At 36.6% G+C, this 72,089-nt stretch overlaps 3 protein-coding genes across 4 annotated transcripts; 1 reads left to right on the top strand and 2 right to left on the bottom strand.

Annotated features, from left to right (window-relative positions):
• Nucleotides 1-5,233: 5,233 nt before the first annotated feature.
• Nucleotides 5,234-7,008, top strand: LOC127794136 (transcription factor MYB4-like). Of its 2 annotated transcripts, none has more exons than XM_052325043.1 (3): nt 5,234-5,772; nt 5,938-6,067; nt 6,149-7,008. In XM_052325043.1, exons 1-3 carry the CDS (start codon nt 5,640-5,642, stop codon nt 6,960-6,962), a joined length of 1,077 nt encoding a protein of 358 aa, XP_052181003.1. In that variant the 5' UTR covers nt 5,234-5,639; the 3' UTR covers nt 6,963-7,008. The 2 variants fall into 2 exon arrangements, with proteins under 2 accessions (XP_052181003.1, XP_052181004.1); XM_052325044.1 differs by having other exon boundaries at nt 5,242-5,772; nt 6,170-7,008.
• Nucleotides 7,009-46,696: 39,688 nt separating this feature from the next.
• LOC127795111 (uncharacterized) lies at nt 46,697-48,884 on the bottom strand. The gene has a single exon (XM_052326566.1). The coding sequence runs from the start codon at nt 48,774-48,776 to the stop codon at nt 46,971-46,973; it is 1,806 nt and encodes a 601-aa protein (XP_052182526.1). The 5' UTR covers nt 48,777-48,884; the 3' UTR covers nt 46,697-46,970.
• Nucleotides 48,885-52,412: 3,528 nt separating this feature from the next.
• On the bottom strand, nt 52,413-63,046 carry LOC127795509 (diamine oxidase [copper-containing] 1, peroxisomal). Its single transcript, XM_052327245.1, has 12 exons — nt 62,478-63,046; nt 61,201-61,310; nt 60,787-61,092; nt 60,331-60,443; nt 59,895-60,225; nt 59,591-59,806; nt 59,250-59,486; nt 58,505-58,690; nt 56,909-57,049; nt 56,168-56,436; nt 55,804-55,885; nt 52,413-52,848 (listed from the first exon to the last, which is right to left on the bottom strand). Exons 1-12 carry the CDS (start codon nt 62,683-62,685, stop codon nt 52,714-52,716), a joined length of 2,334 nt encoding a protein of 777 aa, XP_052183205.1. The 5' UTR covers nt 62,686-63,046; the 3' UTR covers nt 52,413-52,713.
• Between the last annotated feature and the right edge of the window lie 9,043 nt (nt 63,047-72,089).

The raw sequence follows: 72,089 nt of genomic DNA, 5'->3' as shown, positions 1-72,089 counted from the left end.
GAAAAAATAAATAATGAAAATAAAAGGCTAGTAAATAAAGCTTTTGAAAGAAAAATGGAATTCATAAGGATTGGTGAAGGGATTTTATGGGAAAAGTTTTCAGAAAAAAAGATTTTTAAGAAAATTTGCTAAATAACGTGAAAGCACGCTGTTTCATGTCACATATTATATTTACAGTTGTGTATCCTCCTTGTTGCTTAAATTAATTTTATTCAAAGATTAAATAAAAATTTATCTTTACTCAATTTTTATTTAATATTTTTAGTTAAAAATTTTAACATATATTCAATAATTATATGATTTTATAGGATTAAATATTATTTTTATAATATAAAATTATATTTTTGTTAATTAATTATTTTTACCATTCCATTCCATCAAAATAAAGGTACATCAAATTTAGTAATGGAATAATTTTATGTTCGTATTAAACATAGCGATAAAATGGAATAGCCATTTCTATCTAAGGATGGCAATTGCAACCGAAACTGTGGAGAACCGAACTGAAATCGAACCGGTCAACGTGGTTAAAAATCGTTTGATTGGGTAATGGTTTGGTTCGGGAAAAAACCGAACACTGTTTCAATGGGTATGGTTTGGTTATGGTTTTCACTAAAACCAAACCAAAACCGAACCGAATGATGGGTAATCGAACCGAATCGAATATATATATAATATATTATATATATAATATGTATAATATGTATATATAATATATATTATATACAACCCCGTCCACCTAAGGCTAGTTCACCCTACCCCAATTGCCTTGCTTGCAAACCCTTCTCTCATTCTCTTCTCCTTTCTCACTCAACCTCGCTCTCACTCTCTCTCACCCTCACTACCTCTCGCTCGTCCGCTTGCTCTCGCCCTTGCTCTCTGCATGTCTCTTGCTCTTGCTAGGGCTTGGCCCCTGCTCTCGCTTGCCCTCAATCTCTCTCACAGTTTCTGCCTCATTTCTCTTGCTCCTCCACGCGAGCTCGCCAATCGCTCTCACTCTCTACATCTCTCCTGCTCTCACTCGTTCTCGCTAGATCTCTCTTGCTCTTGCTAGGGCTTGGCCCCTCTTGCTCTCGCTCACCCTCAATCTCTCTCACCCTCATTGCCTCTCGCTCTCTGCCTCATCTCTCTTCATATTAATTTATTTTTTATATTTATAATTTTGTTAGATGGAGTTAGCTCATTCATTTCAGATGGATATGTATCAATTTACGAAGAATATATTAATGTTGTTGATGAAGGTATTAATTTTCGTAGCTAATTTTTTTTAGCTTAAATTACAATTTAATTATGCACATATTAATTTATTGATCTTAACAATTGTAGGTTTGGAAATGTGATTTTGTATCCTATAAGTTTTGTAACTTTATGCAAGAATAAGGTAACTTTATTAAAATTTATCTTTGTTTGTTGTGAAATTATCAAAAAAATTTATGAATGCTATTTGTCTTTGTTTGTTGATATGGATTAAACTAAAAAAATCATGGTTAAACCGAAACCAAACCGAAACCGAATGGTTTGGTTATGGTTTTAAATTTTTAAAACCAAATGGGTAATGGTTTGGTTTTAGTTTTAGTAATTTAAGTTTGGTTTGGTTATGATTTTGATAAAAACTGAAACCAAACCGAACCATTGCCAACCCTATTTCTATCCCCTTTCCATTTAAAATTATTCCATCCAATTAAATGTATAAAAACTAACCTGATAAAGGTTTTAATTTTCACTTTTAACCTTTTTGTATTCAAATTTCATTTTTAGTGAAAAGGTAATGCAAACCATTATCACCTTTAAACAATATGCATTTATTACACCTTATTTCTAGTCTTAAAATAATTCTTTTGAAAATTTGTATATTTGTTAATAAGATCATTTCAATACTAAAAACAGACTTTAATGAATACATATTTTTAAAAATAAAATATGAATCCCTTATTAAAAAATAAAAATTTAACATTTTCTTTGAATTAATTTTATTTTTTAGTTTTATTAACTTTCTAAGCTATTTATTCCTAATATTGCTTAGAAACACGTTTCTATAATATATTTTTATTTTTTTCAAAAATAAAGACAAACAATCAACTATTATTTTTAATCTTACTTTTAAAATAAATAGAGACTGAAAGCAGAAGTAGCGTTATGTTCTACCAACGGTAAATGTTATAACGCTAAAATTAAGATCACGTTCTTTTTATTGTTTTTAACTTATTTTTAGTTTTCAAAATAATAAAAATTTATTTACTTTTATATTTTTAAAAACAAAAAAAATTATAAAAATACTTAAAATAACAAAAAGTCATTTTACCTTTTTTTCATCATAAACACGCTTAAAATTTTTAAAATATGAAAAATATTATAGACAAAAAAAATACGTTTTCAGCAATTTCAAAATAGACACTCAAAATATAAAATTAAAAATAAATTTAAAACTCAAAACTGAACTAAAATATGAAAAGAATAACCCTAAATCTTTTACCATTCACCTTTCTATACTCCTATTATTCTTCAGTAAATGTTATATTTTTAAGAAACGAAAAAATGCATGGAAATATGTATTTTAGATTTAAAAACAAACAGGTAGTTGGTAGCTTAGGTTTATAATTAATTAAGCTTATAGAGGATAATCATTGTGTGACATCTCATAAATCCTACTCAAATAATACGTAAAGTATCCAATAAGAATTATAAAAGATTCATTGTAAATTTAAATATATATATTTTTTTATCTAAGTTATGAAAAAGAGCTCCTAATTCATGTATTTTATTTTAGCATTTAAATATTTTTAATATTATAAAATACGATGCATTTATTCATAATTAATAAAAGTGTTTTGAGACACTCGTTAAAAAAAATTTATCCTAAAATGTCCAAAATTTTCATTTTTCCAAACGAGTCAAAAGGTTCATCATTAAACTATTTTAAAAATAAGAAAGATTATATTCCTAAATAAATTTAACAAATAATTTTTATAAGAATTGTATTCAAAATTAACAATATTTGAGTAGATTTATTATTAATTTTAAATAAAATTTTGAAACTTATTATGAGCATGTGTATTGAAAAAGCAACACATTTGGATAGTTTCATTTATTTTCAAGGATGTGAAGGGACTTGGAAAAAATGAAAATGACGTTTGGCGCAAAATTCAATAATCCCACAGTAGAAATAACTAAGTAGGTTTAAATCGATGAAAATAAAGTCTTTATTTAGAATCTATTCACAATAATAAGTCAACACAATTCTACCAATAAAATCTTTACCTTTTCTTTTGGTAACTAAATTTGTTTTTAATTAATAAAATCATATCAATTGAGACAAATAATAGAGATTCATAATAAAACTTGAATTTAAAACGTCGAATTCCCTAATATTATTATTTATAATTTTTGTGTTAATTATTATTTTAAAAAATTAGATATACCAGAAAGAAATTAGTCTGAAAACTCTTATTAATTGATAATTTTGTTGGAAAACTAAGAACCCGTTTGAGCGTGGAATGAAGTGAATTGAGTTTAGTAAGACGGGATCAATTTTATTATAAAAAAAAAAAAAGTTGCTATATTGTCGAAATTGAGATAGTTTCAAAAGCTAGTATTTGATAAATATTTGAGATGAGCTAAGATAGCAAAATAACTATAAAAAAAAGACATAAAGTTAATTACAAATATTTTATATATATATAAAATAAAAATTAAGGGATATGAAAGGAAATAAAATTTGTGTAAACTATTTTATAAGAACAAAATTGGGTGTTGAAAAATGTCGGTTTTGCGTGAATTTGGCTACTTACTTTTGGAAAGTGAAATCTTTTCAAAATAATAATAAATCTGACCTATTTCTAAGCCGTGAGATTCTGGGTTTGAAAATGAACGTTATTTCCACATTGATTTTTTTTTTTTTTTTTTGATTAGGCAATGTTGTTAGAACTTTTGAACATTTTTATATTAAAGTGTCACATTGAAACTGTGATTATGGATTGGACCCTACTACGTTGGTGTCGGTCGAACATAAGATAATGTGTAAAAACAAACTGCACTACTTCTACTTGCAAATATAAATTATGTCCTTATTAGTAAAGTAGTGTATTCAGGAGTGTGTAAGGTCTTATGGACAGACATCTGCCCCAAAAGGGTAATAACGAATCCTCTCCCCAAATTGCACATGATTATCTGTTAATTTTTCGTTTGGACGAAAGAGACAACAAAACCAACCCAATTTATAATTTTAACCGTGTTGAAAATGAGTGCTCTATATATACCAACTAATTGATTTTAGCAACTATATATATATATATTGATTTGATTCTTGCCACGTGTCTAATTAGGATTAGGCTACTTATGCACATAATTTTTTTCGTGTAAATAATTAATTACTTGTTTTCTATTTATTAGATTTGTATCAAATTGTTATCTTAAAATTTATTTTTCAGACATCAAGATGTCGTTTCTAATAATAAGTTTATTTTTCTAGTCAAAAATCTAAATTGTATTTGGATGCAAAATCAGTAATTCTAATAATAAATTTTTAAATGACAAAAAATAACATAAATCATATGCAAATGCACCACGTAAACGTTTTATCACATTATTATATATATTGGGTATCTAAAAATATTACTTTTTTTTTTTGTTTAAATACGATATACCAAAATAAATGACATATATATGCATATATAATTATAAAAATGGGAAATGATATACATCCAAGTTTTATATAATTTATTTAATAGAATGATTTAGCTGGTAATGCTATGAGATGTTGTTCTGTTGAAGATGAGAGGGATGGAAGTGGGCGATTTTTGAGCTTCTTTTTTTTTTTTTTTTTTTGGTTCTTTAGTTTTTATAGCATAAGAAACACAAAAGCAATGTTAATTGGCAGTATCAAAACATGCCCATTTTAAGATATATATATATAATAATCGTAAAATATCAAATTGCTCAATTTAAACCTAAATAATCTACTACCAAAGCAAAATTAAAAACAGTCACTCAATTGTCTTTTCCAAACAGGTTTTTTTTTCTAATTCTCAAACAAATGCTCCATATATATTAAAAACAAAGAACTTATCGAAAGGACTCTTTCACTTATAAAAATGTCAGTGTTATTATATTTTAGTAACATTTTTATATATAAAAATTATGTAAAAATATATATTTTTTTTGTTAAAAAGAAGAAGAGAGAGAGAGGCGTGAACAACTGTATTCTTAGGCATAGAATAAGAGTACATTTATGGAGGCAACACTTACCTCTTATTAGTTTCTAGAGATGATAAGAGTGATATCTTCAAAACCAATCCATTCTCTAATGCAAAAGCAGCACCAGATTTGCGTAAAACCCACTTGATTGCTCACCTTCCTCTCTCTCTCTCTCTCTCTCTCTCTCTCTCTCTCTCTCTCTCTCTCTCTCATATGACTTGAAGTTTAAGTATGATTCTTCTCTTCAAGCATCATATAAACTCAAAACACCCACATATTCAGTAGTATTCCCCTCAACTATATAAATTCATTCAGCTTCCAAACCACTGCTTGCTTTCTTGGCATTATTATTTACTCCAGCTCGCTTCGGTTGCACAAACAGAACACAGTACCAGTACTGGTTTTAATTTGGCTTCCTGAAGAACTGATAGTCGTCGTCGTCACCGATGGGCCGCCAGTCCTGCTGTGTCAAGCCAAAGCTAAGGAAAGGTTTATGGTCCCCTGAAGAGGATGAGAAGCTCTTCAATTACATCACCAGATTTGGTGTTGGCTGCTGGAGCACTGTTCCTAAGCTTGCTGGTACTCCCCATCATTTTAGTTTCTATACTAGTGTTAATTGGCATTTCTACTTTCTGCAAATCCATCTTCTTTTGTATCGATTTGTATTGCCAATACAACTTTTACATGTCAATTGATATCAAGAATGCCATGGCACCAACCCTAAGTTGATGACCAATCTTGCAGGTTTGCAGAGGTGTGGAAAGAGCTGTAGACTCAGATGGATAAACTACTTGAGACCAGACCTGAAGAGGGGAATGTTTTCCCAGCAAGAGGAGGATCTCATCATCAGTCTCCATGAAGCTCTGGGTAATAGGTGAGCTTTAGGAAAACAATTCTGAAAGAAAATAATCGAAATTAGAGTTTTCAACAACATTTCTGAATTTGGGTATTCAAGTTTTTGGCTGGAAAATTGCAGGTGGGCTCAAATTGCAGCCCAGTTGCCAGGAAGAACAGACAACGAGATAAAGAATTTTTGGAACTCCTACTTAAAGAAGAAGCTAATGAAACAAGGGATAGATCCGAACACCCACAAGCCGATGAACGATGGAGAAGAAGTGATCCGACATGAGAAGAATTCTCCTGAAAAATCCTCACTCAAAGGCCTTGCAAATGCACCAGCAGCAGCAGCCTCATCAGGTGAAATGGAGCAAGCATTTCATGTTCCCAGTACAAATTATTATGATGCTGGACTGGCAGAGTCTTCAAGAGAGGAATTTGCAAACAAACCCCTATTAGATCCTCTGTTTCTATACGAATTCCAAGGCAGCGTCGATTCGATGGGGCAGAATTCGAGCATTTTGGCACAGTACCAGCAAGCTTTGAGACCTTATGATCAGAACCATCTTGCTGCAAATCCCAGCTTCGGTTTCCCAGCAATGCCTAATCTAGCCAATTTTGATCCTGGCAACATGGCTGAGAAGGAGCTTTCAGACAATTCAACATCAAGAATGAGCTCATTCTTGTTCGACGACGCCAAGCAAAGCTCGAGCAGCAGCTTCCAGATGAGCAGTATGGTGGAGAATGCAGCATTTTCATGGCCAGTGTTTCAGTGTCAATTCAGCGGCTTCAAATCTGAAGAAGTCAAGCAAACTCCATGGCCAGAGGGGCAGCTTCATGCCCATAATTCAGAGGATTTCAGTAGCTATCCGTTGACGTCACTGTCAGAAGATCCAACAGGGACAAGTATGGATGTTTTCCAGCCACTATAAACTGTAAATTCATTCTTTTGAAAAGAAGAAGAAGAAGAAGAAGAAGAAGGAGGAAAAAAAAAACAAACAAACACAGAACAGATGTTGATAGTACAGGAAACTCCGACAAAAGGTTTGAGGTGAGCATCTTTTTCTTTTTATTATTTCTTTCTTTTTCCTTGGGATAATAATATGAAGCTTCTGTAGTCTCTGTATTTCTTTCACCTATTATTGTGTTCCAAGAGTTGAATTGAAGTTATCTACAGTTTGTGCGAGTGAAAAAGGAGGTTTTTTCTGCTTCAAATCTTCCTATGTGAATTTCTCTGTCTTCATTACAATGCACACATACAGTGTTAAATTATATAAGGCATTATTTTCACACCCATCTGTCTCATTTCCCAATCCTTTCCCAGAAGCAACTCTAAGCAAAAACCCAAAATTTTCCTCAAAATTAAGCCTTGAGATTTTAACTTCGCTTCAAGATATATCCAATAGTGAAATATGATAGAACTGAATTCGATGCATTGGACCTGAAATGAATAACAAAAGAAGGCATCATTGATGCCCTAAACTCCCCATTTTGTGAGAGTCAAGAGCTCGTTGCAGCCATAGCCATGAAATTTGCAGAAAGAAGAAGAAATGGCACTACAGGCGTTGGTGCAAATGAGAGGACAGAAAATGAAAGGCAGTTATATTCTAAATTTGGGAAGAGGCGTCCATCACAAAAGAGGATGGATGCAACTGTCAATCATGTTGTTCATAGCAATGCCAGTTGAGAAAAATAAGTAAAATAGGCCGCAGATAGTATATATGTATGGCTGAGTTGTTGTCATCTGACAAGGATGCTGGAAGCTCCCGTGAATCAACGGAGAAGAAGATGGCAGAATCCTACCAACATGTTGATGTCGACACCCTTGTTCATTTACAAAGTACATTAAGGTTGGATTATTTCTTCTTTTTTTTTTTTTATAACAATTATCCAATGCACTTGTAAACATATAATGAACATAGAAAAGGGTGAATTCTGATTTTTAAAAATGGTGATGTGGTTAGAAAAATATTATTTATTTTAATTTAAAAGTACTTGTCACCAAATAATTCTGTCTTAAAAATTAGCGTTTGTGAATGAGAAAATATTTTGATGTCCTAAATAAATGAGATATTGCCGCATGTTAGCGATAATGTTGAGATAGGAAATGAATTTATAAAAGTTTGAAGTGATTATTTCTACATTTAACCTTAACTCGTGACGAAGCACTCTTTTGACTCTTTGAATACACCAAAAAAAAGGTAAATGGGTAATTTGCATGTGAGTGGTGGGTTATTTATGTGCCCTGTCCATTTGATCGGCCCGTAAAATTAGTGGACGCCCACGCCCATGTAATTAAATGGCACTTAACAACCTCTTATCCAATGGTTGATGAGGCTTTGAATTGGGGGCTCCATCCACCCAATGATAATATAATATGTTGGGCACTGTGTGTGGCTGTCAAGACTTGCGTAATATGTTGGTTGATCTTGTGCTTGTTTGCTCCAACTTCAATTTGCAAGACATCAAATATCTCTTGGGAGGGCTTCTTCAAGTCATCATCTACTTGGTTCCAATTTGATTGTAACCCAAAAATATTGACCAGACAATACCAACAATAGCTGCCTACTGAATGCCTGAAAAGTTAAAAGACATCAAATTACAAGCATGAGTCAGTCGAGCAATACCAATACCCTCTTTTAACTGCTAGCTTCCATGCTCTCAAGTTTTTATTTCAACACCAAATGCAAATGCAAATGCTTCATTCGTGAAGAATAGATTTACAGCAATAGCTGCCGCTGAATCCCTAGTAATTAATTAGGGGAAGAGAGAATTAAGTTCTTGGATTTTACCTGTGTATGATCAGTCGTCAGACCCGTCTCTTCTTAAAACACCACTGCATTTCCCTGGAAGTAAGAACCTGCAATGTTGCCATCAGTATCTTGCGAGTTATGGAGGCAGTTATCGTCCAATAGGAAGCTGAGTACACTTCTCTGATGTGTGGACTAAAACCTACCGAAACTCTCTCGAGCATTTTTCAACTTCAAATATCTATCCATATGTGTAGGGAATATTAATGAATGTTATGAGCAATAAACTATATACGTACCATTTAATTCCAATTTTGGTATGTCAGGACCGGAGATAGGCTGGCAAATCATCCAATTTACTTGCAAAGTAAGATGGCCTCCTCAGGCAGTTGGAGGGAGACATAGTTAAGTAGTTAGTTATTGCAATCTGAAAAAGTCTACATTACTCTTAAAGGCACAAGTGGGCTTGGCCCCAATTAAAGGAACTGTCAATGGCAAGGGTATCTGTCACCATGTCAACTACTACTATTCCTATCATCACACACTGGTAACTGGTTAAGATTTACCGGGGTGGCAATCCCTTGGCCAATCTAGCAAAACTGCTTTATCCAAACTCGGGTCCTACTCTGGTCCAGACGTAGCACACAAACTTCCAGAAGTCAATTGTCCAATCAACACTGAAATGATGGGGCAGAAAAACTGACCAACGTCATTTACACACAAGTAAATAGGACACATACCAGATGACAACCCAAAAGAAAGCACCCTCGGCAGTATTTTCCCTTGACCTTCAATAAATGGGCAGCCACATATTTATATCTTGCAACATATTATCAACATCAACAAACCATGTTCATCTAATTACAGAACCTGCAATAGTGCGTATTACCTTTTTTCTCAAATACGCGAGTAAGTAGTTTAGATGAACAGTTGCTAGTGACACCCATCACTTTTACGCAATGGTGCAACTCTCTATAAATGCCACCCTTAATCTCCTCCCAACAAGTATGCATTTATTTAAGTCGTACGATGACTCTAAGGTGCACAATTCTCTCAGGAGCATTTATTTATTATCTACCGCTGGAAAACCATAATGAAGATCATTTATTTACCAATTCAAGTTAGAAATGTAACAATGCTAGAAGACATATTTCAGAGATAAAAGAGTCAAGTGAAGCTCTGATAGATATGAACTCATTCCAGTTTTTTCTAGACCAGAAGATTTTTAACCCTAATTACTAAACTAGAAAGTCCTACCAGTTCATCAATCAAGTGTTAAAGTGCATATTCATCCAGGACGGTACTTCTGCACTGTTCTAAACTTTTTTTCATTTCTAAGGCTACACACGTATACAAGCAGGGATTTCTGTCCAGACAGCCAAAAGAGAAGGGGAGGAAAAGGAACAGAAAGAAAGAAAGAAACCTTGTCGCTGCAAAATTATGCATTTCAAGTTGTGGAAACAGCCCCTTTATTAAGCAAGGGTAAGATTGCATACAAAAATCTCCTTCACCCGACCCATGCAAGAGTGGGGAGCTTGTGCATTACGGGCACCCTTTTATAGATACACGCATACATATATACAATATGAATTTTGCCGCACGGAAGCTTATATTTGACATGATACATACCTAATTTTCTGGCAACAAGAAAACTGAGCAACTTGAACAGAGGATGAAGTAAATCCTTAGGAGCACAAGTGGTGAAAATCCAACTTCTCATGGAACCTTTTTACAGGTAAAGGAATCTTTGAGAAACCATCAACAGATGATTGTTTCTGTGAAGCTGTAAAACAATGATTCAAAATACTATAATAAGAAAATATCTAGCTCCTACTGACAATGTCACCCCAACATTGTAATACAAATCCTAGTGTGAGCTGAAATACTAGAAAAAGAATATAACTTGAAATTAGGCAACAAATAAGCTTCTTCAGTTAAAAGTATACTTTTTAGCTTATAAAGCCTCTTCAGTTAAAAGTATACTTTTGAGCTTATAACCAATGACATCCACCCATTACAACTTTGCACTTTGCAGTAGTGTATTCATGACCTAATAATTCCTCAGTGACAATTTACAATAGCAAACCGCAAATCATGTACAAGTACTTCTGCCATTCCAAACAGAGGAATCAGTATTAGGCACTAATTCCCAAACCATTAGACTATAACTAGATTTATTGATCTGATAAAGTTACATGGTACCATAAGCTCCAAACTATTAACTCAGTCACTCCTCTGCTTGTGATTAAAAATTAGAAAAATATATAATTAGACTCTTTTTAACAAAGAACCTGAACAAAAATTCTCACATTCAAAAATATGGGAACTGGCACAAACCATTCACATCTAGTAGGCATCTCCAGAAAAGCATGAATATACTATTAGTGAATGAATGGGAAAGAAAACTTCCAAGACCCTGGTCTAAACATTTGAGACATTGAGCATGTTGTAAGATGATGAATCAACTATCAGAGAACAAGAACTATGAAGCACGGGAAGGCCTTAAGTTAGATATGGAAATTTTCCCTTGAAGGGGACCAGGGGGTATTCAAAATGACATACAAAACAAACACAAAAGTTGGAAAATAAAACATTCAATGAATGATACTCATATTCTAAAAATTTTCATTGAAATAAAAAAACACAAAGAAAGATGGAACTGCCAGAAATTATATAATTCTCCTTGAAAATTGGTAGAAAATCACGACAGTTTTCCCCCCCGAAGAGAATGTCACAATACTGCTTATTTATAGATCGCAAAGGAGAGAGCAAGAAACATTTACTCCTCTTGCATATTTGATACAATAAAACATGCAACTACTCCATACAGCTCAGACTTTAACTTATTCACAGCTTCCCAAGAAAACAATTTGCAGATGAAAGAAAGTTCACATATAATAGAAGGAAACAAAATGAACTACCATGAGCCAGAACAACACAAATCTAACCAAGTAACCAGAAATAACAAATTTTGCCATAAAAGATAGTCCCCAGAACTATTTTTATTTTTCCAACCCCTACTAGGGCTGCACCTTTTCAAAGAACATACTCATCTATACAAGGATGTACATTATTGTTGACTTGTTAACCACCATCTTATCTAAAAACTTAAACTGTTAAGAGGGTAACTTTATTTTTTATATTATCATTTTTACTCTCAACAATTATAAACTCGCACCAAAATTGAAAATTTTCAAGTTCTTGTAATCATCTAATAGAAAATGACATCAAATAACAGCCATCAAACTTGAATCATCTAGACCAATAAGTTTTATCATTGTCAATTATACAGGAATTACACATGAAAACAGTCTAAAATTTGGATTAATCAAGTGTGAAGCAGCTACAAAGTAACCTTCTTATCAGGACCACTACTTTCTGTCCAACATCAAATTAACACCATCATTGAAATCAAACCACAAGTTGAAAATTGATAATCTTGTTTATGAAAACATGATGATAAGTACAATCAGCATTGAGAGCAATAGAAATAAATGGGCTTACATTTATGTACTTCACCATTCCATGAGAACTGAATTTGTGTTGCAATACTTTTGTTGTATGAGAAGAAGCGGCAAGGAATGGAGCTTAGCATAAAAGAACAAATAAGCATGCCAAGAAACACAAGTCCCTGAGCTGGTCAAGGACAGCTGATCATATGTTTGTACAAGCATAAGTTTGGGTTTAGTAGGTAAATCAAGAGTCATGATTGAAGAAATTCTTGTAATTCTTCTATATTTTCAGAATGAATTTACACCCCCTATTTAAGGTGAATCTTGACACCTACATAAGAAAACTAGCAATCAACCCACTGAGATAGTGTTTGTTAACCAAAATATAGAACAGAAAAAAGTAGAATATGGAAAATATTCCAAACAAAAGTATTTTCCATTGTGTTTATTAAATTTATCCAGTGACCCTTGAAAAAGAAGTCATGTAACTTCTTATCTGGGTTTTTCTAAATAAATTTCTCTCCCCCCCCCCCACCCCCTGTCCTCCAGTTCATTCCAAAAAATTTATCTAATAGTTTAATAAAAATCTTACAATGCTTCACAGTCTTATCTTGATCATTCCATATCTTAGTCTAGAAAGCATTCCAATCTTATCTTACTCATTTTAACAAACGCTACCTAAGGAAACTAGTTACAATTAGAAACTACCTAATACAGAGAAAATATCTATACATTCCATATCTCGGGTAAATCCTCTAATTTATTCAGCCTTTTTCAAACACTTCCCCTCAAGTTGGTGAGTGGATATCTTCAATTCCCAGCTTGCCAGCAATTTCTTGAAACCTTAAAGTAGGTAACTCTTTGGTTAAAATATCAGCACTGATTTCCTGATATCACGTGATGGATAGTAAAAAGTCCACTATCAATCTTCTCTTTGATGAAATGCTTGTCCTATTCCACATGCTTTATTCGATTATGCTGAATCGGATTGTATGCTATATTGATAGCTGATTTGTTATCGCAATATAGTTTCATTAATCCACTTCCTTCAATCATCAAAGCTTTTAGAATTATTTTGAACCAAAAGAGTTCACAAACACTAATAGCCATAGCATGAAATTCTACTTCTACACTCGATCTGGCTACCACATTCTGTCTCTTGCTCCTCCAAGTAACCAAATTTCCTCTTAAGAAAGTGTAGTAACCTATGGTTGACCTCTTGTCTATAAGAGATCTTACATAATCAACATCCATGCATGCCTTTACTATCAGATCACTTCCCTTTTTGAACAAAATTCCTTTTGCTGGAGTAGCTTTCAAGTACCTGAAAATTCTTTAAATTGCTTATAGATGTCTTCCTTAGGATCATGCATGAACTGGCTGACTACTCCCACTACAAAAGCGATGGGAAGTATGGTGTGTGAGAGATGAATCAATCTCCCCACCAACCTCTGATATCGTCCTTCATCAACAATTGTTCCCTCTTTGCTTTCTTGTCTCATTATATGATTTGGATCAATAGGAGTACTCAGGTTTTGCACCTAAGGGTACATGTTTCCTTGAATAGATCAAGGATATACTTTTGATGAGATATAAATATCCCTGTTTGGAATATGTCACTTCAATCCTGAGGAAGTATTTCAGTTTTCCTAACTCCTTCATCTCAAACTCTCGAGCCAATTGTGTTCTTAGCCTGAGTTTTTCTTCCTCATCATTTTTGGTACTAAAATATCATCTACATATACCAGTAGAACTATAATTTTTCCCTTACCAAAATGTTTCACAAATAGAGTATGGTTACCATGACTCTGCTTATACCCAAACTTCATCATGGCTTTAGTAAGTTTTCCAAACCAAACTTGCGGAGACTATTTTAGTCCATATGATGCGGGCACCAATCAAGACTCGGCCCAAGGCCGACCCAACTAAACCGAAAGAGTATCACCAAAATAGTAGTGCCATAATCTTATTTTAATACTTCTTAAGTTTTAGAATTCTACTTGATTTAGGATTCTATTTTATATTTCTACTTGATTTAGGATTCTATTTTATATTTCTACTTGATTTAGGATTCTATTTCATGTTTCTACTTGATTTAGAATTCTACTTCATGTTTGATTAGAGTTTTATTTTTATTAGGATTCTAGTTGATTTTTATTTAGGATTTATTTCTATTAGAATTCTAGTTGGATTTTGTTTTCCAAATATTAGATGGATTTGGATTTGCCAAACACTATAAATATACCTAGGATCTAGAGTTTGTAATCAAGTTTTAATCAATCAAATTTCAGCAACCTATTTGGGTTTTCTTAGCAAAATAGTCTTGTTTTTGCGTCTTCTTGAAAGCCAAGCTTTGTCCATTGAAGTTTGCTCTTTCAAAAGTTTATTTTAGTGTGTTTCTTCACACTCGTGCTACACGCTGCGTCAGGTGGTATCAGAGCGGTTAATCAACCAATCAGATGGCCAATCTTGAAGGTAACGATAGCAACCAGCCTCGTGACGGTGATCAAGGGTTGTCCGCAGTTTGGAGAGCAATCGAAGAACAGCGGGAAGTAACTCGTACTATCCAGCAGCGATTGGAGCAACATAGCAACCAATTGGGCACCTTACTACGAGTTGATGATGACAGGAACCTGAATAATGGGGTGAATCAAGCCGGAGCGGGAAGACCACCCATTAATCATGTCCTTGTTAATCCTAGAAGACCAGTAATTGAAGATAGCGATAAAGAGGATGATTTTGGTCGAGCAATAGCTAACCCTGGTGGTAGAGGGGTTAGGAGGAATGCGCATCAGCACAACCACTGGGGCAACGATGAGTATAAACTAAAAGTTGATATTCCTACCTTTAGTGGAGATCTTGATATTGAGGGGTTCCTGGATTGGATCACTGAGGTTGACCGTTTTTTCGAATACATGGAGATCCCAGATGAACGACAAGTAAAGTTAGTGGCTTACAGGTTGAAGGCCGGTGCATCTGTTTGGTGGGAACGATTAAGAGAAATGAGATTGAGGGAAGGCCGACAGCCGATTCAGACATGGAGACGAATGAAGCAGCTGTTAAGAGGTAGGTTTTTGCCCTCTGACTATGAACAATATATGTTTGAAGCTTATCAAAGATGTGCACAGGGAATGAAGAGAGTGAATGAATATACCTCTGACTTTCTGCGATTGGCGGAGAGAAACCAATTGTCAGAAAGTGACAATCATCAAGCAGCTCGTTACTTGAATGAATTGAAGCCTGCTATTCATGATAAAATTGGAGTTCAGATAGTTCTGAGTGTGCAAAAAGCAAGGAACTTAACTTTAAAGGCTGAGTTAATGTTGAGTGAGAGATCTCGTAATGACAACTATTGTCAGTATAGTGGGAATGAAAATAAACAACCAGCTTTTGATAAAGGCAAGTCGGTTCAAGGAGAGCAACCCTCCAATCCACCCCATACAGTCAGCCCTAATAAGGCTACAACGGGGCATTCGAGGTACTACTTCTAATCTTCCAAAATCCCCTAATCCTTATGCAAAGCCTATTCTTTTAAAATGTTTCAAGTGCAATGAGGTTGGGCATCGATCTAGTGACTGTCCAAGGAGGAAAATAGTTAACATTGTAGAAAAGGAAGAGGAAGATGTTGCTGAAGAGGAAGTATATTGCGGGCCTGATGGGGAGGATGACAAAGAAGATTATGGACACGGGTAATATACCTGTGTAGTGAGGAAGTTAATGCTATCTCAAAAGCATGAAGATACTATTCAATAGCATAAGCTTTTTCGCACGAGGTGTATGGTGAAAGGAAAAATCTTTGAGTTGATTATTGATAGTGGAAGTCAGGAGAACATCATAGGAAGAGACGTGGTGGCAAAGATGCAGTTAACTCCTGAAAAACATCCAAGCCCTTACATGATTAGATGGATCATAGAAGTTGGTGGCATACATGTGGATGAACGTTGCAGGGTGCCTTTCTCTATTGGTAAGTACTCCGACGAAGTCTATTGTGATATTGTTGATATGGATGCTTGCCATATTTTATTTGGGAGGCCTTGGCAATTTGATGTGGATGCTAAGCACTCGGGTAGGAAGAACACATATCAGCTTGAGAAAGAAGGTGTGCGTTATACTTTGTTATCCATAGTGGAAAAGAATCAAACCAAAGCTTCTAAAGTGGAGCTTGATTTCGAAGATTATGTTGTCCCAGCAACCTCAACGTTTGCAAACTCAGGTCTGATTTATGCTGCTAACATGACAGAAACTCCAAGGTTATTGACTCATACTGGGGTATTTTCCAGTCCCGATGGATCAAGCATTGCTTCGCAACCCAAGGATGGTGGTGTTTCCTCAGATCGACTTGCGACTGTAAAGGGGATGGAGGTCATGGTAGCAAATCCTTCTACAGTTTATTCAAGATCTAGCATGGTTGAATCGAAGGCAATAAGATCTACTAGATTAGAGAAGCGCTCAAGATGGAAGGTTCAACGTCCTCAATCTAACAGTAATAATGCAATGGAGGCAAAAGGCAACAAACATGGCGATGATTGGACCCATGCCAATGCTGATATGGCTAAGAAGGGGAGGAATGAGCAAAAGGGGAGGAATGTCTTTGCTCATGTTCCCTTAGCAGAAAAGTTCAAGCGGTTCAGGAAGATGTCAAGCAAAAGTTGCACAAATAAGAAATATAAGGCGACAGCTGACAAGCATAGGAAGCACAAGCTATTTGAGATTGAAGATGAAGTTATGATTTTTTTGAAGAAGGAACAAATTCCAACAAGAAAGCAGAACAAGTTCAAGCCAAAGAAGTATGGTCCTTACAAGATTCCAAAGAAGACCAATGACAATGCTTATGTTGTGGATTTGCCTAATCATATGAGTATTTCTAAACATTCAAAGTGGCTAATCTCTCTTCGTACTTATCGGATGTGGATTTGTCCAAACAGGATCAAAATTCGAGGTCGAATTTTTTCTCAAGTGAAGGTGAATGATGCGGTCACCAATCAAGACTCGGCCCAAGGCCGACCCAACTAAACCGGAAGAGTATCACCAAAATAGTAGTGCCATAATCTTATTTTAATACTTCTTAAGTTTTAGAATTCTACTTGATTTAGGATTCTATTTTATATTTCTACTTGATTTAGAATTCTATTTCATGTTTCTACTTGATTTAGGATTCTACTTCATGTTTGATTAGAGTTTTATTTTTATTAGGATTCTAGTTGACTTTTATTTAGGATTTATTTCTATTAGAATTCTAGTTGGATTTTGTTTTCCAAATATTAGATGGATTTGGATTAGCCAAACACTATAAATATACCTAGGATCTAGAGTTTGTAATCAAGTTTTAATCAATCAAATTTCAGCAACCTATTTGGGTTTTCTTAGCAAAACAGTCTTGTTTTTGCGTCTTCTTGAAAGCCAAGCTTTGTCCATTAAAGTTTGCTCTTTCAAGGATTTATTTTAGTGTGTTTCTTCACACTCGCGCTATACGTTGCGTCACCATACGAGGTTTTCTTTAGTCTGCACACTTTATTAGGGCCATACTTATCATCAAAAGCTGGTGGTGGTTCTATGTACACTTCTTCTTCTAAATCTCCTTGAAGAAAGGCATTCTTTACATCATATTGCTGGATTTCCCATCCAAAATGTACTACTAGAGATAATAAAATTCTTACCATTTTCATCTTTGCCACCGGTACAAAAGTCTCTTAGTAATTCACTCCTTAGGTCTGTGTGTATCCTTTTACAACTATCCTTACCTTGTACCGTTCAATAGTTCCATCAGCCTTAAATTTGACTGTATGGACCCATTTGCAACCAACTACTTTCTTTTCCTTGGGACACACCACAATTTCCCATATTTCATTCTTTTCCAAACCTCTCATCTCCTCCTGCATTGCATATGTCTAGTTCTTGTCCTTTAAAGCATCATATACTATTTAGGGTATTTCAATTGAGTTCAAGGTGGATAGAAAACTTTTATACTAAGAGGATAGTCTATGTGAGGAGATGAAATTTGCTATGAGATGTTGAGTACACTTTTGTGTATCTTTCCTCAAGGCAATGGGAAGGTCAAAATCACAATTTGCATGAGTATCACAAGTAGTAGTACTATTAGTGTCAGAATTAGGAAAGCTGAAAGTGTTTACATTACCTAAGCTCGAAGTAGATTCTTGGACTTGCTGGAGAGTGTGATGATTGTGCTCTTCTTGAATACTGTTTCAATGGCTTTAAAGAGTTCTAGATTTGAATCATTACGTGGAATTGAGGAAGTAGTGTACTAACATTAGATTTGTCTTTCATTAAGAATAACCAAGTAGTCATAGTGCAATCATCAATGAAGGTAACAAACCATCTTGTCCCATGAGAATCAGGGATTTTTGCTAGCCCCCAAATATCAAAATGTATCAAAGTAAAAGGTTGATTGCATTTCATTGAATTTATAGGAAAGGACGTACAATAATGTTTTGCAAATTGACACCTCACACTAAAAATCTGACACAATTATTTCTCTAAATAGCAAAGGAAACATATGTTTTAAGAGAGAAAAAGATGGATGACCAAGTCGAAGATGATGTGCCCAAATCAATTGTTTGTTGGATATGGTTAAAAAGGCTTGAGAAGGAGTAGGTTGGTTTCCCTTTACTGGACCACCTCCAAGATCTTCAAGGTAGTACAACCCATCACAATCTCTAACAAATCCAATCATCTTCCCCGAGATTTGATCCTGAAAAACACAATGACAGTCAAAGAATGCTATTTTACAATGGAGTTCTTTAGTAATTTTTTAAATAGAGATAAGATTGGTTGAAAGGTTCAAGATATGAAGGACATTTGTAAGAGATAATAGAGGGGGCAAGGTGAAGACTTCCTTGTCCAGCAATATCAGTAGTAAAACCATCAACTACAGTAATTGCATGGTTTCCTAGGGCAGGTCTATAGGAATCAAAGAAGGATATATCATGGGTCATATGATCAGTTACCCTTAAATCTACAACCCATCTACTAGTTTGTTTATTGTGTGATGCTTTAAAAGAATTAGTCATGAGACACATACCAATCTTGGCAAGAGAATAAGAACCTGAAGATTTGTCCAAAGATTCAACAAGACGCTACAATCTTCCTATGTCTTCTTGGTTGAATTATGTGGGCTCCAACTGAGTAGTGTCAACAATTAGTGACTGCTCTTTACTAACCACATTGGCTTGAATCCTCCTGTCTATGCCAAAACTTGGGCCTTACCTTGTAGTTTAAAATAATTCTCACGAGTGTGGCGAGGCTTGTTGCAATAGGTGCACTGCAGTCCATCCCTGCTAGACTGTTTCCTTAATTTAGCAAACCACAAATTTGTGTTTCCTTTATTTCCTCCTCCTCCAAGTTTCCGAGAGACCATTGTTGAAGCCTCATGTGTACGAGGTTCCAGCGTAACACCTCATCTACTTTCTTCAACACGAATAATCGAGAAACACTCTTGAAGAGTTGGTGTAGGAACCTTACCGAGGATCTGAATTCTGATTTGATCATATTCATAGAATTCAGACCTGCAAAAAATTCAAATAGTCAATCATTTTCAAGTAATTCTTGAACAACTTAAATGTCATGGCTACATTTTAGCTTTAGATCCGGATTGTGATCTATTTCTAGCCAAAGTCCAGTCATCCAGTTGTAATACTCGATGATAGACATACCCCCTTGCTTGGTAGAACTAAGCTGGTTCTTCAATTCATAAATCAGTGTTGTATCCTTCTTCTTGGAGCAAGTCTACTGCAAGTTTTCCCATATTTCCCTTACAGTGGTACGAAATATTAGATTCTGGCTGATCTCTAGTTTCATGGAGTTCCATAACCAGGACATGATCATTGAATCTTCTTCATCCCATGCCCTAAAACCTAGACATTTTTCCTTTGGGTAGGATCGATAAGGTGCCATATCTTCCCTCGCCCCTTGAGAAATGTGCTAACTACCTAGCTCCATTGCAAGTAGTTAGTTCCATCAAGCCCGTAAAAGGGATTTATGCTATGGAAATCACTCCCAGTGTTGACAGTCATAGGTGTGGCTGATAGTTCACCTATAGTATCAAAGGTTGATGTCATGTACTAACGAGATAGGGGGGTATTATTGTAATTACAATATACTAAAGGCAAGAAGTAGCATATTTATAAAGTAAGCAATAAGGATTTGTATTTTGTTTGTTACCGCATTGGGAAGCCGGTACATTCCCAGCAACAGTAAGCGGTTACCGCACATGGGAAAGGACTGGGTCAGCTATATATACGAGCTGATCATTCCTCATGATTATCAATGAATGAATATTCTCTTAATTTCTGAACACACACACACACACACACTCTCTCTCTCTCCTCTACCTCCCTAAACTCCTTTGTTCTCGCTCTCAATCATTCAAGTGATCAAGTAATTCCAATCAGACCTTCGAGAGCTGACAATTTGGTATTAGAGCCGTTCTCTTGGGCGTCAATCGAATCGTTGAGAAATTACCGCCATAGCCAATGAAACGAGAATGAAATAAATGGAGTCCCAACTATAGCAAGTAACCACAGGGATGGCGGAGATGCAAACAAGAATGGAGACTCTTGAATCCGCTGTTGGAGCAGGGGTTGATGCTCGGATTGATCAGGCGATGGAGAGGTGGTGGGGGGAGAATCAAGAACAAAGTGCTCTGCTTCGAGAGTAGATGATGGAGCAGATGCACCAGTTCATGAGGATGTTCGCATCCCAACAACCGGTAAGACTCTCACATGAGTTTCCTCCTAGGGAGAGGTCGGAGCCTATCCTTCCTGAGGTGGGAATGGAGCAGCGACCAATGGGGACGTCGAAGTTTAAGTTTGACGCGGAGATGACAAGAGAAAATACACGGGAAAGGAGGCCAGGAGCTCAGGCTAATCGTAACCGGCCGAGCTTCCATGTGCCCAAATTGGAGATTTCGCTTTTTAACATAAAGAATTCAAGATGGTGGATAAAAAGGTGTGAGCGGATGTTCGCCCTATATCAAGTACAAGAACAACAGAAGATCACCTTGGCTTCTGCTTACCTGAACGATGTGGAGTCGCATGGTTCCAAGGGTGGATTGCAGTGAAGGAAGGAAGCCCATGGAATGTGTTTGCCGATGACTTATGTGAGAGATTTGGGAACAAGAGTATGAGGGATATAATCGAGGAGTTCCAACAAACTCAAGCAAAATGGTACAATGCATACCTATTAGCTCAAGTTTGAGGAGCTAAGGTCCTTAATCCCCATTTGTTGGAAGAATACTTTGGGTCAAGTTTTATTAGTGGCCTTGGGGATGAAGTGAGGCCCATGGTGAAGATGATGCAACCTGTGGTAGTCAAGCAGGCTATAAAGAGTGCGAGATTGCAAGAAATGACCATCGAGGCACTGCTGAATAAGCAGAGGAGTCAAGTGAAAGGAGTGATCACTAGGGGTTGGCAATCTAGAAACAGGGCAGTGGGAATGAAGATGGGGCACAGTGGCAAAGGTGTCTTGGCATTACCCCCTGCAGCCCCTAATCCAACAGATGGAGGGAGGTTAATAAAAAAGAGGCGTCAGGTAGCCCTATGCTATAGATGTGGAGATAGATACTACCCAGGACATAGGTGCAGGTGCCAACTCTTATTGCTGGAAGGGGAAGATGGTGAAGAAGAAGTAGTAGAAGAAAACTCCAAGGTTGAGGGGGAGGATAAAGGAATTGGCACACATTAAGATTATTAAGGTGGAAGGGAAAGCCCACAATTGCCCCTTAATGACTCATCGATAGTGAGAGTACCCATAGTTTTTTGGATGAAACCATGGCAAAAGAAGTTGGGGTGTGAGGTCTCAAATTCTCACCCTCTTTTAGTGACAGTGGCAAACGGTAACAAGGTTTTAAGTCAGTTAACATGCTTAGGGTTATGTTGGGAGATGAATGGAGAAGAATTCGTGGCAGATTTGAGATTACTAAAGTTGGGGGGATGTGATGTGGTGCTTGGAGTGGATTGGATGAGAGGGGTGAGTCCTATTAGCTTTGATTTCAATAAAATGGAGGTGACCTTTGAGAAAGATGGGGAAAGGACTCTAACTAGCAGCCAAGAATCAAGAGTGTGTAAGATGATATCGAGAAAGAAAGGGTACAGAGAATGCTCAAGAGCAAGTTCTCCCAAGTGGCACAGTTGTTCTCCATCCATGCCATGGAACCCATCAAGGGAAGGCAAGAGCAAGAAGGAGAATTGGCAACAACAGTGACCAGCCACTCACATGATCAATGGAAGGTACACAAAACCAACTCTCTCAACATGCTTTTAATTGAGTTTAGGGACCTCTTTTTCGAGCCTAACTCCCTGTCCCCAAAGAGACCCTATGACCGCACTATCAACCTTAAGCCTAACTCTAAGCTAATTAATGTGAGATCCTATCGTTACCCACCCAAACAGAAAACCGAAATTGAAAGGCTCATTAAAGACATGTTGCCAAAATCTATCATTCAACCTAGTCATAGCCCATTTGCATCACCTATGTTGCTCGTAAAAAAAAAAAATATAGTTCATGGAGATTTTGTGCTGACTATCATCAACTCAATACCATAACCATCAAAAACAAGTTTTCCATACCCATGGTGAAAGATTGACTTGATGAACTGAAACATGCTTTCTTTTTTACTAAGTTAGATCTCAGATCAGATTATCACCAAATTCGGATGGAGCCTCAAGACATTTCTAAAACAACTTTTAAAACTGTTGAAGAGAATGAGGCATTGAGATAATGCCTTAAGTGTGTTGTTTGTTATTTCCATGTGCTTAGTGTGCTATTTGTTTCAGTTATCATAAAGGCGGTTGTGCCTTCTTTAGTCAATTATGAGATGCTTATATAAAGGCAGTTCACAATGTATTATGTAATGTTTTAGTAATCAAAATCAGTCTCCAGTTCTCACTATTCTCTCAGCCACTATTCTGTAATTCTTCAACCCTAGGGTTTCCATTCTTTCATGGTATCAAAGCTACGATTTATTTGATGGCCTCGAATCAAGCTAACAGCTCCTCCTCTACTCCTTCTCCTCCTCAATCGACATCAATTCTATCGACTGCTTCTCAATCTGAATTTGTTGCAGTCTCCAAAGCGTTTAGCTACATTCTGTTGAAATTGGACTCTAAGAACTATATCTTCTGGAAAGCGCAAGTGCTGGTGACAATTCGTGCCTTCGACTTAGTTTCGTTTATAACTAAGTCCTCCTCTCCGTCTAAGTATGTCACGAATCCAAATGGTGATGAGTTGACGATTAATCCTGAATATATGGCTTGGCTTTGGTCTGATCAATTACTTCTTGGCTAGATTTTCTCTACAATTACAGAAGAAGTCTTGGCACAGGTGATTCAATGTGAATCATCTGCTGAGATATGGCTCTATCTTGAAAATTTGTATGCTAGGCAAACAATAGCCAAGTCTTTCGAATTGAAGCAGCAGTTGAGATCGGTTAAGAAGGGTGATATGTTGATTAATGATTATGTATTGAAGTTAAAGACAATTAGTCATTCTCTTGCGGCTATAGGAGAGCCTTTAAATGATAATGAACTATTGCTTGCGATTCTAAATGGTTTAGATCAGGATTTTGATACTGTTGCCAGCTTGATTACTTACCAAATGGATGATATTGATTTGGAGAAAGTTCAGTACTAATTGCTCATGCATGAACAGTGGTTAGCTGTTAAGAATGTACCACCACCAGTACATCAGTTTGATTCGTTGCATTCGTCTATGAGTGTTAATATGGCATCACATTCCTCTGGTGCATCAAATACTGGTAATGCTGGATATAACCAAGGAGGATATTCGTTGCGAGGCGGTGGTTCTGGTTTTAGAGGAGGTTGAGGCAGAGATAGATCCTCTAATAGGCGAATTGATTGCCAATTGTGTGGGAAACCAGGACATTTTGTTGATAAATGCTATTTCCAGTTTGACAAGAATTTTACTCGAGCTAACCAAGGGTTTGGTAAGCCTTCTAGTGGCGGATTTAATACTGGAAACAACTTAGGTTCAAGTGGTGCTTATATGGCCACCTCTAGTGATTCTAGTGGAGGCTACACTCAGGACATGGGTTTAGTGACAGCATTACCTTGTGACAGTGTTCCGAAACCTTTTGCTTCTCATGAACACTGTTCTACAAACTCTTTTTTATCCGATCCAACCTGGTTTGTTGACTCAGGTGCTACAAATCATATTACCTCAAGCCTTCAAAATCTGTCTTTACACACGCCTTATCATGGTGGTGATAGAGTTACAATCAATAATGGTAAGCAATTGCCTATAACTCATGTTGGTACTGGTATTTTACATACTCAATTACCTCCTAATTCCTTCCCTTCCTTTCCATTCCTAACATTCTGCATGTTCCTAGTATGCAGAAAAATTTACTTAGTGTTTCTCAACTTACTAGAGATCATAATGTGGTAGTTGAATTTCACTCTAATATGTGTTTTGTTAAGGACAAATGTACCGAGAATGTGCTACTTCAGGGACATCTTAAAGATAGGCTATATCGGCTTGTTCCAGCTTCTTGTTTAGCTGTAACCAGTACTCCAGCTTCATCTCTAGCGTCCTATCGTCCTAGTTCAGCTTATGTTTCTTTAGATACATGTAACAGAAATAAATCATGTAATAGACAGGTTTCATTTTCTCATGAACTGTCAAAGAATGTGAATGTAGCTCAGCATTCTAATGTTTTTCAGGATTGGCACAATAAGTTAGGCCATCCTTCGTTGAATGTTCTTCAAAAAGTATTGAATAAAATTGGAGTTTCTTGTTCTCCTTCCAATTTGTTATTTTGTGATTCTTGTAGAGTTGGAAAATTACATCAACTTCCATTTCCTACTCATGAAATTACGACTACTCATCCTTTGCAGCTAGTATATTCTGATCTTTGGGGTCCAACACCCATGTTGTCTATGGAAGATTTTCGGTATTATATAGTTTTTGTGGATGCTTACACTAGATACACTTGGTTATACCCCCTCAAGCTTAAATCTAATGCCTTGTTTGTTTTCATTACTTTTCATAAACTTGTTGAAGTTCAATTTCAAACTAAACTCCAAGCTTTTCAAACTGACAATGGGGGAGAATTTCGAGCTTTCTTTCCCTATCTTGGTGCTAATGGCATTCAGCCTCAGTTTACTTGTCCTCACACTCATCAACAAAATGGTATTGCTGAAAGAAAGCATCGACATATCACTGAAATGGGCTTAACTCTTCTGTCACATGCTAACATGCCTTTGAAATTTTGGGTGGAAGCTTTTTCTACTGTTGCTCATTTGATTAATATTCTACCTACTTCTTCGATTCAGTTTCATGCACCCTTTGAGAGGTTATATCACAAGCCCCCCAACTATCATTTTCTTCAACCGTTTGGTTGTGCATGTTTTCCCTTTCTTCGTCCTTATAATAGGCATAAGCTTGAATTTCATTCTACCAAGTGTGTTTTTCTAGGATATAGCTCCACACAAGTTGGTTATAAGTGTTTTCATCCATCTAGTCGAGTCTATGTGTCTCGCCATATTCACTTTAATGTGCATGAATTTCCTTATTCTAGTATTTTCCTTCAGCTAATGCTTCAGTTCGTGTGCCTTTTGTCATGGCACAGAACAGTCTATCTTCAGACTTCTTATTGCCTATTTCTTCTTCATCTTCTTATTGTGGGTGTCCTCGAGTAATTCCGTATTCTCTTGCATTGGTGTTTCGTCCTTCTAACACTACTACATCAACTGCCACATTCTCTAGTCCAGCCTTCAACCCAGTTGTTTCAAATTTCTCCTTACCAGCTTCTCAGCCCAGAATTCCAAAATATAAGCTTCCTCCTGCTCCTTCTGTTCATCCCATGGTTACTCGCCTTAAAGCCAAACATTCTTCTTTTTCTACCTCTCCTCATGTCCTGGTAAGCTCACTTGAACCCAATTCTGTCAGTGAGGCTCTATTAGACTCACGACGATTCTAAGCTATGGAAGAGGAGTACACTGCTCTGCACCGAAATCATACATGGGACTTGGTTCCTTATTCAAAGGATATGAACCTCATTGGTTGTAAATAGGTTTTTCAGGTTAAGTTTAAACCTGATGGGTCCATTCAAAAGTATAAAGCTCGCTTGGTTGCTAAAGGGTTTTTACAAAATCCAGGTGTGGACTATGCAAAGACTTTTAGTCCAGTTGTGAAAGCACTCACAATTCGAGTACTGTTTTCTCTAGCTATTGCTTTTGGCTAGGAAATACAGCAAGTAGATGTCAATAACGCTTTTTTAAATGGTGACTTGGCTGAGGATGTGTTTATGGCGCAACCAGGGTTTGTAAGTACTGTTGCTCCTACTCATGTCTGCAAATTAAGAAAGTCTCTCTATGGCTTAAAGCATGCTCCTAGGGCTTGGTACACCAAGTTAAAGACAACTTTACTTGATTGGGGTTTTGTTCGATCTGTCTCCGATGCTTCCCTGTTTATCAAGAGGACTGATGCTTATGTGATTTTTGTGTTAGTCTATGTTGATGATATTCTTCTTACAGGATCTAATCCTGTTGCTCTACAAGCTTGTATTCACGACTTGGATAAGCAATTTGCTTAAAACCCTAAGTGTTGTTAACTACTTTCTTGGTTTTAAGGTTCATAGGAACAGCAGTGGGCTATATCTTACACAGTCTAAGTATGCTCTTGATTTGCTGAAAAATGCTAGTTTGGCGGATTGTAAACCGTGTGAGACTCCAATGACTGCTGGTGTGTCATTTACTGATGAAGGAGAGGTGTTTGCTCATCCAGCTGTATATAGAACACTTATAGGCTCACTGCAATATTTGACCTATACAAGGCCAGATATTGCTTTTGATGTTAATAAGTTGAGTCAGTTTTCAGCTAGTCCTAAATCTTAGCATTGGATTGCTTGTAAAATGTTGCTGCGATATATTAAGGGTACAGTTGATATGGGTCCCTTTTTCTCTTCCTCTCCTGGTGATTTGTCTTTGGCCGTGTTTACTGATTCAAATCATGCTAGCTACAAAGTTACTAGAAGAAGTACCAACAGTTTCTATGTGTATCTGGGTAGTAATCTCATTGTTTGGGGTTCTAAAAAGCAATCAGTGGTTGCCCGCTCAATGGGGGAAGCTAAGTATCGGACTGTTGCTTTGGGAGTGACAAAATTGCTACGGCTCAAGTCCTTATTTGGAGAATTGGGTTATCCGGTTGTTGCAACTCCTATTGTTTGGTGTGACAACTTAGCTATGAAAAGTATGGCAAAAAATCCAATTTTTCATTCTCGAACAAAGCATGTGAGTGTTGATGTTCATTTCATTCAAAAGAAGGTTGAAAATGGAGAAGTAGAAATTCGCTACGTTCCTACATCAGATCAAGTGGCTGATATTCTCACCAAGAGTCTGCCTAGAGATAGGTTCAAGGTGTTGTGCAACAAGCTTGGGTTAATTTGGACTCCTATGCGTACTGATGGTGTTACAGCAGTCAAGTTACTGGAGCTTGATTTGAAGGGGAGTGTTGAAGAGAATGAGGCATTGAGATAATGCCTTAGTGTGCTGTTTGTTATTTCCATGTGCTGGTTGTTTCAATTATCATAAAGGCGGTTGTGCCTTCTTTAGTCAATTATGAGCTGCTTATATAAAGGCAGTTCACGATGTATTATGTAATATTTTAGTAATCAAAATCAGTTTCCGGTTCTCGCTATTCTCTCAGCCACTATTCTGTAATTCTTCAACCCTAGGGTTTCCATTCTTTCAAAAACCACCAAGGGCATTACAAATTCAAGGTAATGCCCTTTGGACTCACCAACACCCAAGCTACCTTTTAGGCGTTGATGAACCAAATCTTTGAACCCTACTTACGTAAATTCATTCTAGTCTTTTTTGATGATATTCTAATTTACAGCCCTTCATTTTCCAAGCACCTAGACCACCTAAAAACCACCTTTGAGGCCCTTAAGACTCAATAAATTGTATGTTAAGGAGTCCAAATGTGCCTTTGCACAAAGACTAGTGGAGTATTTAGGCCATATCATATCTAATGCAAAGGTAAGCACTGACCCTAGTAAGGTAGCAACAATGGTGAATTGGACAAAGGCCTTAAAATGTTAAGGGTTTAAATGGATTTTTGGATTTGACCGATTACTACCGTCGGTTTGTCAAAGATTACGGAGTAATCAGTCAGCTCTTAACAGAACTATTTAAGAAGGATGGGTTTCAGTGGAACGCTAAGGTAGATGAGACCTTCTATAAGCTTAAGCAGGCTATGGGTGAGGTGCCAACATTAGAGCTACCAGATTTCAACAAGCTATTCATCTTGGAGACAGATGCTAGTGCTAATGGAACTAGAGCCGTGTTTATTCAAGAGGGCAGACCTCTGGCCTTTCTTAGCCTGGCATTAGCTCCTCAACATCTCAAGTTGAGCATATATGAGAAGGAACTTCTTGCAATGTTGATGCCTGTAGACAAGTGGAGACATTACTTAGAAGGGAGCAAGTTTGTGATCAAAACAAACCACAAGCCTAAGTTTTTACTACAGCAAAAGTTACATACACAACTACAACGTAAGGGAATGACCAAGTTAATGGGATTGGATTATGTAATTCAATACCGAAAGGGGAAGGAAAATCTGGTTACGAATGCATTATCTAGGTCCTATGAAGAGGGAAATTCTGTTGCCCTTACAATAGTAGTTCCAGATTGGTATCGAGAAGTGGCCTCTAGTTATGAGACCGATGAGAACATTAAGGAGCTTCTACAGCAACTGGTGGTGGATCCTCATGCCAGGCAAGGATGTACCTTAACCAATGGCCTAATCAGGTACCAAGGAAAGTTGGTGATAGGGAAGGATAAGAGTTTGAAGAGGAAGATTTTGGAGGCACTGCACAATTCCCTAATACAAGGACACTCGGGCATGATTAATACCTATCACAAGGTCAAGTAGCTCTTCCACTGGCCAGGGTTAAAAAGGTATGCAATGGAATTTGTGCTAAGTTGTGATGTTTGTAGAAGGCGCAAATCATAAACGGTGGCCACTCCAGGGTTGTTACAAACTTTGGATGTACTAGGAGGACCTTGGGAAAGTATCTCAATGGATTTCATTGAGGGTTTACCCAAGTCAGAAGGTCAAGACTACATTATAGTGGTAGTGGATAGGTTTACAAAGTACGCCCATTTCATAGGCTTGACCCACCCCTACACACCTCAAGAGATAGCTAAGGTGTTCTTGGATCAAGTGATAAAATTACATGGAATCCCTAGAGCTATAGTGTCCGATCGGGACAAAATTTTTACCAGCTTACTGTGGAAAAAATTGATGAGCTTATTAAGGGTTAAACTCAACATGTCAACTGCCTATCACCCAGAGTCTGATGGCCAAACCAAAAGAGTAAACCAATGTTTTTTGACATATTTGCATTGTGCTTGTTTCCTACAGCAAAAGATTTGGCATAAGTGGCTTGCGATGGCTCAGTGGTGGTATAACTCCAACTGCCACAACTCCATCAAGAGATCCCCCTTTGAAGCCTTATATGGGTACAAACCACCCTTGTTGCCAAAATTGGAAAGCTCCTCTATAGTGGCAGCCCTAGATGCCTACATCATTTTATTTTTATTTTTATTTTTTTCCAGATAAGTAAGAATGCATATATAAACAGAACTGTGTCAGTAGGGAGCCTTGTACAAAACATATCTACGACCTGCCATCTGAGGAGTTGATCCCCTTTTCTGTGAGACCAGGGGGGATTTTTTGCAGGGTTAGTTATTAATGGGTCAGTCTGGGTACATACTAACTCCCAAGAGTCCAATTGAAGGTAAAAGGTCAAACCCACTAAAGGGCTGATAACAAACACAAGCCTTTAAATGCCAGACTAACAGCTGGAATGGGGACAATTACCATATATAGTGGCATTTACCAAATATGAGAAAAAGCACACAAGCGGGCCAAGAACAATGAATAGCAGGACAAGGCAACCAGAACTCCCTTTTCAAGTTGATATGTCACATAGAACAAGCATTTCCAGTCTGTGACAGAGAACAACACAGCAACTGAGCATACAAGCTCACATCTTATCAACCAAGCATCAAAGTTCAAGGATAATTGAAATTCAATTAAATGTATCTCAATCTTGATATAATTTTTCATCTCCATCACATCATAATGAACTCTGAAGGTAATGAAAGGCTATTTATGAATTCAAATTTCAGTTTTATGGTGGGATCACATGGAATTCAATGGTTTCAAAATTTTTGGGATTTGTTCATGCAGCCATGTACATAGTTTTTATTTCGAAAACATAATTGATAAATACATCAAGCTTTTAACTATTTCTTGATAAGTAACGATAGTTTTAATATTTTGACAAAGACAAAAGTAAAACATGCTGAAACAAGAAAACCTGAAGAGGTGAATATGAAGCAAAGTCAAGCTTATGAAATTTGTACCACCAACTTGACACAAAAGACGGAGAAAGAGAAACACCCACACACATAATAGCTAAACCAAGAAAGAGAAAAACAATGGATTTGAGCCAAGTGACGTGCATAAAAAACAAAAACCAAGAGGTGTTGATAAATGAGGGACAAAAATAGTAGTACTTCTCAAAGATATTTGATAAATGTGGACAGATAAAAGTTATGTTAGATTAGTGCTCTAGAAAAGAAAGGAACATGTTATACAGACACATTTATTTGACCTGTGTAAAGCAAGCTGTAAGAAAGATAAAGAATGGTAAGGCAGGTGGAAAGGATAATATATGGATGGAAGCATAGAAATGCATGAAAGAGTATGGAATTTTAAGGTTAATAAAATTTATTAACGTGATCCTTAAGTTAAGAGAGATGTCTGACAAGTGGAAAAAAGAGCACTGTAATCACCATTTGTAAGAAAAAAGATGTTTGAAATTGTGAAAATTATACAAAGCCAACCAAATGACCCAGACCAAATAGCTTTGGGAGAAACTGAACTCTCCAAAAATCAAATACCTAGTAGGTTAACAATGAATGTCATCTACTTACTGAAGTGCCTGTCAGAAAGGTCCAGAAACAAATAGAATTGATATCCATACGGCATTTATAAACTTGAAAAGAGCCTATGACAGAATCTCCAAAGAAGTCTAGTGCAGGCTTTCAGAAAGAAAGAAGTTCAAATAACTTATACACAAGCTATTAAAAACATGTATATCATCAAGTGGAAACATTTTAGAACTTGTGGAGAAGGTATTGGAACCTTTTGATTACAATTAGATTGCATAAAACATCTAACTAAGTCCTTATGTCTTCGTTCTTTTGATGAATAAACTCATAAATGTGTCCAAGAAAAAGTCCTTGGTGTATGATATTGTCTAAGTTGATAAGACAAAAGAAGGGGTAAATTTTAAGTTTAAATTATTGATAACACCTTAAAATCTAAAAGTTTCAAGCTACACAAGTCGAGAACCAAATATATGAAATGCGAGTTCAGTAACAGTAGAGGTGTGGATTTTGTTGCTGCGAAACTTAAAGATCAAGTAATTCCTAAATAAGATCGATTAATATTTCAGATTAATTGTTCAAAAAAAAAAAAAAGGAGATGCCCATAAAATATGGGGCAACTAAGTACCAACCTGTGAAAAATATGAATGCAACTGAGTTAAGAATGTTATGGCACACATATGCATCTGTTGTCGTTAGGACTTACAAATCAGGAACACATGAGAAGAATACTCCTATCAAATCTTTACACACACACGGAAGCAGAAAGACAATAAGAACAATCGGTTATAACAGAAGAATATGCAGGAACAATAAATGAAAAAAGATCAAACCACACAAAGAGATCGAGATTATCCTGGTTCGAAATGCCCTTAGGCAAACCCATATCCAGCAGTACAACACCCACAGAGCAGTCTTTTATTCAGTAGGAAATTGATCAGTACATCAAGCCTCTCCTTCATCTATATTCACGAGTACAAAACCCTCATTCTCTCAAGAATACACAAGGACTAATTCTTATCACTTAGCCTCTCTTTTCTCAATAACGACACACCACTCAATCACAAATGAAAATTGAGAACTCACCAATTAACCTTGATACTATTGACTACCCCCCACCCGGTTATTTATAAAAAGGGCGGACACCCCAATGAAACTAGCCAACATTGGAGATATTACAATTAGACCGCAAAAACTAAGAAAAATTACACTTTGAAATTGAAGCCTAACTGTTCTAAATCTTCCCGCCGATAGATCAACAAGACTTCACTGATCTTATCGCTCAAACTCAAGGCAAACTCAACAATTCTCCACCATTTTCCTTGTGTTCTTCACTCGATAGACTGAATCTGCTCTCATCTGGAATGTAAGACAAAAAAAATTGATCAATCAAACACAAAACACATTAAGAATAGATAAAAAATGCTGTAATTTAGACATAGGGACAGCTTTGGTAAACATGTCAGCTGCATTTTCTTCTTCTACAACTTTTATTAGGCTTATCTCCTCCTTCTCAAGGATTTCCCTAATGAAATGATACATAACATCTATGCGTTTAGTTCTTTCATGGTGTGATGAATTTTTAGCCAAATGGATAGCACTTTGGCTATCACACATTAACCTAACCTTGACATCTATTCCTAGTAGCTTACTAATGATTCCCTTAAGCCAAAGGCCTTCCTTTATTGCTTCAATAACAGCAATATATTCTGCCTCGGTTGTGGAAAATGCCACCACCGATTGCAGGTTTGCTTTCCAGCTAATAGAAGATCCCCAAAGCTGAAATACATAACCTACCTATCGAGGACCTCCTCTTATCAATGGTCTACAGCAAAATCTGCATCTGTGAACCCTAAGATGCGAGGTTTTTCTTCTAGCTTGCCTCCACCATAGACCAAAGCCATACCTAAAGTCGCTTTAACATACCTAAAGGTCCATTTTACAGCATTCCAATGGGCCTTACCTGGATTGGCCATAAACCTACTAGATACACTCATAGAATGGGTCAAATCCGGTCTTGTACAGACCATGTTGTACATTAGGCTCACAACCGCATTAGAGTAAGGAATCTTACTCATTTCCTTAATGCCTTCTTCATCCTTAGGAGACTGCTCATGTGATAATTTAAAGTGTTGGGCAAAGGAAACGGATACATCCTTTGCATCACTCATGTTGAATCTCTTAATCAACTTGCTAAGATAGGATTTTTGAGACAAAATTAGCTGCCTATGCTGCCTGTCCCTTTTAATCTCTATGCCCAATATCTTCCAAGCTTCTCCTAGTTCTTTCATCTCTGTCACAACCCTAGGGTAGTTAAGGTTGTGATAGGAATTGGGAGAAGAAATAAGAATTGTAGGAGGGGGAAAATCAGTAGGAAGAGGGAGAGATATTGAGAGAAAGGGGAAGAACTTGAGGGAGATCGGAGAGAATCTTAGAGAGAAATGAGAATTAAGAATTCATTCAAATTTTGCATATCCCCTTCCTACAGCTGAGGCTATATGTATATAGCCAACCTCACTTAGCTACCAAACAAAACTCTCTAACCAACTAAGCTACAAGACAAAAAGGGAAATAATAGAATAACAACACCAATGTGTTGTAACCAAATTACAAAGATACCCCCTAAATATAATTATTACTCAATTACAGCTTTGCCCCTATAATACCCAAGATCGTGACAATTTCCCCCCCTTGAAATGTTTCTTGTCCCCAAGAAACTTATTATCACCTAGCCGTTGCTTCTTTATCCAATGCCCCTCTTCACCCAGCAGTTTCTTCTTCGCTTTTCCTTCTTCTTATCTTGTTTTTTCCTTTTCTTTTGCCTTCTCTTTTCTTTCTCCTCATCAACAACAACATTATGTCTTGTTGCCACACCAATTTCAGCCATCCACCTCTTCCTTAGTACTGTCAAAAATGGTTCCAAATGCGCCATCAGTCCTACAACCCCATCCTCCAACTCTTCCTGCTGCAATGTTACCTTTGCTTTGTCTTGTGTGCCCGTGCCAATGACATACATGTGAGATGTTCCAAGCAAGGTGTCCAATGCAATCCTTTGTTCCTTCTCTTTAGACTCCTTATTCTGCTGTTTCAAGAGATCAATGGCATCAGGAGTCTCAGCTCTAGTGGCAATGGTTGAGAAGTTGCCAACTAATTGAGTGCCATCCTCCACTTCCTCCTCCCCAATCTCTTCTTCCATGCACTCCTCAACCCTCTCCATAGCCAAGACCAAGGGAGCAATACGTTTAGACTCTTCCATATCTTTAGTAAGGGCCTCCTCAAGTGGAAATACCTTTACTTGTTGGTAGCTGGAGTACACCAAGGATTTACTTTTAGCAATGTTGTTCTTCTTCGGCTTCTCCATTTTAAGAAACTCCTCCTTATTAAAACTCCCATGATAGTCATCAGAGTATTCGACGGGAAAACTATAATGATACTCCTTAGATAGTATCATTGCAAACTCTTGTAACTTCTCGCGAAACATTCGACCGAATTCCTTGCACTCTTCATTAAACCCTCTGCTGGTTCCTTTGTCCCTTCGGCTAGTCTCATTCTCAAACTTCTTTTCCCAAATTTGATGCTTCTAGTCAACTGAAAATGCGCATTCTTTGGCTGCCATTGAAGCTCCATTCCAGCTGAAAATGAAGCATTATTTTGCTGCAATTTAGGGCCCATCTGCTCCATGTATGCACTGCTACCAATGGCCTTATGATCAGGTCGTCCCCTGAAAATACAGCACCCTTCTGCTACGATTGAGACTCCATTGGACTCGTTCGTGAGCTACTTCCCAAGGCTTCACGAGCAGGACATTCCATTGAAAATGCAGCATCCTTCAGCTGCAATTGAAACCCCATTTCAACTGAAAATGAAGGATTTTTCTCCTGCAATTGAGGCTCCCATGCTCTCCTACATGCAATGCTCCCCTTAGCTGATTTTCACAATCAGCATACTTTGAAGACCAAGGAGCTATATACATACTGCTCTTCTTCAAACAAATTATCCCAAAATTCAAGCCAAAATTAACCTTTGTTTACCTTACTAGCAGCCTAGGATTTGATTGGAACTACCGCCAAAAAGAGCGCTGGAATTCACAGCCAAGAATCACCCCTCCAAATTCGCCTTCCACAATCCACTCCCAGCTGCTCCAAATCTCAAGTTTCTGCCGTGCAAATACTTTTAGAACTTGATTGAATCGGTTCGGCCTCAGCTGCCCGTCTTCCTCCTTTAATTACAGAAACTGATTTCTCTGCCTTCCATTCAAATCAAAACCACAGCCAAGAGCTGCTATTACCCAATCACCGTCCAACACCTACTTCACACTTTAGTGGCCCCGAGAATAAATTGGATCCGAGAATTTGTTGCGGCTTCCGACGAGTTCTTTGAATTCTCAGAAATCTCCTTGAATCTCTGTTTGATCAATCCTACAGAGAGTCATCGGAATCGATTCCGAGATTCAACCAAAAATCTCCTCAAAGCAGTTGGCAACCTATAATCCGCTTCTGTGGCTTACGGCTAATGAACGCCACCTCACCCACTGCTTCAAGAAGTCGCCCATACTTAATTCGCCTCAAACGGAATCCGCAGAGATTGGGTTGGCTTCGCCTTCAAGTCTGGAGCGTCACAACAGCCCAAGAGAATCGCATGCGCCACCATCAACAATTGCAATGGATAGCGGCAGCGAACCCCCCTCAGTTGCTTCACCAACACGAGTCGGAAGGCAACCAAAACCGTAGCACACAGCCGCACCTGTAGGAAACTTATCGGCAGTGTTCTAAAAGGCGCTAGGCGCTAGTCAGGCGGCAGACTGGCGCCTAGCGCCTGGGCCGCCTAGAGTTTTTTTTATTTTTTATTAATATATTAACAAATATTAAAATAAATGATCTAACAACACTTGCTTGTAAATATTAAAATATTTAAAATATTAACAAAGGCAGCAACAAGGAGACGACTCGGATGCGAGCAAATATTAAAGCTCGGTGCTGCAGCAAAGAGCAGCAACTTGCTGCTTGATGCTTGCTGCTGCTGGTGGAGGTGGAGGAAGATGGATACATACCGGAGGAAGCAGCGACGTGCGACAACAAGGCTAACAGGAATGGAAAGCAGCGACGACAACTCTGCAACTGCAAGAGACGGTGGTGGCGTGCGAGCACGAGAGAGGCGACGGTGACGGTGACTCTGCAATAGACAATCGATGGTGGTGCGCGCGAGAGAGAAGGGGAAAAAACAATCGGCCGGGCGTTCACGCGGCTAGGCGGCCGCCTTGGCCACCTAGGCGCCACCCGGTACTGATTAGCCGGGCCAGCACCTAAGGTGGCCGATTAGGCCACAGTTGAGGCGGCCAGCGGCCGCCTAGCGCCTCGGCGCCGCCTAGGCCGCGTTTTAGTTCACTGCTTATCGGTCTAGTCGGACTGGTCTTCCGGACTGGTCGCAACTCGCTGGGTTGTCCGCTCCACGTCCGACAGACTCACACTGGCCTTGGACAATCGCAACCCTCTGGGCCATTCGCTTCACCTCTGGTCACTGTCCAACACTCCAAATCTGCTTCGACTGCAATTTCCGATCAACCTAAACTGCTCTAGGAGTCGCTGGAAGCTTCGTCGAAATCGCCTGGTGCAATCGTTTCCAACACTCGATCACAACAAATCAAGATCGCCCAGACTGCTGGACTCACCTCGGGTCCTTCTTCTCGTTCTGCCCAATCACCAACCGTTGAAAATGACCGCGACACCCACTGCACCACCGTGAGGAAACCGCTGCACAATCACCAGACCACTGCAATTAACTCGGCTGCAACACTAACTTCCTTGACCGACCAAACCGCAATCGCTTGGAACTCTTGCACCAGTCGCTCACTCCAGTCGCGACCCACTTGGATGTCCACGTCTCCTCCTTTGGTGGACTCCCACACCAATCGCAAATTCTCCTCTGTACTGATCGATGATGGGCTCAAGTCCGATGGATCTTCGCGACGCTTCAAGTATGCTCGCCTATCGACCCACTCCAATCGCCGTCCAACTCCACCTTAAACCTCTACTCAATCGATTTCACAGGGAGTCGCATCTTCCTACTCGCCCAATCACTGTCATTGGTTTCGGAATTCACTCATCTTCGCTTCGGCCCGAATTCGCTAACTCTGCTTTAGCGACTCTGATATGGCCTTAGGAGTTGCCCGAATTCCCTTTGGAAACCGCCTTCCGAAATCGTCCAGATCTGGTTCGACAGCTGAGGACTACCGCTTAGTTGTAGTCGAACTAATCAAAGGCTTAGGACGAGCTTTGTTGCGGTCTCCTGAGGGTTCGATCAACTCTGTTGGAGCTCCCTATGAGTTCGATCAACTCTATTGCAGCTCCTCAAGAGTTCGCTTCTCTCACCGGAAATTCGTCGGACGCTGATTGCTGCTATGATGCTGGAATTACTTAGCAGAGGATGGCCGAGGAACGAACAGCTCTGATACCATTTGTCACAACCCTAGGGTTAGTTAAGGTTGTGATAGGAATTGGGAGAAGAAATAAGAATTGTAGGAGGGGGAAAATCAGTAGGAAGAGGGAGAGATATTGAGAGAAAGGGGAAGAACTTGAGGGAGATCGGAGAGAGTCTTAGAGAGAAATGAGAATTAAGAATTCATTCAAATTTTGCATATCCCCTTCCTACAGCTGAGGCTATATGTATATAGCCAGCCTCACTTAGCTACCAAACAAAACTCTCTAACCAACTAAGCTACAAGACAAAAAGGGAAATAACAGAATAATAACACCCATGTGCTGTAACCAAATTACAAAGATACCCCCTAACTATAATTGTTACTCAATTACAGCTTTGCCCCTATAATACCCAAGATCGTGACAATCTCAAACACTGATTTCAAACTCAGCTTTAAATTTCTGATTTCCATAGCTAATTGACTAGCAATCAACATATCATCTACATATAGGAGAAGATATATAGATACACCACTTGGCATATGCTTAAAGTAGACACAACTATCATATGAACTCCTCTTAAACCCTTGGGACAACATAAATGAGTCGAATTTCTTATACCATTGCCTAGGGGATTGCTTTAAACCACAGAGAGATTTCTCAAGAAGACACACCAGTTCTTTCTTTCCTCTCACCTCAAACCAATTTGGCTGTTCCATAAGAATATTTTCCTCTAAGTCTCTATGTAGAAAAGCCATGGTGACATCCATTTGCTCTAAAATGAAGTCTTGATGGGCTGTTATTGCAAGAAGGATCCTTATTGAGGTGTATCTCACTACGGGTGAGAATACCTCATTGAAATCTACATTGGCCACTTGGGTCAAGCCCCTAGCCACTTGCCTAGCTTTATACCTAGGCTTATCCTCTTTTCCAGCACCCTCCTTAATTTTATATGACCACTTACAGCTAACAACCCTCTTCCCTAAGGGTTTTTCTACAAGAACCCAAGTGTTATTTCGTTTAAGACAATCCATCTCAGATTGCATGGCTTCCTGCCACTTCTAAGAATCTCTTGACCTGATTGTTGTTGCATATGAAAGAGGTTCCTCCCCCATTTTTGAAACTGCACTTGTCAGGGCATAAGACACTAAATCATAACCATATCTGACCGGCGGTTAGAAAACCGTCCCCTGCCTATCCCTAGCAACATTGTACCTCTCCGGATCAGGAGGATTTTCTGAGCAGGAGGATTCTTCATAATCCTCTTGCTGCCTAGAGGAGGATGTTTCATAGTCATCCTGCTGACTTGGAGAAGATTCTCCATACCCTTCATATTCCTCTTGAAGGTTTAGGTCCTGATCTCGAGGATTATTTTTGCCTTTGTCTAATGGTTCTTCAGATAGATCTACATCTATTGCTTTGCCTTTCTCAGCATCCTTTGATTTTTCTTTTTCCTCAAAGTCTTTTATATTAGATCCCTCATCAAAAGTGGCATCTCTACTCACAAAGGTCTTAGGCATATTTGGATCTAGACTCCATAATTTATAACCCTTAACTCCTTTTGAGTATCCTATAAACAAGCACCTAATTGCTCTAGGGTCTAGCTTGCCTTGCTTAGAATGAGCATAGACTATACACCCAAATGCCCTAATATGGTCTACATTAGGCTTGTGACCAGTCCACATTTCATAGGGGGTTGTAAACCCTGTGACTACGGATGGTGACCTATTAATAACATAGGTTGTCGTAGATATGGCTTCTCCCCAAAAAGATTTGGAAAGCCTAGCATGAATAATCATGCACCAAACTCTCTTTAAGAGAGATCTATTCATCCTCTCAGCTAGACCATTCTGCTTGGGATTTCCTGGAATCGCTAGGTGTCTAAGGATACCATCTTGATTATATAGGTGGGCAAATTCCTTGTTGCAAAATTCCAATCCATTATCAGTCCTAATGATCTTAATTTTGCTTCCTTTCTAATTTTCTATCATAGTTTTTCAGGTTTTGAAAGTTTCAAAAGTTTTATCTTTTGATCTTAAAACATAAACTCAAACCATCTTAGAGTAATCATCAATTATGGATAGGAAATACCTAACTCCACTATGAGATAAGGCTTCGAAAGGGCCCCAAAGATCAGAATGAATATATTCTAAAGGGGCCTTAGTGAAGTGAATAGCCTTCTTAGGAAATTTAACCTTAGCAGATTTCCCAAATATGCATGTTTCACATTTGTCTATAGTTGTTACCTTTCCAGCACTCACAATCCCTTGCCTAGCCAATTCCTTAAGCCCTTGCTCATTAATATGAGCCATCCTATAATGCCATAACCTGGATTGCTCATAGGATTTTTGATAGACCACCGATTCACTGGACAAACCAAAGGCGTCCAAGGAATCAGGGATAGTTTGGGAATTAGGGAAATTAGGGTGGTGGTTGTAACAGCCAACCTGTTAGAGGAGGGGTAGAACAGGAATTGCATGGTTGTGTAACAACCTGCATGTGCGGATTCTAATTATGTTAGAGAATGAGGAATAAAAGAGAGGTGGAGGAGGTGAGGGAGGGGTGAAGAATTTTCCAGAAAGTAGGAGAGATTAAGGGCCTCTCAAATTGCCCTGTTTTCTTTCTTTTTCGGTTGTAATTGGTTTGGAACTCTTGCTTATTGAATCAAGCTATCTTACAATTCTTAGAATTCTACCATTTTTCCCTTTCCTAATGCCGACTCTCCACCAACTATGGATACTTGCCGCATATATATGCCATTTTGAAGGGTAGCCTTCATGCATATGAGGGACCCCCATGCTACCTTAAGGACTCCACCAACTCCTCTATAGGAGTAGCCATTTTTGTCTAGTTCTCCAAGGGATATCAAATTTCTCTTTAAGTCTAGCACATATCTAACAACAGACAGTGTCCTAATTTTTCCATCATGCATTTTGATTTTAGCATCCCCAATCCCTTTGATTTTACATTCCTAGTTGTTTCCTAGAAGCACTTTACCCCCATCTATGTCCCTAAACCTTAGGAACCAATTCCTATAAGGTGTCATGTGAAATGAACAACCAAAATCTAATACCCAAGCCTGTCTATCCTCCGTATTTAACACAACAAGTACATCTGCACTGTCATACTCAAACTCACAAATTGAGGATGAGATTTCAACATTCCCCTTATTCTGAAATTTCCTCTTTTTCTTAGAACAATTTCTTTTAATGTGACCTTCTCCATGACAGAAGAAACATCTTACGGGTCTCCTACCATTTTTAGACTTTGATCTAGACCTACCCCTAGTTCTTCGGATCCCTTTTTTCAGGCCTTCACCTAGCTGTAAGAGCATCTCCTATAGAATTCTTGACTTCTACCTCTTGTTGAAGTTCTTTGGAGTTTAAAGCTCCAATAACATCATCTAGAGACAGGTTTTCTCTTCCATGTTTTAATATGTCAACAAAAGTCTCATAAGATCTAGGTAAAGAATGCAAAAGGACGAGAGCCTTATCCTCATTGTCATACTTTATATCAATATTTTCAAGGTCTAGACAAAGCTTTGTAAAGTCATCTATATGGTCTTGCAGCTTCTGGCCTTCTCCCATTCTAAATGAGAAAAATCTGGTTTTCAAGAATAATCGAGTGGAAAGGGTCTTGGTCAAGTATAGGGTCTCTAGTCTATTCCATAGGGATAATGCAATGGTCATCTTGGAGACCTCCCACAAGACCTTATCATCGAGACTAATCAAAGTATTATAGGCTTTTTCATCTATTTCTTCCATTTGTTTACTTAATTCTTGTTTCTGTTCAGCAGTGCTAGATTCAGGTGATTTCTTTTCTTCTTCTAGTGCCCCTTTCAGTCCTAAGTTCCCTAGAACTTCATTTTGATCCTCCAAAAGCCGAAATCATTTTGGCCAGTGAATTTCTCTATATCGTATCTTGTTGCAGCCATAATCAAAATTAATGACTCAAATAATCAACAAGAGACTATCAAGAAAAAGTAGCAAGAAAGCTTATCATGGTTTGAAGGGAGGCTCTAATACTAGATCGTTGTTGTTAGGACTTACAAATCAGGAACACACGAGAAGAATACTCCTATCAAATCCTTACACACTCACAAAATCAAAAAGATGTCATGTACCGCCTAAATAACTAAATGTAACTCGGGAGAGTAGGAGAGAAACAGAACAACCAATACGCACATGCCTACTATAAGTGGTGTTGGCCGTTACGATGCAAGTTGTACTTGGGCCGGAGAACTTCAATTGTTGAGAGAGATAAGTATAAATAGAGACTAATCTCATCCAAAGAGGACGTGAATGAATTGAATCTCGAATTTTCCTCTTAAATTTCCTTCTCTTTCTCTCTCTCTCGCTCGCTCTCTCTCTTTCTTTTTCTTCGATCAAGTCTTCTACCAACTCTCCAAAATTCCTTGAGGAATTCTTGAGAAATCCTTGCCAGATCCGTTACCTGACAAAAGACAATAAGAACAATCGATTATAATAAAAGAATATGCAAGAACAATAAATGAAAAAAGATCAAACCACACAAAGAGATCAAGATTATCCTAGTTTGAAATGCCCTTAGGCAAACCTATATCCAGCAGTCCAACACCCACAAAGCAGTCTTTTATTCAGTAGGAAATTGATCGATACATCAACCCCTCTCCTTCATCTGTATCCCTAAGTACAAAACCCTCGTTTTCTCAAGAATACACAAGGACTAAATTCTTATCACTTAGCCTCTCTTTTATCAAGAACGACACAACACTCAATCACAAATGAAAACTAAGAACTCAGTAACTCACCAATTAACCTTGATACTATCGACTGCCCCATGCCTTCTTATTTATAGAAAGGGCGGACACCCCAATGAAACTAGCCAACATTGGAGATATTACAATTTGACCTTGTTATAAATTGGGAGCACTAGCAGCCTTTAAACACATCCAAGAAACCAATCAAACACCACTCAACACACTCACAACTTATCGGGCCAACATACAACCAACACAACAGTTAATAAAGAACAAAAATAAAAGCATAAACAGAACAAGAAAGACAATCAAACCACATGAGACGCAGCATTTTATCTTGGTTCAAGCCAGTTGAATTGGCTCTAGATCCAGCAATCCAACACCCCTTAATCGAGCAGCCTTTATTTAGTAGAAATTGATCAGTACAAAACCCAAGCTCTTATACAATCCTATCACTCAAGTACAATCCCTCATTCACTCCAAGAAAGCCCAAGAACTCATACACAAGCCTCACTTTCTCTAGAACATGTACTCATAATAGCAATTGAGAGCTTGAAAGGATATTGGATCTCTCTAAACTGTCGCCTCACCCTCTTATTTATAGAAGAGGCGAAACCCGCCATATAACTAATCAAATATGGGATATTACGGTTAGACCCCCCAAAGATACAACAATTACACTTTGAGAAATAAAACTCTAACTGTCTAAAATAAATCCAGTCAATAAATCTTCAAAACTTGCACTGATCTCCTATTATCTATCTCAAGGCAAACACAACAGACCCCAAAAACTAAGAAAAATTACACTTTGAAATTGAAACCTAACTATTCTAAATCTTCCAACCGATAGATCACCAAGACTTCATTGATCTCCTATCACTCAAACTCAAGGCAAACTCAACAGTGTCCATACAAAAAAGACAGAATTGAATGAGTTCATATATAATAAGGTGTAAGTGTTAAAGATAAGATTCACAAGACAGAACAAAAATGGTTTGACACGTAAGAAGAAGACCGACATACCCATCGTGAGGCAAGTGGATGGAATTAAAAGAGATTAAAGAAAGAACAAATAAAATCTCAAGGCTCATTTGGTTCACTAGAATGGAAATAAAGGGAATGGGAATAGAAATGAATGGAATCGTTAGTTCCTTGTCGTGTTTGGTACAGTTAGCAATGAAATGACCATTCAATTCCATTATTATATTTGGTACACTAGAAATGGATGGAGTGGAATGAAAAAAATAACTCTATGACAAAAATATCCTTAGTCTAAAAAATAATAAAAATTATTGTTATTTTTGGATGTTAATAAAGTATTATTTTATTTTTTTTGGTGTTAATAAAATATATTTTTATTCTTTTCTAAGGATATTTTTGTAACTTTTGAAAAATATGGAGTAAAGAAATAATTGAAATTTTACTAAATTAAATCAGGATTCCATCCTGATTTGGAAAGAATCACCATTCCCGCATATGATAGAATGAGCATTCCCTAGGGTATGGTTATACCTTTTCCAAAGTTGCAAGCAAACATAAATGTACTTAATCCTTTTTCCCATTTGAATGAACCAAACAGGCCCTTAATGGAAAACCCTTATACATTATATGAGATATAATGAGCTCACAAAATATGGTCGGGGATAGTGATGACTGGAGTGTAAGAATTGATGTGGGCTTGTAGCTGATCTCACCTAATGAGATTAAAGGCTTGTGGTTGTTGTTCTTGTTGTGACCCAAAAAAAATAAATAAATAAGGGTAGTAGGCCAGGGTGTCGTGTCCTCATAAGCTTATATAAGCCACTTCCAACTTCAAATCAACAACAGTCGTCCAACAACTTCGATAGGAAGCTCCAAATAAAAAGAAAGCAGGAAAATTAATTTTCAACTCTATGGCAATTGCATTTTCCATCTCAATTCTCAAATATACTTCATCTTTAGCACCCCCTCCTGCAAACTGCACCCCAAAAAAGAGAAGGAAAAAAGAAATATGAACATCAAGTCTTCTTTCCATATTGTTTTACTAACTAATTGAAGCGCTAGCTCCCTAGACATGATGCAAAGATGTCCAGCTCATCTCAGCCAACACATAAGGTTTATCAATCATTACTGCACGCCAAATCCATTCGGTACCAGTGGCCTCTCAATGCTCAAGTGCTTTGCAATAAAAACCTTTCTCAACCCACCACTTAGGGCCTGTTTGTGTTTGAGATGGGAGCAAGTTTGAGGTGAGTTTGCTCCCAAATGCAGTAATTAGGGTGTTCAGTAACATTCCATCTCTTCCAACTCAACCCAGTTTCACTACGTTTGAGGGCCCAAACTCAACCTCAAAATATTGGTGAGGCTGAGGTTGAAAATACAGAACACACTTATTAAATTTTTGTATATTTCAATTTTATCCTTTTATAATAACTGGTACAAAATTTATTCTCTCAAATGTCCCTATAAAAACCCTAAGCAGAACTTTTTCTCTCTATTTCTGTTTTGCTTCTCTCACGAAAGAATCTTGCTTTCCACCCATCGCAACTATAGGGAGGAAGGAGAAGATCGTTGCTGGTAAGGGTCATTTCATCTGTCAACTGATGGGGAAGAGCCTCATTGCAACAATCACAGACAGGGAAAACCCCATCTGCAATGCCATTGCAAATGGGGCTCTTCCCCATCTACGATGGCTGTGACGGGGCTCTTCCCCATCTGCAATGCCACTGCACATCAGGGTTTCCCCATGTTATGCAAAAATCACTGAAAACAAGGATTAGATATGATACATGTCATGTTTCTTTCATATTACCTAGACAAGTAACATGGATGTTTGGCTACAACATGTGTACCAGAGTTACAATGAGAATCAGCAGCCTGAGCTACCCGAGCAGCTAGGTTTAATTAAAAAACTCCCTGCTCATTGTATGTGATGGAAGAGATCTCTTTTCTTCTAGAAGGTTGTGCCCAGACCTCATCCTTTCTAGAACTTGCAAGGATTTGCAACTGTGTGGGCAAAAAAAATCATGTCTCAAGGTTTTTATAGGAAGTCTCACAAAATTCCAAGATCTCAAGTAATTAATAAATAGCCACATTTAATGAATTCTGTCATGTGGTTTTTATACAATGGTGTTCTAGATACCAAGATTTAACCCCCCCCCCCCCCCAAAAAAAAAAAAAGCAAACAGCAATCAATCCATGGCCATATTTAGTAAATTGTGCTCCATGGATTTTATACATATCGTTCCAACGTTCTAAGATCTTGAAGAAAGCAATCAGTCTATAGCTATATCCAATGTATATATATTTTCAGAGTTCCGTAAGAAATTGTGGACATTGTTAATAGAACAATATAATGCAATCCGAGAAGCATCCATGCATCTGAATTTGATGCCACAAGGAGGACTTTATGCTAGACATTGTAGATTTTGGTGAACTGATGTTCCACATAACACATCTTCCAACACCAATTTGTTTTTACATGTAATTTCCCCTTCTTTCAGCCTGAAAATGACCTGGAAACACCATTATATACATATTCTTGTTTTCTTTTCCTAAATTTTGCACCTGAATTTTTTAAATTTTTTACCCATCTTTTTATTTCATAAAAAATAAAATAAAATAGACAAATATGGAATGTGATGTAAGCCAATTAATGAACATATGAATTATGTCTCAATCAAATCAAAACAAAATTGGAACTTGTGGCATTTTAAGCAAATAACAAGAGGTCATACCTTCTTAATATCTGGTTGATCCATGGCATGCATATCTGCATACTTGCCGAACAGTTACAAGGAAATTATGTCACTGCCAAGAAAATCAAAATCTGCATTGTAAACCAACAGGTTTTTCCATGAAAAGAGAATAACACAAAAAAAGAAAGCAGAAGACATACAACATTGAACAATAACATAAACTATTGAAAACACTTCAAATTAAATTGTAAGCATGCAGTCAATTATGCATCAAAATAAGCATGAAAACAAATGGTGTTAGTTAGGTACGCCCATCCACATTCATGTCTGCAAACAATTGCTTGGAGGGCAAAACTTGGTAAATATTACTTTTTTTCCTTAAAATCAGAAAACTGATTTGAAGATGTCAGGCCATACAATAACTTAGCTTCATATCTTCTTAAATACTAACCCATTAATGGAACAATGCTGCACCTCCCAGGGTAACTTTGCCCTAAGAGCACATATATAAGCATGCATGCACGTATGTATGCGTAACTGCAATTTCCGACAACTACATCATTAATCCAGAAACACTTGCCACGTCTTCTGTCCTTATAGGCCAGATTATACAAGAATAAAATGACAAGATATCCATATAAAAGGGATCTGATAGATTATATAATAACAAGTGCGGAGAGAGAGAGAGAGAGAGAGAGAGAGAGGATACACATCATAAAGATGCATAAAATATACAAGAAACAACAATTTGGTAGTTCTTTATATCAAAGAGAACAGAGCAACATATTTTCCAGCCATCAACTATATCCACATTCACTTGAATGATGGATTGGTTACAAGCAAAGCATCTCTGTTCCATGTGCCATAGACTTCCATGCATGAAAAATGTATTATTTTGCACCCATGAACATAAGGATCCTAAGACACATCCATCTGAATGAACTATTCAGCCTGCTAATGTAATTGCAATTATGGTCCATAAGCCTGTCTATGAGCTCCAGCCTGATAGAGAGTGAGGTGGTGCACAGCCCTGGCAAATAATTCTCTCGAATCCGGATGCTGAGCCCCCACAGAACGGGCTGTCCCCTCAATTACATTGAGTGCCCTTGCTTGCTCAAGGGCCTTGCTGTTACCAACATTCAAGGCAAGGTAGCACAACAATTTAAGTCCATTCACTTGATCTCGACTATTGGTCTTGAGAAGATTCATTAGTTGCGGAACACCGTCAAATTCAACAATTGCCTTTGAGTGCTCCACACAATTGAAATTGTCTGGAGACACAAATTTAGCCAGGGCAATAGCCGCTTCAGAGGCCACATCTGCATTCCTGTGGCCAAGTTGGGTGACTAGAGGATTAACGATCCGAGTTTCCTTTGCAGGAAATGTTCGCGCCAAAAACCCAATAGATCTCATAGCGGGAATTAACAATTCCGGACTGATTTCTTCACTTACCACTCTCAGAAGCTGCTCCAACACTGCCTTAGCAGCTGAAGAGTTGGGCTTGAAAGACACTCGTCTAAGATCAGCATTGGACTCTGCAACAGCAGTTATTTCCATTACGGCCATCAAACAATTACTCTGCAATTCCCCTCTTTCCTTCTCAATAAGCTTAGCCAAACAAATCAACCCTTTCGTCTCAGTGATCTTCCTGCTATTTAGCAAACTTCCCCTACAGAGTTTCCACAAGGCTTTAGCACAGCTAATCTTCAATTCAAGCCTCAACTCAGGCGACTCAAACTCCCTATCCTTCCTATGGTGCCCTCCCCTACTATTACCATCAGAATGCAAAGATGATGAACTGTTGGAATGGTGAACATGGTTCAACGAAGGGTCTCTAGCTAACTCCTTGTTTATCTGAACTAGCGAATGTAGACTAGGCTTACCTGATTGAAGCTTAGGATCATCCAAAACGACATCCATGCCCAACAATGTCACTAACGGTCTGATCACATTCTCTCTCCCAAATTCATCCTGCACAGTGGGTTCCGTCTCCGCCATAATGGACACCAAATTCGCCACCACAACCTGAACCTTGGCCGGTGAGTCACCCAGAACCTTCACAATTGTCGGCACGGCGAGCTCCGCCGCAATTGACCGGACCTTTTCCTTGTCGTTGGATAAGTTGAGAAGCGCAGTGGCGGCCGCAATTTGGGCCTCCACCGAGGCCCCCTCTTTCAGCAGCTTCAGCAAGGGCATAACCCCACCTTCTTGGACAATCATGTTTTTGTTGCGATCACTGTCGCCGGCGAGGGAGGCGAGGTTGTTGGCGGCCTCGAGGCGGTCGCGGAGGTGGCCCATCTGGACGGCGGCGATGGAGGACCAGACCATGGCGAAGTTAGGATCGTTGCTGGCGATGGGGGGGAGCGAGAGGTTGGTGCCGCCTTCGAAGTCGAAGATGGAGAGGAGCCACGTGAGGTCGGCGATGGATGACTCGAGGAGGCCGGAGACCTTGCGGAAATCGGCACCGGTACTGATGGCGAAGACATGGCAGAGGACGCGACTGTGCTTGCACTTGCGGACTAGGGCTAGGGCTCGCTCGAGGTTTTTGGAGACGTCGGAGGAGATGCGGCGGAGAGGGCGGTCATAGAAGGCGGTGGTGGTGGTGGTGAGGCGGACGGCGGAGCGGAGCTTCTGGTAGAGACGGTCGGCCTGCTTGGCTAGTTCGGCGCATTCCAGCTTGGAGGACTCGGCCTCTTGGGCAGACTTGATCACTCTGTCAGCCAACAGTATTGGCAGCGACAACTCTTCCTGGATCGACTTCTCTTCCTCCGCCATGGTGCTGGCGGTGGAGAAGAAAATTGCGAACAACGCGAGAGAGAGAGAGAGAGAGACAAGAAGAAGAAGACCTAGATACACTCGCACTCACTTCAGGAGCATTAGAATTTTGGAAGACCAAAATAACCTTCTTTTATCTCTCTCTCTCTCTCTCTGTCAGTGGATGTTTAACTTATATATTTTAATTACCCAATCCTACTGACTGACTGACTGACTGACTGACTAACTCGGTCACTGTACTGGACTCGATTGGATTGGATTGGACCATCATAATAATAATAATAATATTAATATTATTATTATTATTATTATTATTATTATTATTATTATAAAACAAGCAAGACCCTTAGTCCCAAAGAATAAATAGCTTACTATTCCTATTTCTTTAATGCAAACGAGGAAATCTCTCGTCTTAACACCCTCAAGCACTGCTCCATGCATGCACGTAGGAGGGGTTGCTACTATTTCAAATCCTATTCCTATTCGCTGCTTCCCTATCCAATCTTTCCACCCTCTCAATAACCAACCTTTTATTCTCTATTTTTTGTTTGGTTTGGTTTGGTTTGGTTAGGGTTCAATATTTTGGTAAAAACAATCATTATCTTCTTAGCCTCTCGTTTTCTTCCTCACTAATTGTAATTTCAAGTAATATTTTTATCATTATCAGTTAAGTTTAAATTATAAAAAATAATTAATAATAGAAAATTATTGAGAGTATCACAAACGCTCCCTTCTTTTGAATGCAAATGAATTAACTAACCAAATATTCACTTTATAATAATAATAATTGGAACACGCAAAGTTTTCCATTTTATTCAAAATATATATTTAAAATAAAAACAATCATCTTTTATCTGTACTCTCTTTCTTTTCTTTCTTTTCTTTGATGGGATTATTATCTTTTTATATTTTAATTGGGAATGGTCCAAAGTCGTCACCCCCCACCCCCGGCTCCAAAAGGGTGTGAATAAATAATAATAATAATAATAAATAAAAGAATGAGCTGTATGTATGTTTGAATCAACGCGGACTCCCACGGCACCGTGAAGACCGCAAGCACTCTCTCTCTCTCTCTCTCTCTCTCTCTGCCATTTATTTAAGAGAAAACATATAATAATAATAATAATAATAAACCCTCAAGTCAAGAATCACCAGATTAGATTAGGTCTACCAACCAACCAACCAACAAATAAATACATTTAGGGGGAGCACTCCACTCAGTCCACTCCAGGGACGGATGGTCAATTTTAAATTTTGGGACATCACTATTATAATTATAATTCTTTTTTAATTAGTGATATTTTAACCATGAAGTTGTTAGAGGCTAATGAAGTGGATAAGATTGAGAATCCAGAAAGAAGTTTAATTCAAGAATAATAAATTAAATGTTTAGACTATATTATTATTCTTATAATAATAAAAACATACTTTATGAAACCCAGCATGTACTTACCCTACTTTCTTAAATAGTAACTGAAAAACCCTCTTAAATTAATTATTATACTCCTGGTAGGTACCTTCCCTTTTGATAAGGGACTGTTAAGAGAAAATTCTTAAAAAATTATTATAGATCTCAGGTTAATCTCATTAATACCGTTATATTTGGGTGAGAGAACAAAATGCTTAGAATTTTAATTAATTATTTACAAATCTCAACACAGATTCTTTACTTTTTAATTATAGTTGGATATTCAATGTTCGTGATTTCATGTCAATCAAATAAATCATATAATATGATTCACAAAGAAAAGGTGAATCGTGATCTTTGTTGATCTACTCTCATTCTAAATATTATGATCCGAACATCATTTGGTCACGTTTTAAATTAAATTCAAAGTTAGAGTTAATACCATAAATTTGATAACTTTATATGTTTTTTATTTTCTCCAAACGTGAAAAATATTTTCTCTTAATTAAAAAAATTATTATTTATAATATATAGCATTTGGTTTTGAAGTGTAATACGTCAAAATTTTATTATTTTAAATATTTTGCAATGACTAAGGGTAAAGAGAATTGTTTATTTATGTCATGTAGAATGTCACTTCACATAAAAATAAAAAAAAAAAAGCTACATTAGTGATACACATTAAATTAATTTTCACATATAGATATGATATTTAGTCTATCAACAATTAAAAAATTGACATTTAGTCCCTAATACAAAAAAAATTAAATTTGATTAAAAGAATATCTAAATTTCATAAGAACAAACAATTTCATAAAAAAATCTAAAATAAAAAAAAGACTTGAAAAATTCATAAAAACTATCTAAAAATAATAAAAAAATACCTAACTTTTATAAGAAGACCTAAAAATTTCATAAAGACTTAAAAATAATAATAATAAATCTAAATTTCATAAAAAAATATTTAAGAATAATAAAAAATACCTAAATTTCATAAAAACCTAAAATTTTCATTAAAAAGGTTTAAACATAATAAAAATACATAAATAAACACCTAAATTTCGTAACAAAAACCTAAAAATTTCATGAAAATGGCCTATCAATATTAAAAAAACCTAAATTTCATAAAAATCCCTAAAATTTAATAAAAAGACCCAAAAATATTCAAAAAATACCTAAATTTCATAAAAAAAAGCTTAAAATTTCATTAAAATATTAAAAAATAGACCTAAATTTTATTAAAAAAATACATAAGTTTCATAAAAGACCTAAAAATTTCATGAAAAAGACCTAAAAATAAAACATATAAAATTAAATTTAGATATTTTTTATTATTTTTAGGTCTTTTAATGAAATTTAGATCTTTTTTAAAAATATTTTAGGTTAGGTCTTTTTTTGAATATTTTTATGTCTTTTTTATGAAATTTTAGGTAGTTTTTATGAATTTTTATGAACTTTAGGTATTTTTGAATATTTTAAGGTTTTTTATGAATTTTTTAAATTTTTTTATAAAATTTAGATCTTTTGTTATTATTTTTAAGCATTTTTATGAAATTTGCGTATTTTTTTATAAAATTTAGATCTTATTTTTAGGCCTCTTTAATTGAAATTTTATTTTTTTAAAATTTAAGTTTTTTTTGTATTTTTAAATATTTGTTTATGAAATTTTTAAGTCTTTTAATAAAATTTAATTTTTTTTTATCAAATTTGACATTTTTCATATAAAAAATAAAATGTTAAATTTTTTAATTGTTAAATGAGTAAATGGCATATTTATATATTAAAACTAATATAATATGTCTTATTAACATAATTTTTTTTACGTGATGTAACATTATATATGACATAAATAACAATTTTATTTATTTTACATTTCAAAAAATAAATATCATATATTTTAATTATTAAATAACCTCTCAAATTTTTTCTAACCATCCGCGCCCGGGGGGGGCCCTTTCAGGGAAGGTCCAAGGCCATTGTAGACGCACTTTGTGCTCATTTTCTATTCTCTATGTTGGAACCGTTGATTTTCCAAAATTTTGGAAACAAAAACTAAAGATAGTATTTGATTTTGCGTTATATGTTAAAAACAAAATAAACACATAACTAAAACGTGACAAAACACTCATTTCATGGTTTCCTAAAATAATATAAATACTAATTAATATGAACAAAATAATAATGAAAACAAGCACAATAACTAACCGGCCTAAGAAGACAAGTCCAGCTAATGTAAAGGTAATTAACCAACAAAAACCCAGTATTAGTTAGCGCGCGGGCGCACTAATCAAGCAAGCAATTCTATCACATTTTCTGTAGACAAATCCAAATTGAACCGCCTGAACGGTGGTTTCCAAGTCAAAAAGTACAGTACAGTACAGAGGTCCACAAATTGCACGCCAAACCAAACGAAACAGAAAAACCAGACATTAAGCAGCAAGTAAAAGCGAAACTTTTCTAGAAGGCTCAACCAGAATTTGGCCCGGAACCTTCTTGCAAATTTTATTCCAAAGCAAGCGGCGTGTCCCTTCAAAGCTTGCTCATCAACCCATTTGAAATTGGCTTTGCTACTCCACTGTCTTTGACATCACTGTCTTTGGCATCCAACTCGCATGTGTTGGGCGGCACATCAACTGCAGGAGAACAGTTGAAGAATCCATGCGGCTGCACCAACAAGAACAATCATAAATGTAAGGATCTACAACGGTAACAGTTCATCCAAAGCCAAGAAACGTTGGAGAAATTAATAATGATAATAATACAATGTTCATATAGGACCAGTACTTTTGAATATATGATCTGCTTTAACACATTCCAAGTCTCACTTTTCACACTTAAATCTGTTCATAAGAAACGTGAGCAAGTTTATATATCATCTTGAATGAATCTTGTTCACTCTCGTTTCCACAAGTTTCTGAATTGTATTTCAAACTCTCAGGAGTGTTAATTAACTCTTGAAAGTTTGGAAGTAGTTGAAGGCACTGGTTGAAGTCTCTTATCTAATATAACTAGGTAGAAGATCGAATTGGATTTCAAAATCCTTGACATTGGTGGCTTTTAGGACAAAGAAGCCACATTTCCTCCGAAGATTTCCATCAAAACTCAAGTTTTATTTTACCCCAATCACAAAAATTTGAACTCATCCCGAAATGCATCAAAATGTAAAGCATTTAAAAAATGAGTTGAACAACAAAAACATCTACAACAGATTATCAGAATTCAATTAGAAAAATGATATTCAGCTGCTTCCCATTCTATCAATTGACTGAGAACAAAATTTAGCATGGCAAATCAAAACAATTAGGCTGCGCTCTCTTTACTTTTCAATTTTCAGTTTTGAATTCATTTTCAATTTTCTATTTTGATAGTTTATTTTTAGAAAATTGAAAACGCATTTTATTTGTCATTTTGAAAAATTATTTTTCAAAACAAAAAATTAGAAAACGCGTTCTTTTTGAAATTTTAAAAGTATTTTTTTAATAATATTTTATTCAATAAATTTGACTATTTAATAAATTATAAATATTTAATATTAATATATTATTAAAAAATATATACATTTTATAGTTAATGAATTTTGTAATATTTTTTCTTATTATAATAGTAAAATATGAATAAATAAATAAATAAATAAATATGTTTTGAATTTAGAATTTATTTTGAATGAAAACACTAAAACAACTTTTTTTTGTTGTTTTGATTTTTCTTTATAATTTTTTTTTTTTTGTTTTCAAAATTGTATTTTTAAAAACAACAAAGAGAATGTATTTTTATTATTTTAAAAAATTAAAAACTAAAAATGATTTGAAAATAATAAAGAGAACGCAACCTTAGTGATTAATGCAACCTGCAAAAAGATTTCATAATTCCACTCTTCTTAGTAAAACATGTGACCACAAGGCAAACAAGAAACTAGAGATAAATAACAAAACGACCACTTTATCAGCATTGTCACCAAAATAACTCATATCAACCAGAGTAGATAGGGAAAGAGATAACAGATGAAATAAGCCAACAAAAAAAGAAATTTGAGCAACGGGTTAGCGCTTATTGGGACTGCAATTTTGTTTTTGGTTTTTTGTTTTCGTTTTTAAAATTTTATTTACAAAATGTTGAAACAAAAACAAAAAACTGAATGAAATTGCAGTCAAACCAGCACTTAGAAACAATATTACCTGAAACACATAGCAAAGTACATGGAATATGAAGAAGATGGTACACCAATAGTTGTTAAATGCGCGCCGCCTAGGCGCAAGACGCCAATTCAGCACCTCACTTAGGCTGAGGCGAGGTGATTTCAATGAGGCGCACGCCTTGCACGGTGAGGCGTCGAGGCGTGCCTCATGAAACCTAGGTTTTAATTAAAACCTAGGCAACCCAATTCCTCCCCTCTTCTTAGTTCCAACATGTATACATTACAACATATTTACATTTATTTAGTTTAAGTAAATGTCTACATTTTTTTTATTTATATTTTACCTTCTATTTACTATAATACATAAATATAAATAAGAAAGTACTCTCTATTTTAATTCAATAAAAATATCTAAATACCGGGAGATAAACTTAGGATTTAGTGATTTTATCACCCCCAAAATATATACCTACTATTTCTTGAAAAATTCACTTTAACAATAATGAATATTAGCTATCAAAATACCGGGAGATAATTTTTCAAAATGAAAATATTTTTTTATATGTCTCCTTATAATGCGCCAATCTTCCAAACTTAGAAAAATAGCATTTTTCTAAATGAAAACATTTTCTTGATTGAGGGGGATGATGAAGATATTGACCTTGATGTTGATGATCTCCTTGATGATGATTGATTAAAACTTCTTTATTGATTGTAGACTTGTAGTGTCTATATGTCTATTTAGAACTTTGCATGATGATTGATACTTGTTTGAGTTTGAGACTTTAAGTTTGAACTTTGATGATGTTTCTAGTTTAGAATTTGCAAGATGAATGAATCAACTTTGATGATGTTAGTTTAAAATTTGAAGATAATGAATCATTAATGATATGCATGTGTTATTATTGATAATTTGATAGTTTTTATAATTTTACAAGATTTTGAGTTTTTTTTCTAAAAAGTGTGCCTCGCTTCGCAAAGTGCGCCTCGCCTCGTGCGCCTCGCGCCTTTCAAAACTATGGGTACACCATATGTTCTATAATGTTGCATAATAATATGGGTAGACTAGACTACTAAAAATTTTTTAATCCAAGATATATTAAACATTTTTCTTTCAACAAGTAGATATCAATGAAATAATACCACCTCTCACATTATTTATTCAAATTAATTAAACAAAAAAATATTCATCAAAAAATGATACCCCCACCTTTTTTGTAATTTTTCTGGTTATAACTCCATTATCCATCTTTTAGCTTATCATGTGTGTGATTGGTAAGCTAAAATATCCATCTTTTAGCTTACCATTTTCAACTCTCAGTTTTCTCCTCAACTAGGTTGAGAATATAAGAACGAGTCCTGTCCATTGATAGCTTAATCAACATTAACTGAATTTCTTAAAGAAACCATCAAACACCCAAACACAACTAAGAATTGGAAAATTGTTTCTCTATGCAGAACAGGAAACACACTCAAATACATACCTGAAGCATGAAACCGATGCGCTCAACAGGCATAACAGGCCAGTCTTCCAACCGAGGAACATGTGTGATTCCAAACACATACCTGAAAATAAAGACACATAACACTCAGGAAGACTATGCAAAGTCTGAAGTATTCCACTAATTACTTGAAAGTTCTTCTGGAGTGACACTTGTGGCAGCAATTACAAACTAAAGATCAACTAACTAGAGGTTTCCCAATTTCATAAAAATTCAGTCTGTTTAAACCAAGACATGACATCTCAGCAATGGTTATTGGGTCTAGCATCTAAAAAATCATCTAAAAAATCCTTGATTATGTACCTAAATTCAGACCTATAACAAATAATAATGAAAATGAACATACCAGAGAACAACATCAGTTTCTTCCAGAGTTCGATTTTGCTTAACCCAGGTAGGCAACCCCTCACCAACACGGGGGTTCTGATTTGGGAACTCTCCTCCAGGAAAATTCTCATTACGAGCATATGGTGTAACCCAGAGGTTATGCTTCAAGAAGGCAGCTCTTCTCAAAAACTTAGCCTCAGGGTTAGCTAATGGCAAGCAGTTTGAACCAGGTATCAACTTGTAGCCTGTCAGCTGTCCAGTCCTATTGACAGTTCTTGTGTTCCTGACCTGAAATTTATATTGATATACACCATGAGGAGAGAACAATTAGCTAAGAAATTACTAAGAGAAGCATCAGCATGTCAAACAGAAGTAGAGTAGCATGTAAGCACAACATGCAACAGAAGTATGGTTTAGAATGAAATGAATTGAACTACACGTATATGTCAACTTGGTCACAGATACAAGTTATTATGGATTCCACATTTTCCACAATCAGGGAGAGTGAGAGAACCCCTAGCATAAAACTTTTAAAGCAAATGAGTTGAATGTATTTCATATTCATACATATAATAGAAAACATTAATCCTGCATATCATGGAAGAATGCCACAGTTCATGTCCAGCCCATCCTTTAAAACCATGCCACATCCTGGAGCTTGTTGTCAAATAGGACTGTCATCAAGCGCCCCACCCCCCACCCCTAAAATATATATATATATATATATATGTATAACTCATCTCAAAGTAATGAATCTTACAATCCAGTGACGAGCAGACAAAGGATTAATGTCACGCATTGCTTGCAGTTCAGATCTAAGCAATGTCTCTTCCGCATAGAATGCATTGTTGTGAATATTATCCTTCCCAGGTTCCTCAACTTTAGCATTCACCTCAACAACCTTGAGAAAAAGATGACCCAAAAAAAAAAAAAGTAAAACAAATAGTTTAGCTTTCAATCAACAGGAATTTTAACAAATAGTTTAGATTCAACACCACCTGAACCTTCCTTCCTTAACAGAAGTTGGATCAAATCCCAAGTCAATTTTCTTTTCATTGTTTCATATTGGAATTAAATCTTTTATTGTATGCATACAAAATGAAGACTGACTAGTAAAGAATTAAACTAAAAAATTAGAGCATGTGTATGGTTAAAGTTTCACTGGATTCAAAAATAAAAATATACCCTTTTTGCATGCAACAAACAAAGTTTTCATCCAAATATTGGCTTGTGGCTTGACACCGTATGAGAGAGCACACACAATTAAGTGAAGGCATTACAAGGACTGTAGGACATGCCATTTGGTGTGTCTGGCACATATCACACAGCATGTCCAACAAATATTCATTAAATGGGTCAATTACAAGGGCATCACCCAAAGTTAAGCGTCCAGACTTCCCAGTGATTCTTGAAAAAACTGAATATCAACAGGTTCATCAAAAATTTTGTGATCATACTCTTCTTTAGACTCGACAGAACCAAAATATATGTATCATTTATATTCATTTCAAACAATACTCTGAATGAGCATTTTGCCTACTAAACCAAAAATAAAAAAATGAAGCAGGTTTTAATACAGCAATCTTTAAATTTTAATAAAAATAGGGTAAACTGCAACCAAGACCCCTGTGGTTTAAACATGTTTTTAAAGGCCTTCATGTTCTTCTCTCTCTCTCTCTCTTTTTTGCATAGACCCTCCTCCATTTAGTCAATGCCCAAAATAGGTTATCTTCAATATTGGATTTGAATATGAAAAATTTAACTCATTGGGGGTCTGCAAAAAAATGGTCCAAACCACAGAGGTCTGAGTAGAATTCAAAGTAACCATAGGGACCCAATGGAGGCAACTTTATGGAGGGAGTCTGTTAGAAAAAAAAAAAAGAAGAAGAAAATCACAAGGATCTTTCAAAAATATTCTGAAAACACAGGGGACCTCTTTGCAAATGGCCAAAACTATAGAGGGGTTGTGGGTGCAATTTACCCATAAGAATATTAATTCACTTCACTCAGCTAATAACTTAACAATAAGGTTTGAACTATGTTGTCTATGAAATGGGAGATCATCATGTGTACATGCAAATACATGCATTAGTGCATATATTTATAATGGAAGGCCCTACAGGACCATTACAGATGACAAAAACCAGTACATCCACAGACCACTACAAAGTTATTCAGCAACAAATATCATTTTGACAAATCACTACGTCAAAACATCATTGCGCCATGCATCCGCCTATGTTTGAACTACTGACTCTGGTGTCATATTTGAAACACATGCACATTGTTTGTTCAATGCCACAAAGCTCAATCAATTAGACAGCAATGAAACATAGAAACAAACCCTGCCTCTTACCTGATTATATGCTTCTCCGGGCTTACAATCAACAGACATATCCATTCGAGCAACAAAGAAGTGCTGATGAACTGGTGCATACAACCCTGGAGCAATCATTGTACCATATTTTCGAGATTCTCCAGGCTGCAGAGCACCTAAGCTAAGAATTCCAGTAAGTATGACTTCAGCTTCAATTTTTCCATCCTGCAGCCATGATTAGCATAGCAATCATTCCACATTCTAAAGATATCCATATCTACAGGGCGGATTAGAAGTCTACTTGTGCTAGAAATAACACTAAAGAACTGATGAAAGTAGATAATAGAATGACAGCCAGTAGGAATTTCAACAGGTAGGACAAACTCTAATCTCCTCAAGTAAGACTAGTGTTTCTTCAGTCTCAAAAAGATACAAGCAGCACAGTGGAGGCAGAAAAAATGATGCAATATAAACAGAAAACATAACATTACACAAGCATATTTGTGCAAACATGTAATCAAAGTATGCCAGTGCTGGTTCCTAATAACCAGCTCTAATAAATTTCCTTCAACATCTTCAGGTTAAAAAGAATGAAAATTACTATAGCAATCCTGGTAAAATAATTTATTGAATAGTTATGTATACAGGATCCAAGAAAATTTTGAATTAAGAACAGAAAACCTAGTTCAGCCAACAAATTATGCTAGAGAAACTACACAGTTCACAACATCAAGCCAAGTTGACAAAAGAATTATCTTTCCAAATAAAAATATGATTAACTTGCCTGATAGAAGTGCCAATAGAATCCATATTCATAATTTGCCACGGTACAAATAAAAGAAACAGTTAGCCTCCTACACCGCCGAACCTCTGCTAAACCAGTTCTCCAGTCTTGGTGCTTCCAAAGTATTCCACAATCCTCTTCATGCAAACATACACAGTTTTCAATTGTTTCAACACCTCCAGTAAAATTTGTGAAATGAGCATCAAAGTACTTGATGTATCCCAAACAGTCACAGCCCTGACAAAATTTTGAGGAACATGGGATAGTTTAGACCGACCCAACTAAAGACCAAGAGTATACAGATGAGCATGGTGAAGAGAGTAGGCAAAAACATCACCAACCTTCTTTAAAGAGTGTGCATTTTTCCCAAGACCATCTTCCCCTGCATCAAATGCATTCTTCCTATAATGTGGGTCATTTGGATCTCCATAAGGCACAACCATTTCCACAAAACTCAACCTATGTGCTACAGGCCTCCGACCGCGACTACCATCAACATATGCTACAGAATGTATAACCAAACCTTCTCTAGGAGTGAAACCAATACGGAAATTCCACTGCCAAACACCAAGAACAAGCCCGTTAAAGTTAGACAACTTTTAATTGAAAAGACAAATTAACCAGTCACTTAAGAGTATGCATTACCCTCTGCCACTCCACATAGTGTCCATTAACACGAAAGCTTGGACCCTCTGGTTGAATAATTTGCAGAGGCTTTACATCACTTCGATCAACACCACCTCTTGTTTCACCAGAGGTATAGTTTCTTAATGGATCAGCTGGTGGTAAGGGAACAAATTTGCGGTCTTCAAACTCAATCACCACCATATTTTGCATATCAACGAGTACGTGAATACCTTCAACTGGGCGTGCATAACCATTTTCCATTGGACAGTCACTCTCTGTTCTACAGAATATTAGTGGTTTGGCAAGTCTACGGCTAGGAGCATCAGCATCACTGTGGTATCCAACACACCTGGAGAAAGCATGTGCCAGCAATTAGAATAACATAAAATTTAGTATCTAACATGAACGATACACATATACCTGTAGAAAATATCGCAATGCAGTTTTAACTAACCAGGGATCAACCATCACAAGATCCATATCTTCAACGCCCCTCTTTTTCATTGCCTCTCGGAATGGAGGAAAATCTTTGACAACAGCTTCACATTCAGCATATTCTACTGCATCCTGCAATTCAAAAGGAGGAAACTGACCAAGGATATACACAGACCAACAACGCAGATAATCTAAAAGGCAAGCCATTTGAGGTGGCAAAAAAGAATCATTTGTACCACACCCTTGCTTAAACTGAGAAGACAGTTTTCAGAACCAACCCTGAGCATAAGTTTTCTTGTTGGCTTAATACTGTACTATCTCTCATGCTTACAAGGATTGGCTTTTCAATATTTAAACCATACTTATCTGCTAATCAGAAAGCAAAATTCATTAAACTTTGCATTAAAGCATTCAACTGCATAGTGAACAGGGCCTCCTCAAGGGCCAAAAAAGATATCCTGTAAGATGAAATTACCATGGGAGGTTGGACATCTCGAACAACTTCAGATGAAATGACTTTTCCCCTGTGATGCCCGCCTCGAGTTGTTGCATGCACTTCAGTTAGTTCAACAATCCATAGACTTGTCTCATTGGTTTTCTTGTTGTACACAATCAATCTAGCTCGCCTCGGAGGGAGCTTACTTGGAATTACATGCCCGCCTTTGGTTCTGGGCACTAAAGATGGCTGGAAAGGGGGGAAAAAATATGCATCTGCCAAAGCAACAACATGCTTTTCCGGTTCCAACAAAACCACTTCAATGAATCGCATGCTATCTCTGACCTGAAAGGATAAAAGGGATTGACTTAGTACTGCAAGCCAAACACGACACTTCAATATGTTTGAATAATAATATAAAAATAAGAATCAAAACAGGGTGTTATATAAAACCTCAGGTGTAGCTCCAGCTGCCCTGACAGTTGCCACAGCCACTGCAATTTCAGCAGCAGATAATGGGTCCAAAGGATGACGGGTTTGAGCCCTCAGCATTATCTGGGCACCTGCAGTCATAGCACCAAACAACCAGCGGTAGAAATCACACCATATTAGTTTGTAGCAGATGAGCTGACCATAAACGTAATAACAAGAAGTATAACAGGCAAAGAGCTTCTTGATACAAATATAACTAGACAGTTGACACGATGGTATTAATTTGCACATTAGTATCACATAGTAATGATCATGCAACAAAGTAAGCAACACTACCAACACGCAGAAGCATTCTAATAACTACTAACACATGCAGATATGTATGGTTCCACCTATATCAACTACAGCAAAAGAAAAAAGAGCTCATGTGGTCAAACCATTGCATCAAAATACAAATGGCAAAAAAATAAAAAAAGGATACAAAAACCTGCAACCAAGATCACTCCTAAATAAAAGACACAAAATCCCAGAACCCAGGTACCAGTACAATGGATATGATGTCACCAATATGGCACGGGACTCTTGTAGTTGCAGAGACAAACACCTTTTTAGATTATAAATGGTGATCTTACAACCTAGCATATCTTGATTCTTGACCAGGCAAAAGGAAAATCTGAACAACAAAAATAACAGCATAGCAACCCTTTATTCCACTAGTGGGGTTGCCTACATGAATTCTAGTGCGCCAATCATTTCCAGTTATGGTCGCATTTAACTCATCATATCTAACAGTCTACCACCAAGTTTTCTTGGTTTTCCTCTACCTCTTTTGCTAAACACGTATTCCATTTCATCCACTCTCCTCACATGACAGAACTCTATAATGTATTCTTACTCAACTTCATTCTTAATTCTTGGACTGCAAAAGAATCTAATATGCATTTTGAAAAACGCTAGAGCCAGGAACTCCACTTCGAAGTAAGTGGTCGGCAGACAATTCTCAAATTTCACCGACCATATTTGAAATCACCTAAAGATTTGATAAACTTTGGTTGATTAAATTTCGGCCTAACTGTTTCTTGCGTTTACAAGAATTTCAGGATGGTATCTTTTACACAGATCCATCCATTTGAGCCAATCAAGATGAAAATGAGAACGATTAACCTTAGCAATCAAAAACAATAAAACAAGACGAAAGAAAAAAAAAGAAAAGGAAAAACAACTAGGACAACAAAATCATTTGAGAGGACCTAGCATCAGGATCATGCAAACAATCTTACAGAGTTAAGTTGCGGTACCTTTAGTGGAAGCATTCGTGGAAGGTTCAGTCCGAATCAGAGGCGCGACAGCAGATCTCTTTTTCTGCTGATCATCGCGTCGTTCATCGCCGGCCACACTCCAGTCCTGGACAGCGTCTGCCGCGGCGGCAGCGGAGGCCTTCCGAGGAACGGTGGCGAAATCGTCGGGAATGCAACAGGACGTCGCCTTTTTCGCAGCTGTGGCCATTGTAGCGGGTTCGCAAGCTCACCAAATCCACCGCAGTAGCGCAAACAATCCACTGACATACAGCAAATCTCTTTGCACCACCACCTCTCTCTCCCGCTCCTCTCTCCTCCAAGCTACGATTCTCCCTCTGTCTATACCTGCATGTACAAAACAGAAGAGATCGCGGAGGGGAGCTTCGAGAAAACTAGGGCTTTTCCTCACCAACAATGCATCCCCCCCCTCTCTCTTTCTATTTCTATATATATTCGCAACGAAAGGAAACGAAACGAAAAACGGAAAGGAGAGATCACAGGAGAGAGAAATCCTCTCTGAATCAAATTTTCGAAAACTGATGCAATACCGAGACGGAGAGAGAGAGAGCGAGGCGAGATCGTCTTTATATGGGAGAGAGTATCACGTGCCTCGCTGTAATTTAGTTGTCATTATTAATTTAAATATTTAAAAATGTTACTAAAATAAAAAATAAATAATTATTATTATTTTTTTTTTTTAAGGATATATATATATATAGTTTGGATTAGGCTTTTAGCCAGCCCATGGCTTTTCCGGGGGCTTCTTCTTATCGGAGAAAGACAAGCAGATAAGCTGTGAAGCGATGATAGGCGAATCTGCTTCTGCTAATGATGGACGTGTATTAAGGGGCAACAATATTCCCGGAATTTGCCTGATAAGGCCTGCAGAATATGATATTGTCATATAAGGACCTCTTGGTCTTGGATTTGGATCCGTTCCACTTAGATGGCAATGACTCATTTGATTCCTTACAATCTCTTTCCCCTGAAAGGTCCCAAAAACGTCACTCGTTTTTTAATCAATTTATAATTTGACCCCCCCCCCCCAAGTCAAATACAGCGCCCCCCCCCCCCCCCCCCCCTTATTCTTATTTAGATTTGTTCCAATATCCACTTTCCCCAAATAATCGCAACTAAAAGTCTAATTACATAATAATAATAATAATAATGCATGCAAAGCGGAACACATTTTCAAACTTAAAAAGATAATTAGTTACGAATTGTGGGGCAGCCTAATGTATTAACATCTTTATCTTCACTGTATTATTATTTAGTACCTTACATTTAAGTTCTGATGATGGGTGGAATCTAAAATATTAAATATATTTTTAGATAGAGATTAAAGAAAGAGGAATTTGGTTTGGGGAGTTAATTAATTAAATAAAGGCAACTTGCGGTTGGAGTGGGAGTGCCGCGGAAAGGACAACGTGCTGTACTTAATTTTGGAGGATGGGGCCAAACTGCGTGCCAGAGCAATAATGGAGTTCAGTAGCACCTCCTGGATCGTGGGTACAGTCACCAAAAATGTCTCCTCCTGTACTCCTCCTCTCAGCGACTCCAACAATGTCCAGATAGCCCGATAGCTCGGGGTGAGCGATTTTACTTTTTGAACCAACAATGTCCAGACACAACCTAGCCAACCTCTTCTCCTCTCGCCTCTCTCAAGTGTGTGTTGTTAGTGCGAAATAGTTAAATGATTTGGAGGAGGAGGGGGAGTAGTGGAGTACTTTCTTTCGTTATTTGAGTTTTTAATCATATAAAATATCTCTTGAAATTGTTCTTCATTCTTTTCTTAATAATTACTTGCTGTTTAATTAATCATGGGAGCTTCAAACGATTAATGTGGAAGAATTATTTTGTACCTCGCATAATAATTAATAAAAAATATCTCATTAGATAATCACAAACAATTATCTATTATTTTTGAAAATAATTGAAATAATTATTTTATCAAATATAATGATATTAATATAATGAGATAATTAAATAATTAATTACTTTTAAATTTTATTTAATTTATAAGAGGTAGGCAACCACTAAAGAATTGTGATAAGAGATTATTTCTACTATTATAAATATGAATTTGACACTTTTCTTACCCAACATAAAAAAATAATTATAATTATATTTTTATGTCCATCATTAAAGTTGGTGTGAAAGGAGAAAAATCAAATTTCAACTTAAAGTTTTGATGGATCTAGGTACCTGTTTATTTATTGTATTACATTATTTACATGAATTTTTTTAATTCATAAATATGATGTATAATTATATTATTATCTGTCGTAGAAACAGGTGAGTTTAAATTTTGTGAATTTAGAACTCAAAAGTATATTCATTCTAAACTTAAGTGAGTTTAAGACATCTAGCCTATTTTTGGGGGGGATTATGAAAAAAAGAGAAAAGCTTGTATGTTCGAGAGGGTGTTTAACTTATCGATTTAGCCACTTATAAGTTATTATAATATATATAATTTATTTTATTATACATTTATTAAAATTTAATAGTTTAAACGTTGCTAAGTTTATAAGCTATTTTAACAACGTTTGAGGTGACCTAGTACCTTTCAACTTTTTCAAATAAGTTATTAATAGCTTATTGCATTGATAAAGTAAATAACAAAATTATCTTCAAACAATTCAATTATTTTCAACTCTCTGCCCCTAGTCTCTTATCCTTTTTTTCCTTTATCATCACAATTTCTTCAATGTCTAACCTTCACTGCAACTTTTCCATCTCTGATTGTCGCCTTCATTGTCTGTCATTGTCGCCTTCATCGTTGCCTCCTCTATGGTCCATCGTCATTGACTTTATCACAGTTTATTCCACTAACGACCTTCATCGCAACTTCTTCATCTTTGATTATCGTTTCCATCATCGCTTCCTCCATTGTCTATCATCACTGCCTTTATAATTGTTGCCTCTTCCATCATCCACCACCCGTTGTCTTCTCCATCTCTGTATATATATATATATAACATATATTTAACATATACACATATTATAATATCAACATGCAATTATAATAGTTTTATTAGTTAGATATCAATTTATTATTTATTTTTATTAGAAAATAATATCTTTATAAATTTTATTTATATTATTCAATAATATGTTATTTTTATTTTTTTAATAAGTTATGATAATTTATTAATTTTTTTATTCAAATAACTGAAACGTTGCTAACTTTTAGGTGGTTCGTGTTCAAATAGAAACGCACATAAGGCACCAAACACCCTCAGACTTGTGACAAGAAGACAAGAGACGCGTGGAGGCACGTGGCCTTGAGATGGAATGGATCAACACAACACAGCTAGAATAATTGTGATTTATAAAACCAAATTGAACACAAGATGTTCAGTGAAGAAGAGAAGTGCTTTCCATTGACTAAACACGGGAAAGTTGAAAGTTTGATCGTGTTTGAGAATTTGTGAATTTTTTTAAACCGTTGTAAAATCAAACTTGAATTGTGATAATGGATGAAGTCTCGAAGAAGTTTCAATGGCAATCCAAGACCGGAGACCCCCCACCCTCTCACTTTTTTATCTCTTTTTTTTTTTTCATTTGAATTTTGATAAGAAGAAAAAGGAAGTCTTTTCTTAATATGTAATGGTACTGTTGATTGAATTATCACTATCTCTATAATAACATTGTTATATATTTTTTAAAAAAAAATTAATTAGATGGAGATTGATAAGCTCATTTGATAGCAAAATTGATGGACAATTTGTCTCCCTATAATCTTGTGTGTGTTATATCCAGAGATAGTGATAGAAAATCTGATTTTATCATGATTGTTTGCCTAATGCCTATAAATAGGCATGGCTTAGAGTTTAATATATATATATATAAAATATGACTGCACCCTTAGATAATCAAATTCTTAGGGGTTAATGGCAAAACTAACCCAAATCTTTTTCACAAATTTATAATTTAATCCAATTGTTTCAATTTTAACAACTAGATTCGAATTGACTCAATTAGATATAATTTTATTTAACACATAAAATCGATTTAAAGATATGTATTTATACTGACTTAGTATATCACGTGTGCTCCTTAACCATAAGCTATCGGAATTAGAAACAGCCCCCAACTTCCCAAAATTAATAGCCATCTCTCACCTCTATTCCTTCCTCGCAATATCAACGTTGTTGTAGATCACGTCGTCGCTTTCATGACACCTCAAAACTACGTGTCGAGTCTCTCCCACCTCCTATGCCTCCATGGCTAGCAGCCTTTCTAGTGCCCTACCATCCTTGTCCAAACCACGCCCCAAACCAAGGCCTCCATTCGTCTCTACTTTGCCTATCCAGGGGCGACCAACCTATTCCCCATTGTGACTGCTTCGTAGCCATAGCCTTCACTTCCAGATCTGGGATTTCAACTTTTTTCAAAGCCCTAGCCACCTTCGATGGCGAGGTCTTCATGATCGTCGCCCTCAACAAGGACATGACACTTCTCAACAAGGCATTGGTTGGTAGACTCTACCACAATTCCAATCAAATCAATGTCCAACTCCACATTAACTAGTCTTGCGAAGTCGTTGGGAGCAGGACTAGGGCAGAGCGTGCTTTATCCGATTCCCTAAGTGGTGGGCCTAGAAAAGCTGTCGGTGGTCTCGAACTTTCTTCTAGAACTCACTAGGAAGGGTTGGATGGCCCAATCATTGTGTCTGAAGCAGAACGATTGGGAGTTGTCATTGATTGATCATTTTTTTTTTACTTATGTGTGCATATGAATCTCACAAAATATTATTATTATATGACATTTGGCATGCCAAGTTAGTATGAACACACACCTTCTAAATCGATTTTACATTTTAGATAAAATTGCATCAATTGAACCAATTCAGATATAATTACCAAAATTAAAGCGATCGGATTAAATTGCAAATTCACAAAAACCTTTAGGGTGCATTTGATTGCAAGCATGGAACATGCATGGAAAAAAAAAGTTTTAGGCAATTGAATTGCCTAGAAATTATTTACATGGAAATTGTCAATTAAATGTGTTTGAATAGCTTAATTTTTAACATATGAATTGTTGTACTTTTAAATTTTTTGGTGTTTGATTGCCATTATTTTTCATGGAAATAGTCATATTTTTTTCAACTTTTGTTGTTTTATAGCTATTATTTTCTACGAAAATTGCCGTTTTTTCCATGAAAATTGTAGCTTTTTGAGCCACCATATAAGCCGAATGTTCTTTAGCCTCAAGTGCATTTTGGGATAGATCTGACGACCCGATCCGAATGGCAACAACTCAAAATGATGCCCCGGGAGGTCCACCTCTTGGTCAACAAATCTCTTTGGCAAGAACTCTTCTACATTCTTCGACCACGCTTGTGGATTTCAGCCCAAACAGTTCAAAATGATTCATGATTTCTTTATGGAAATTGTCATTTTTTCCTGTAAAAATTGTAGCTTTTTGAGCCACCACTAGCCGAATGTTCTTTAGTTCCAAGTGCATTTCGGGATAGATCCGGCAACCTAATCCAAATGGCAACAGCTCAAAATGACGCCCTCAAAGGTCCACCTCTCGGTCGACAAATCTCTCCGATAAGAACTCATTTGTGTTCTCTAACCACGCCTCCAAATCTTACTCTAGCGCCCAACAGTTCACGATAATTCGTGATTTCTTCGAAATGAAATAACAATATTTGTTGAGCATGACGTCAATGTCCCCCGTGGATTCTCTAGGAACGAAGCAATTAGATGGAGCCTGAGGCTTTCCTTGATCACCATTTCTAAGTATTTTAGATTTGCCAGATTTGTCTCTTCCACTACTCGATCTCACCTTACGACACGATCTAGTTCTTCCTGGGGCTTCTTCATCGCTTTCAAATGCCTCAGGAGCTCTTACATGATCCAAAAAATCACAGTGGGGAAGGTGTCCAAGAATCCGATGATCATGTCCAGGGCAATCACTTTGGCATTCGTTCAATCGACGAAGAATAAGCACTTGCCAGCACTGGTTGAGGATTTTTTTGGTCAATGATAGTAGTACATCGATCAAATCTCTAAATACGTTGAGAAGTGTAAAGAGTTGCTTAGAAAATGAATATCAGGCCCTCCATAAGAAAATATTTTCTAACATTTGAAAGAAAATCAGGTCAAGTGAAAAAAAGATAGAAAATGAATTGCCTAGAAAAAAAAAAAACAATCAAACATTCTAAAAGTTAAAATTTGGACATTTTTCATCAAAAAATTAGCCAATCAAATGCACCTTTAGATTATTTTTGCTATTAGCCCAATTCTTAAGAATTGTTAATCATCAATTATTTGAAAAGGCGAGAATATAGAGGTTTTACTTTCTTCACACAAATTTGTTGTTTTATTTTTTATTTGATTTCATTTATAGATTATTATCTCACTGTTGTAGAATTGTGAATATAGGTGTCAGCCCCAATTACAAACCTTTTTTTTTTTTTTTTTTAATTTTATCGTTACTATGTGCATGATGTGTGCAATTTAATCATTAAAAGGGTAGATTCGGGTATAATCTTTTATAATTTAGACTATTTTTAAAACATTCCATTCTGATCAACTTTATTAGTTTGGATTCCAATAATAATTTGTTTATTCGAATACACTCTGTAAGGTAAAGGACACTTTTGACCCAACAAATATATATTATCCTGAGAAGAAGACAAACCATTAGGATCCAAACTAATGAAAATAAGTAACATGGGGTGTGTAAAAATAACTCAAACTATAAAAAATAAAAAGAAAAATAGTTTATCTAAATTGAAAAAAAATAAAAAAAGGGATGTGAAATGACCACGTACAAATCAAATATATAACACACATTGGGGGAAGTAATTTTAATAACAGGAAAAAGCTTAAAGAAAATGATTATATTTATTCCGTGGAGGCAACATCATTGACGGAACAACTCAGCAGTCACTACTGCTAAAAAGACGAGTTGTCATGAATGGGCCCAGGCCCAAATTTTCTGTCCTTTTCTTCCCAAACAACTTTCCCATATTTGATACCGACGCCAACAAATTTATTAAAGTATCCAACCATTACCAAACCAACATATGCGACAATAAAATAAAAATTAGGCTCAATAATTGATGGGTTGTCACTTCGATCTTTACCCTACTTACTTAAGGATTAAATATTTAGCTTGTGATTTATTTTTTTTATTATAATTGAGAACAAGAACATTACGAAAAGTCATCCCAAAAAATAAAAATTAGGGGTCCCACGAACATAGTGCAATGATAAAATATTTTAAGTTTCACATAGAATATCGAAATTTGAATTAGTGCGGTGATTTGAAAGATATAATTATTGCTAAAAGGTAATAGTGAGGCTGACAAGTTCTGTATGGATTATGTCGGAGGTTCAACTCTAAATGTGTATAAACTGTATCCGGATTCAAATTTACATGACAGTGTATCAGGGGGAAGGTCATCCGTTCTTGGAGATTAGTTAGGCAAAGCTCGGACACGCCAAGTTAATAAAAATAAAAAATAAAGGATTTTATTAGCCATAAAATTATAATAAATGTTTATAAAAAGATTAAAACTTATGATTTTATGTGTATCACCAAGTAATAATCACTAATTGAATCATCTTTAGAGATAAAATTACAAAACTTTTGAATCGCATCAACTTTTGCATGAATCTGATACTTTGGACTCCAATTCAAATTGAGATGTTAACTGAGTTGAAAAAATTAAACTTAACACTCAGGTCAAATTCTAGATGAAATATGGAATTTTCTCAAGTTCATGCATATTCTTATTTACAATATAATTTAATGATATGATTATAACAAAATGCTATATAAAAACTTCATATACTTTTAACTTTGAGATGAATTTTCTAAATGTTATTATCGAAATATAATAATTAATATTTGTTTGTTTTGAAAAAATTCAATAGACAATTGGCAATGCTTGGCAGAAAACAAGATCTTATCCCGAGAGGACTATAGCATCGAAAGAAATAGATGGTTGTTCGAGGCAGGCTTGATCGACTGTCAACCAGGAGAGATGGGATGGACCTCAAAGAAGGCTTGATTCGTTGTCAAGGACTCAAGGGGAAGAATGGAAGCCATAATGGTTTGAAGGAGTTCTCGCTGTTTGGGAGAGTAGGTTTATCCCCCTTAGAATGATATTCAAAACAATAAGCAGTCAAAAAGGCAAACAGAGATCTCTCTTGCGTGGGTCATCAAATGTTTAAGTCAAGTAATGTCATAATTGAGTCTAGAATGCAACATATAGTGAAATGCTATGTAAAATGTATGGGAGAAGAAATTTCTTCAGGAGAAGTAGTGTTGTGGGGTGTTTGGAATACAAGAGGCCACCCAAAGTGAAAGAAGAGTAGAGAAAGAAAGTCTAGAAGAAAGGGTCTAGACTCGTGAAGAAGAAAGTAAAAGCGAGCGCCAAAAAGAAAGTCTCCAAAAGAGAGTTCATAAAAATGGGGGTCGAGGGCTATTTATAGTTGTTGGTTATGACTAGGACATGTGACATGTAGTGCGAGGACACGCTGTTCTTCTAGATGGAAACCGTGGTGTTGGAAGAGGACTTTCGTGAAAACCCTCTCCCTTTTCCCTCTTGAAGAAAATATCCTCCAAAGGAAAGAGAGGTCGAGGTAAGGGGGCCACATTATGCTCAGCCATTGTGGATAATCGAATCCGAACAGCCCACAATGGATAATCGATTTGAACTGATCGAATTGGGCAGTTCGATTCGATTTAATTGGTTAAACCAATTTTATGCTCAATCCTTGTGGGAGATGGGTCTCTTTATATCAAATGGATTGTTGACTTGCGATATACGACATCGGGAAATGAGTCTTGAAAAAGTTATCACATGGTTATATGAGAAAGATTGTTTTGGGATAACTCTTTTGGAGAGCAGTTTCATTATGAGAATGCTATCTTTTCTAGGAGAATTTCTCTCGGAAGACGAGTTACAATACCTAATACAATACTTAGGTATTGGTTCTTAAGAATATGTGTAATTAAATCCCAAAAACATTGAAAGTATTAGTTATCACATGTTTTATTGTTTTAAGTTTTTTATTGTGAAAATTATTCTTTAAAAAGGTTTTATAGAATAATTTTAACTATTCAAAAATAATTTTATTTTTATTTGTCCTCCTCCTCAGCAAAAAAAAAAAAAAATTTTATAGTATGATATGAGAACACTTTCATAACACGTACGATCAATTATAATTAGAGAGATGAATTGATTTAATTGTTTTGTTTGAATAAATGACAAAAATCTCCCCTTTCGTATCAAAAAAATTGTGGATTAACGAAGAGAAAGAAAAAAAAAAAAGAAAGATATGGGAAGGGATTGAGAAGTTGAAAATCTTATCATATGCTCCACAGTGAGTCCACGCACCATCCAATATATCAAATAAGTTGCTTATAAAAAGGGCCGCTGCCTTTTGAAGGAATCCCTCTCAATGTGAAAAGACATTTGTGGATACCTTTTTCTTTATGCTAAATGTGGGCACCCTTTTTCAATGTGGTAGATTTGGGAAGTTGGGTGGGGTGGGGGGGGGAGAGGATAGGAATATTATTAAACTATATATAAGATAGTAAGTAGTAAATTGGCTTAATTTTACTGGGTGGGTGGATATTGTT

The sequence above is a fragment of the Diospyros lotus genome, chromosome 2, assembly GCF_014633365.1.
Source record: "Diospyros lotus cultivar Yz01 chromosome 2, ASM1463336v1, whole genome shotgun sequence".
In the NCBI taxonomy this organism is placed as follows: domain Eukaryota; kingdom Viridiplantae; phylum Streptophyta; class Magnoliopsida; order Ericales; family Ebenaceae; genus Diospyros; species Diospyros lotus.
This window is presented reverse-complemented; position numbering and strand designations above follow the sequence as displayed.

What these genes read in the sequence shown, in the direction of transcription:
- LOC127794136 (XM_052325043.1), top strand. Translation starts at nt 5,640, where the DNA reads ATGGGCCGCCAGTCCTGCTGTGTCAAGCCAAAGCTAAGGAAAGGTTTA. An exon ending in CACTGTTCCTAAGCTTGCTG is followed by an intron (nt 5,773 to 5,937) that starts GTACTCCCCATC and finishes CCAATCTTGCAG; the next exon opens with GTTTGCAGAGGTGTGGAAAG. An exon ending in CATGAAGCTCTGGGTAATAG is followed by an intron (nt 6,068 to 6,148) that starts GTGAGCTTTAGG and finishes TGGGTATTCAAG; the next exon opens with TTTTTGGCTGGAAAATTGCA.
- LOC127795111 (XM_052326566.1), bottom strand. Translation starts at nt 48,776, where the DNA reads ATGGCGGAGGAAGAGAAGTCGATCCAGGAAGAGTTGTCGCTGCCAATA.
- LOC127795509 (XM_052327245.1), bottom strand. Translation starts at nt 62,685, where the DNA reads ATGGCCACAGCTGCGAAAAAGGCGACGTCCTGTTGCATTCCCGACGAT. An exon ending in CCGGAGAAGCATATAATCAG is followed by an intron (nt 57,050 to 58,504) that starts GTAAGAGGCAGG and finishes CTTTTTCTCAAG; the next exon opens with GTTGTTGAGGTGAATGCTAA. An exon ending in GAAACTGATGTTGTTCTCTG is followed by an intron (nt 55,886 to 56,167) that starts GTATGTTCATTT and finishes CTTTATTTTCAG; the next exon opens with GTATGTGTTTGGAATCACAC.